Raw genomic sequence first — 72,089 nt, 5'->3', positions numbered from 1 at the left:
CCGATGAAAGAGAGACTGAGTGATGAGAGAGATTAAGATGACAAGGGATACTCTTGTGAGGGAGAATGAAAATGTAAAAACAAGGTTCTAGAATGGACTCAATTCGAGCCGTTGGAATGAGTTTTATTTTTTGATGAGTTTTATTTTTTAATTTTTAATGTAGGCATTTTTTTATTTTTTAGTAGTATGTGAATAGTGGGGTGTAAAAATATGTATATTTCTAAATTTTTTAATTTTTTATAATTTTTTTATATTTGTCTAGCCGGATATAATGTAAATATTTAATTTTTTTTAGAAAAAGTTTTTAAAACATTATAAAAGACAAAAAAAAAAAAACAGTAAAAAATACTCAAATTTCTAAATTTTTTTTATAAATTTTTTATATTTGTCTAGCCGGGTATAATGTAAATATTTAATTTTTTAAAAAAAAGTTTTTAAAACATTATAAAAGACAAAAAAAAAACAAAAAAAAATACTCAAAAACCTATATTCAAATAGCACCTATAAAATTGAAGGAAAAGTTAGTTGATATTTGCCAAAATAGCCTTGCATCATTGGAACACCATTGCTATAATTTGACAATTTGCTATTATAGCATGTCAAATGTCAAATTATAGCTTTGGCAATTAGGAATGTCAACAGGCCGAGGATTACACTTCTCATCTTCAATCCCCGAAGGTATAAAATTCTCTGTCTCCGCCCCTGATCTCCAGCGAGAAACCCATCTCCCTCCGCCCCCGCCCCTTAGCGAGGATCGGGTTTCCTCGACCCCGAAAAATCCCTGACCCTTTTTTTTTTTTTGAAGGATCTTTTTGGAGACTCTTGAGCTCTTTCAAGATCTGCTTTGAAGCCATGACCAAACCCCATGTTTCAAAATCAGAGAGCTCTAATCTCAAAGAATCAGACTGAAGATGAGAGGTATAGATTTGAGATCTTCTTTAAATAAAAAAATAAAAAATCAGATCTGAGCTGAAAAAAACAACAACAGATCATCAAAAACAACATAAAAAATCATCGAAAAAAATCAACAACAGATCATCAAAAAAAAAAAAAAAAAAGCACAGATCTGAGTTGAAATCTATTATATATATATATATATATATATGTATGTATATAACACAAAGAAAGAGAGAGGAATAGAGAGAGATGGAAAGATAGAGAAGAGAGAGAAGCTCTAGATATGGGGCGGAGGAGTTCGGTGAAGTAGTCGGTAGAGAAACGACATTATGAAGAGAACGAGGGCCGTGATGTCCATGGCGGCTCTTTTCTCTCTCTTCTCTTTCTCTTTTCCCCTCTTCCCATTTTTCTCACGCGAAGCTCTCTCTCTCTTATTACAAAAAATAGTCAGAGACTAAAATCAGTAAGGGACTGAAATTGGTGAGATATCAGAGAAAGAGAGTAAAGGGGGGGAGAGAGAGAGAGAGGGGGTATAGAATAGAGGGGTATATATATGAATTGATAGAGGAGTATAATAGTAATTTCAGTTCGGGGAAGCAGAGACGGGGATGGGGACGGGGAACGTATCACCGTTCCTAGCCCGGAAATTGTCTGGGATTTACTTTCGAATACCATCCTCGGCTCGTCAGGAGTATTTTTGAGGGAAAAACCATTCTAATCGGGGTTAGGGAGGTCCCCATCGGGCCAGGTTCAAATTGTCATCCCTATTGGCAATGCTATTTTGGCAATAACCACTGGAAATGCTCTAGTTGAGATTAAAAAAGCACAAAAAAATAAAATAGGCTAAAAAACTAATAAGACAAAATGTTACATCCAAACCATAATCATTTTATTTTTTCTCTTATAACTATCACATTCAAACCAAAAAGAGCCAAAAAGTTCTTTCCAAATGGATTTAATTTAACCAGGCTAAATTAGCCAATAAACAAAAAAGCTAGGCTAAGAGTTCGTTTGGGATGTAGGTTGGCTTTTTGACTTTTTGGATATTTTGACCTGGGGCTAAAAAATCTTGTTTGGGATGAGATTTTTGACTTTTTTGACTTTTGTGGTAGAAAAAATAAAATGATAATAGTTTGGATGTGACAACTTTTGGCCTGTGGCTAAATGCCTATTTTGTCTTTTTGTGACTATTTTAGCCCCAACCTACCCTAACCTAACTTCCCAAATGACTACTAAATTAGCTCTTCCCAAATGAAACTAAATGCACAGGTTCATTGATGACGGAGTCAAAATAATATTCGCTAGTAGTTGAGAGTGTCTTGGTGTGTGTTGTGCCACTAGGCACATCAAGCATGCTGTGGAGCCCTGCAGAGATGTGTCCTGAGCCTATTTTGATGATCTGAATCGTTCATATTATAAAGTTCGGTAAACATATTATCCATGAAAAAAAGAACGTGAATTGAACATGTATAACCCCATGATCAAGTTCTAATTGTTGTAAAATAAATTATCAAAATTATGCTAACTGTTATTTTTTTAAAAATAAATGTGGTCTTGTTTTCAAGTTATAAATATTCAATTAACCTAAATTTTTTCATAAATGATCTATTTGACAAACCTTACAATATGAACAATTCGAATCAACGACATAGGCCAAGGGCAAAGCCTCATGGGTCTCACAACATGTTCCTCCAATTCGAGTTTTGGTGTAATTAATCCATATTTAAATCATATCAATTTAATCTACAAAATAAAAAAATTATTTCAATTTGGTCTTCTAACATAATTTTATCTATCTTCATTTCAACCAAAGATAATATAGAAATTATAAACACACACCAAAAAAAAGGCCAAAAAAATAAAAGAGCCCAAAAAATAATTTTCCAGAAATATTTTCGTCATCCAATTGGATGACTAGGGCTGCAAATGAGCCGAGCTGTTTATGAACGGGCTCGACTCGGCTCGTTTTGTTTAGTAAACAAGCCGAACTCGAGCTCAAATATTTGTAGGGGTGAGCATAGTCCGGATTGGTCCAGATTAGGATAAAACCAGGATCAATCCGTTATTTACAGTTCCTGAAAATTGAAACCAATCCAATCCGTTTAAATCGTAGAACAAATCCAAACCAATTTATTTAAACATAGATTGGATCGGTTCAGGACCATGGATTCACATATTTAAATAACCAAAAAAAAAAGAGGATATTTTAATTTCATAAAAATATAAACATAGCATCATATTAGTTCCACAATAGTAACGTGTCTTTCCATAATAGCGACATACTGTTCTAGAATTTAAACAACCATAAGAAAACTGGCTCCACCATAAATATTTAGATATGTTACCCAGGTAGACAACTTAAGAGGGAGGGTGAATTGGGTAATTAAAAAATATGAATAGAAAACTGATTGCAATTAATCAAGTAAATAAATTCAGCAACTAATCAATAATACCGAAAATAAAGGAGAAGAGAATAAGAGCTCAAACACAAGGATTTATAGTAGTTCGGCTCACTGGCCTATGTCCACTCATCAAAGTACCTCCTCGAGAATTCCTTCACTATGAATCGAATCAATACACCACTAAGCGTCACCTAGCTTGTGGATTTTAACATAGGACTTATTTTTATCTATTGAGAACCTCTCAACTAAAATGCCTCACTTTACAAGTGTTTCACTTAGAAAATAAAGAATGAGAACAAGAGGTACAACTTCCCTCTCTTACAAATTTTTTCTCTCAAAAGATAGATATGAAAGTGTAAGCACAAAAGGATTTTGAGATTCACTTAGATATGAAAGTGGAAGTACAATAGAGTATATTAAAAGAAAGTTCTTGAATGCTTAGAGTTACTGTGTTGGAGTCTTGTGTATTTTGATCTGGAGAGCTTCTTCATTTATAGCTTTAATGGCTTCTAGTCATTGGAGAGAAGCACGGGTGAGTCTTCTAGCCGTTGAAGTAGATCATGGGTGATATCTTCTAGCTATATGGAGCAGAGCATAGGTGTTTATAGGCTGTCATCAAGTCTTTGGAAGTGGAGCCTCATTAAATGCATAAGCTTATACTTCAAATCTTGGTAGTTGGTAGTTGAAGATAAGATACTGTGTCAAAAAAAGTCTGTTCATAGATCAGAAAATGGAGGCTAGTTTGCTAATAGATCAGAAAAGGCGGCTAAGATTTGAATTGTGTTAGAATAGATCTGAATTGGCAACTAGGTTTTAAACCCAGATTTAAGGGTGTCGACCCTTTGCTCTCTTTTCTTCTCTATGTAATTTCCAGGGGTTCCTGGTGTCGACCCTTTCGTAACTCGGTGTCGACCCTTTGTTTGTTGGAAGTATGAACTTTGTATATTGATATTTAGTGTCGACCCTTGCTGCTGGATTGTCTGAGCCTTGTATATTGAAATTTAGTGTCGACCCTTGTCATTCTTGGTGTCGACCCTTGGACCTGTTTTAAACAAGAATGCCCTGTTGCACACTTGTATAAAATCTATGTATTGAGGGCGTTAAAATTCATGAGAAAATAGCACATTAGAAGCATATATCTATTAGAAGCATTGAAGAGCAACACTATAATATTATTTTGAAAACTTTGAATAAAAAAAATGAGTTCAAAAATATTTATCGATAATCAAAATCAATAAGAATTTAAATTTGAATAAGCTTGGGGGTTAACAAGATCATTAGAAATTAAAATTAAAAACCAACAAACAAAAGCAATAAAAGAAGATACTATGCGGGTTTAGGTTTGGATTTAGGTTTTATATGGAATAAAAAAAGATACTATGCAGGGGGATGTATAATATAAATATAGGCTATTTGTATACAGTTCGGATCGGTTCTAATCCAAAATCGTGGGGTTCAATCCAGAACCGATCTATGGACTATGAATTTTTAATTTTTTAATCCGGAACCAAACCACGGATTCAAAAAATCAGTCCAAACCTACTGGATTGGACTGACCAGATCGGATTACGGATTTCACGGATTCCTTACTCAGCTCTAAATATTTGGCTCGTTTGGTAAACAAGCCGAACTTGAGCTCGCATAAGCTCGGTTCGTTCATCTTTATTTAAATTATATAATAAATATATTATTATAAATAATATTAATAAAAACTTATCGAGCCTAGCAGAGCCGAACTTGAGTTTCATTAATATTAATTAGCCGAGTCAAGCCGAGATTGAGCTCAATAAACGAGCTCGATAAGTAAACGAGCCGAGCTCGAACTCAACAAAACTTGGCACGGTTTGGCTCGGTTCGTCTGCAGTTCTATAGATGACACATTGTAAGAAAAAAAGTACTTTTCATGACCAAAAAACTCATCATAGAAGAAATTGTTGACCAGAAATATTGACTATGAGAAAAGTAAACGTTTGGCGACAAATATTTTTGTTTTCGCATCTCAAGATATTTTCTTCAAATAGTGAGAATATATTGGAGATTAACGTTGAAGCAGCCAATTTCTCGTTATTACAATATTGTCTGCTTTGAGCGTACTGTCATGGGTTTGTTCTTCCTTTAGGAAAATGCTTTGTACTAATTTATTATCACAATATTGTCTGCTTTGGGTGTACCCTCATGGCTTTGTTCTTCCCTTAGGAAAAGGCCTTGTGCTAATTTGAAGGAGTTAGTCAACTTATGTAGTATCACAATATTATCCGTTTTGGGCATACCCTCACGGTTTTGTTCTTCCCTTAGGATAAGGCCTAGTGCTAGTTTGAAGGAGTTAGTCAACTTATGTAGTGGAGTGTGGTTTCCTCACGGAGCAATATGGGATGGACGCCCATTGGGCTCCTACATAGGTCCCCAATTGACTGGCTTCTTGAGAAGGGAGTTCCCACAGACGGCGCCAAATGAAGCAGCCAACCCTCCATTAGCGCAATATTATTTGCTTTGGGTGTACCTTCACGAATTTCTTTTTCCCTTAAGAAAAGACCTTGTGCTAATTTGAAAGAGTTAGTCAACTTATGCAGCGGAGTGTGGTTTTCTCACAAAGCGATATAGGATGGACACCCATTGGGCTCCCACAAACATGACACAATGTAATATTAATGATCAAAATGATACAAATTCATAGTTTAGGGATTAAAAAAATAATAATAATAATAACTCGAAGTATAATAATGGAACACAATCATTTTAAGTATGACTCATATACACATTATATTTGAGATAATTTTCAAGTTATAAATTTTAAGAACATAGCATTTTCCATAATATTATTGGATCATATGATGATTCTAAGATCAAAACTTAAAATCCAAATTTAATAAAATCAAATCAAGAACCAACCAAATAACCATCATCTTCTCTCCCTGGATCTAGTTTGATCAAATTTTTGGGGGGTCATTGGCATTAATGCTGTGATCTTGTTTTTTTGGGCAAATTACAAACACCCCCTCGAGATTTGGTGAAAATACAGATTTCTCCCTGAGGTTTGAGAAATTACATCCCGCCCCCTAAGGTTTATATTTTCATAACAAATTGCCCCCTAAGGTTTTTATTTTCATACAGATTTCTCCCTAATTTCCCTTAATTTGTTATGAAAATTTGACTCTCATGGGGCAATTTGTAATTTCTCAAACTTCATGGGGGAATCTATATTTTTACCAAACCTCGAGGGGGTGTTTGTTATTTGCTCTGTTTTTTTTTTAGCATGCCGTCCAGTTTTATTTGCTAATTAGGAAGTGTGTAGATTTTTATTTTAATTAATGGTAGGTTGGTAGCCTAATATTATTTGTTACTTTCATATAGAAAACAACTTATTACCAAATGCTTGATATATATATATATATATATATCCTTTAATTGGAACCCAAATCATATATATAATATATATATATATATATATATCAAAGTAGAAAAGCTACACCATTGTTATGCCAATTTTCAAGTTGCTACACTTAATTATTTATTTATTTTTGGGCAAATTTCACTTTACTCCTATGGTTTGGATCGAGTATGGTTTACTCCATGACATTTGACAATTACCACATAATTCCCATGTGATTTGTGAACTAAAACGCACTGTTAACTTTTCTGTATAAGATAGCAGAATGTGAAATTCACACGTCTCTCTAGAGAGTGAGTCAATATTTATGACGAAAATACCCTTTCCATCTTTTCAAATTTATAAAAGATGCCATTCTTTTCTTATTTTTATTTTTCAATCATTAGCAGCTCCACTCTTCCGTCCTTTTTTTCACCTCCTCTCTCTCTCTCTCCTCAAACCACCACCCATATGAATCCGGATCCTCAGTCGCCATCCCCTGTAGCCTTCCCCTGTCACCCCCAAAACGACGTCGTTTTGGGGGCGAATTTTCAAAAAAAAAAAACGCAGAGAAGAGGGAGGAAGGAGAGGAAGAGGAAGAGGGAGAGGGAGGAAGGAGAGGGAGAGGGAGAGGGAGAGGAAGGGGGAGGGGGCCTTAAATACAGGGGAGGAGGAGGCGACGGCGCGGTCGCAGGGTCGGAGGCGGAGGCGATGGCGCGGTCGCAGGTACTGCGACGAGGTGGGACGGCGGCTGCGACGGCTGCGACGGCGGCGAGGGAGGCGACGACGGCGGCTGCGACGACAGCCTCCTCCCCTGTATTTAAGGCCCCCTCCCTCTCCTTCCTGCCTCTCCCTCTCCTTCCTGCCTCTCCCTCTTCCTCTTCCTCTCCTTCCTCCCTCTTCTCTGCGTTTTTTTTTTTTGAAAATTCGCCCCCAAAACGACGTCGTTTTGGGGGCGACAGGGGAAGGCTACAGGGGATGGCGACCGAGGATCCGGATTCCCACCCATATCCATCGCACCATCATTGTAGCCCCTCTCCTCACACGCTATCCTTAAATCCCCTTCCACATCAAATTGATTCATCTCCAAAATTATATTTTACATGCACGCGCGCGCGCGCACACACATACTCACACACATATATATGTATATATACAGTGAAGAAAGAACATGGTTATGCAAACATATATACATTCATATACATATACGTCATTAGATATTTATTTTTCTAAAATCATATACATCATCATATATATTCATATACATATACATCATTATATATATATATATATATATATGTTTTTTTGGAATCAACATCATGTTTTTGGAATCATAAAATTATTTTAGATTCATCAACATCATCATCTGAAACACAGAGCAAAAACCATGACTTTTGTTGTTCCAACCCACATGCATGAAAAACATGGGAAGGCAACCAACCAAGTCAAGCTTGGCAGCCACCAACCATAGCAAGGGTCAAGAATGGAGGCTACCCAAGTCAAGAATGAAGGCTCTCCCACCTACTCCTTTTGTGTATAAATAGAGATGGAAGGGAGAGGATGAGAGATATATCAGAAATTAGAGAGTAAAGAGCTGTGAGTTGAGTGAGTTTCATCTCCTCCTCTGTATTTTGTATTTTGCTCCATTTTAGTGAAAATTCTCATTTCTGTCCGTGGATGTAGGCATTGGGCCGAACCACGTAAATATTGTGTTCTCTGTGTGTGTGTGATATTTCTCTGGGTGTGTGTTTGATCCTAACAAAGTGGTATCAGAGCCAAGTTGTACGTTTTTCGGAAAAACAGAGTATTGTTTCGAAACTGCCCAGAAATTGTATTGCTCGAAATCCGATTTTGAGCATACCAGGAGCAAGGACTCGACGAGAGGAGTCCAGAAATATAAAACAGACACCAAACGGAGGCTGCACGCGCTCCCACGCGCCCCTGGAAGTTGGCGCGTGAATCCCACTCTCATCACGCGCCTCCACGCGCCGTTCAGGCACCCGGCGCGTGATCCCACTCGCAGACACGCGCTCCACGAGCGGTTCAAGGAGGAAGACGACTGAGGGAACAGCGCGTGCCTTACACGCGCCATCAGCACGCGCGTACCAAGCCGAGCCGGAGCCGAGTTGACCAAGCCGCTGACCAAGCCGCTGACTGAGCCGCTGACGTCAGCAGAACCGGAGGAATAATCTGGTGCTTCGCAGGCGCACCAGATTCTGCCGATCTGAACCATTCAATCTGTTTTGGCTTGATCTAAGCCATTTGAGATCCGATTTGGGTGATCCAATAGTGGTTTCCGACTATTTGGAGTATTCCGGACACATCCGTACGGTCAGATTTTGCAAATAAGTTTTGAAAAATTTGAAGTTTTTATTTTGGCAATCCGAAGTGCTTTTCCGGCTAATTTGAGCAGTTCGGACTTCACAGCAAAGCCTGTTTTTCAAACAGAGATCATTTTTGTATTATGGAGGAATCAATGTCGACTTCAGGTTCTATGATAAAGTTAAATGCTTCCAATTATGCCATTTGGAAGCCTAGAATGGAAGATGTCTTGTATTGCCGAGATTTGTTTGACCCCATTGAGCTTAATGGAGTTAAACCACCAACGGAAAAAGACGAAGACTGGAAGCGGAAGAATCGAAAGACCATTGGCCAGATCAGACAATGGATTGATCACAGTGTCTTCCACCATGTCGCCCAGGAGACTGATGCCTATGCTCTCTGGATAAAGTTAGAAGGCATGTACCAGTCGAAGACTGCTCAAAACAAAGCCCTCCTGATGAGGAGACTTGTGAATTTGAAGTTGAAAGGCGGTATCTCTGTTGCTGAACATACCAGTGAGTTTCAAAATTTGGTGAACCAACTAACAACTGTCAAAATGGAGTTAGATGATGAGATGCAGGCCCTATTGCTGCTCAGTTCTTTGCCAGATAGTTGGGAGACATTGGTGGTGTCTCTCAGCAACTCTGCCCCAGAAGGGAAACTGACCATGAGCATGGTTACAGATGCCTTATTTAGTGAAGAGGCAAGAAAGAAAGAAATGGGTGGAGATCAATCCCATGCCCTCGTCACAGAAAATAAAAGCAGAGGCAGGGGCAGGGGAAGAAGCAAAAGTAGAGGACGCAGCAGAGGAAGATCTCAAGACAGAGGGAAATTCAAAGAAGGAACGAGCCGGCCAAGGTTCAAATGTTACCATTGTGGCCAGGAGGGTCACATAAAGAAGTATTGCTATGCCTTGAAGGGAGAACAACAACAAGGCAATAGACAGCCAAAGACCGAAGATGGGACCACTGCAGTTTCTGTCTCAGAGGATATTGCATTATTCTCTGTTGAAGAAGAAGAATGCCTCCATATGTCAGACAACGACACCGAGTGGGTGGTAGATACAGCAGCTTCCTACCACGCTACATCCCAGAAGGAGTTCTTCAGTACGTACCAAGCTGGAGATTTTGGTACAGTGAAAATGGGTAACTCCAGTTTTTCAAAAATTGTGGGAATTGGTGATGTTCATATCCAAACCAAAGTTGGGTGCACGATGGTGTTGAAAGATGTCAGGCATGTTCCCGATTTACGCCTGAATCTTATTTCAGGGATAGCCTTAGATCGACAAGGCTATGAGAACTACTTTGGCAAAGGCATATGGAAGTTGAAAAGGGATCTCTCGTGGTAGCCAAAGGACAGGCAATTGGCACACTATACAAGACTCATGTGGAGGTGAATTCAAATAGTCTCAATGCAGCAGAAGATGAGACGTCACCAAATTTGTGGCACAAAAGGCTGGGTCACATGAGTGAGAAAGGGTTACAGATTTTGGCAAAGAAGTCACTTATTCCCTTTGCCAAAGATGCAAAATTAAATCCTTGTGACAACTGCTTGTTTGGGAAGCATCATAGAGTAGCTTTCCATTCATCATCCAGAAGACAATCAGAGTTGTTGAGCAGAGTATACTCTGATGTTTGCGGTCCCATTGAAGTGGAATCTTTGGGTGGTAGAAAATACTTTCTGACGTTCATTGATGATGCATCACGGAAGGTATGGGTTTATGTCTTAAAGACCAAAGCTGAGGTGTCCCAGCATTTTCAGACATTCCATGCTATGGTGGAAAGGGAGACTGAAAAGAAGCTGAAATGTCTCCGAACAGACAATGGAGGCGAGTACACGTCAAAGGAATTTAAAGCCTACTGTGCTACTCACGGCATCCGGCATGAGAAGACTGTTCCTGGAACCCCACAACACAATGGTATAGCCGAGAGAATGAACCGAACCATTGTGGAGAAGGTCAGATGTATGCTCAAAATGGCAAAGCTACCAAAGCCATTTTGGGGAGAAGCTGTTCGTGTTGCTTGCTATTTGATCAACAGATCGCCATCAGTTCCACTGAATTTTCAGATTCCAGAAGAAGTATGGTCTGGAAGAGAGATCTTTTACTCTCACTTGAGAGTGTTTGGGTGCAAAGCATTTGCACATGTATCCAAGGAGCACAGACAGAAGCTGGATGACAAAGCCACTCCATGCATCTTTATTGGCTATGGAGATGAAGAATTTGGATACAGATTGTGGGATCCGAAACACAAAAAGGTCATTCGAAGCCGAGATGTGGTGTTTCAAGAAGGCCAGACCTTTGAAGACTTTGGGCAACCAACCAAACCCAAAGTTGATGATGTTTCAGAAATTATTCCAAACCCTGCACCATCACAGCATGCCACTGATGAAGAAGAGTTACCGCAGCATGCCGTCAATGATGTAGAGTTGCAGGATGGATTTCTAGAAGAAGAAAATCCAGAAGCAGAGGGTGTTGAGCAGGGGGAGCCACAACCCCCTCTACCAGAGACTGTTGGTCCACAGTTACGAAGATCAACAAGAGAATTTAAGCCGTCATCCAAATACCTTGCTTCTGAGTATATTTTGCTTACCGATGAGGGGGAGCCAGAAAGTTTTCAAGAAGCTCAAAATCATAAGGAGAAGAATAGCTGGCAGCAAGCTATGCAAGAAGAGATGCAATCCTTGCAGAAGAATTGTAACGCCCTCAAAATAATAACATTAAACCCATCAAATAGGACATGCATTTACATTTAAACTAACCGCATTCCTTTATTCATTCGAATTCCATTACATAAGTATTACATGTTAACATCAAAACAAAATGCCCTACGGGCTTACTGCTTTCCAAGTTAACACTTGGTTTCAACAAAAGAGTACTAACTCGTTTGCACATTAAGCCCTTGGCTTGAAGTTACATGTAATACATCAAAAGTAAAACAACTACACTATGTCCGCCTCTAGCCTCCCAAGCTATGTCCTTGGAGGTGGCATGCTTCCTGCACCTGAAAATGATATTCCCATATAGGGTGAGCCACAGCCCAGTAGAAATACACTAAACCAACCATGGACAATGACTAAAACATTAGCAATTGATAGTTGGTCGACACTGATACAATCACATAAATTACATATTTATGTCAACGACTTACAAGTCCCAATTACTTTTCATTTTCCCTTTTTCAACAGATAAGCATGCTAGCTCTATCATCATTTCCACAGATATGTATAAAAACTATATCTCACATTCAGATAAGCATAAAAGCTATATCCACATTCTCAACAGATATGTATATCAACAATATCCACAGATAAGCATACAAGCTGTATCCACATTCTACAACAGATATGTATATCAACAATATCCACAGATAAGCATACAAGCTGTATCCACACTTCACAAAGATAAGCATATGAGCTCTATCTTCACTTCTCTAGACAAGCATATGAGCTCTGTCTACGGAGTTCATCCCCTATCTCCTCCCAATACCTATCCGGTTTAGAGGTACATCCCCTATCTTCCCCTAAACCGCGGAGTACATCCCCTATCTCCTCCTCTACACATAACGTATATAAACACATTGGTTCTATATACAATCACACAATACACACAATTAATGTATTCTATCAGCCGTCAAGTTCCATGACACATTCCATTGATTAGTTTCCGTTTACCTAATCATCATGCATTGTCTACAACAATCTCGACTATCCTCCACCGATAGCCCAAAGCAGTTATTTCTAAAACAGAAAATAAATGCACAAATGGATATTCAATCAACATTTTATTTCCTCATTTCTCACCAATTAATTATCCCAATTAATTAAACAATGTAATTAGGCCATTTTCCATAATTACTATTTCAACCCTTAGGTCCCATTTTCATCAATGATTCAACAATCATTCCATTTTCTATGCCAAACATGCATCTAGGTTTATTATGAATAAAACCCCAACTTTTGTAAAATTACACATAAGCCCCAAACTTTCACAAAGTTACCAAACCAAGCCCAACATCTCAAAATACCAAAATTTAAAGACAAAACCCATAGAGAGGAGTAGGTTATCCCTACCTCAAATTCGGAGTCCCAAAGGAGAAGACGACAAAACCCAACGTGCTCCAAAACCCGTGATTTTCAGATTAAAATGTAGCCCTCGACGATCAACAACTTTTTTGTAAAGGCCAAAGGTGAGTAAATCACTCCTACTAGATCAAAACCTAGAGAGAAGGTAGAGTTTAGAGTGAGAGGCTCAACAATGGTGTTTTTGGAAAAGTAAGAGAGAGAAGAGAAAGTGAAAAAGTGATTTAAAGAGTCACAAATTCGGGACTTTAACCCAGGTCTCCGCTCGAGCGTAAAACACCCCGCTCGAGCGGCCACTCACAGACTTCCGCTCGAGCGGCCAACCGCCCGCTCGAGCGCAGAATGCACTCGCCCAGCACTTTCGCAGAACCAGGCCTCCGCTCGAGCTCCCAACCCTACGCTCGAGCTCACAACACTGCACAACAAGATACTGGATGGATGTATTCCCCGCTCGAGCGCCAACACCTCCGCTCGAGCGGACAGGCCAAAAATCTGGGCAACTAGTTTTGGTTTCTAAACTCAACCAACCTGTAACCAACCCGCCCAACACATCCTATAACTCAAATAAAAAGTAGGAAAGGATGTAAACAAGATAATAAACAACTACCAACATCCACGGACACATGTCCGGATCACTGTACAACAAGGGTAAACCCGAGATCGCTATAACCTCCCCCCCTTAAAGAATTTCGCCCCCGAAATTAAGCACAAGTTTTCAAAAACAAGTTTTTCTCCAATTTAGACAATATTACACTTGAACAGTCAACAATTCGACCCATTACCGGTCATCCCATCCCTTAAACAAGAGACAAATCACAATATGTAAACAACATATGTACTTTCAACATGCATCAACATTATGCACTATCCTTCCAATTTCAACAATATATTCAACAGATATAATGTTACATTCAACTTCCATATGAGGCAAGTTCCAAAACATACTTTCAATAAACCAAACATTTTCAATGTTTCACAACTTAAGACATATATAAAAGCTCTTAAGTTCAACAAAACGGAAAATTTAAATACAAGATCACACATCAACAAACAAGTCCGGATATTTCTCACGGACTTCCAACTCACGTTCCCAAGTGGCTTCCTCCACTCCGTGATGTTTCCACAAGACTTTCACCAAAGGAATGGTCTTACCACGCAGGACCTGATCCCGCCTATCCAAGACCCGAACCGGTCTCTCCTCATACGAGGCATCCTCATCTACCTCTAAATCGGTCCAATCCAGCACATGTGATGGATCTGGCTCATACTTCCGAAGCATACTCACATGAAACACGTCATGCACCCCGGACAACTGCGGCGGTAAGGCTAACCGATAAGCAACCTCACCTATCCTCTCAAGGATCTCAAAAGGACCAATAAACCGAGGGGATAACTTCCCACTCTTCCCAAACCTCATCAGACCTCGCCTAGGTGATATCTTCAGAAAGACATGATCACCTACCTCAAACGCCAAAGGCCTCCTCCTACGGTCGGCATAACTCTTTTGTCGACTCTGGGCTGTAACAAGCCTCCTACGGATAATCTCAACTTTCTCCGTCGTCTCCCTAACCAACTCCGGACCCAACAAAGGTGCATCACCCACCTCGGCCCAACACACTGGAGATCTACACGGTCGGCCATACAAGGCCTCAAACGGTGCCATACCGATGCTAGACTGAAAACTGTTGTTGTAGGCAAACTCTACCAATGGCAAGTGCCTCTCCCACGTCCCACTGAAATCCAGGACACAACCCCGAAGCATATCCTCGAGGATCTGAATAGTACGCTCGGACTGCCCGTCAGTCTGAGGATGATAAGCCGTACTAAAGGTCAACTTAGTGCCCAAGGCACTCTGCAAACTCTGCCACAACCTAGCAGTAAAACGAGGATCTCTATCTGAGACGATCGTCACTGGGACCCCGTGCAATCTCACTATGTCCCGAATATACAAGTCGGCAAGATGATCTACCGAATCTCTCACGCGCATAGGAATAAAGTGCGCCGACTTAGTCAACCGGTCTACAACCACCCAAATAGCATCACTACCCCGCTGAGTCCTCGGAAGACCCACAACGAAGTCCATAGTGACATGCTCCCACTTCCACTCGGCAATAGGCAAGGGTTGCAACAAACCCGCTGGCCTCTGATGCTCGGCCTTCACTTGCTGGCAAGTAAGGCACCTTGATACGAAAACAGCCACATCTCTCTTCATACCCCGCTACCAAAACTGGCGACCCAAATCCTGATACATCTTAGTACCTCCCGGATGCACCGTAAGGCGCGAATGATGAAACTCTCGGAGTACTTCCTCTCGGCAAGACTCCGGTACAAACAAACGGTCTCGGTATCTCACACTCAGGTCGGGATACACCGTCAAACCCTTCTCAACTTTCCCACTGGAGATCTTCTCTCGGAGGGATTCTACCTCAAGGTCACCTCTCTGTGCCTCTAACACTCTAGTCACAAGTGTAGGCTGCGCAACAACAGAAAACAAGGCCGCAGCCTCAACAGATTCGCCCAGTAGCAAATCAAACTCGCCAAGTGCTCCCAACATCTCCCATTCCCGAATGGCTATACAAGCTACATCACTAATGGTTTTCCTACTAAGGGCATCGGCCACAACATTGGCCTTTCCCGGATGATAATGCAACTCAAAATCATAATCCTCGATGAACTCCATCCATCTCCTCTGCCTCAGATTCAAGTCTCTCTGTGTAAACAGATACTTCAAACTCTTGTGATCCGAGAATACCTCGAACCTCTCACCATAAAGGTAGTGCCTCCAGATTTTCAAGGCAAAGATCACAGCTGCTAACTCTAGGTCGTGTGTGGGGTAATTCTTCTCGTGTATTTTCAACTGACGTGAGCCATAAGCTACCACTTTCCCCTCCTGCATCAACACACAACCCAAACCCTCTCGTGAGGCATCACAATAAACCGCATAACCCAACCCTCTCTCCGGAATAATCAACACCGGAGCGGTGGTCAATCTAACTTTCAGCTCTTGAAACGACTTTTCACAAGTCTCACTGCACACAAACTTGACTCCCTTCCGAGTCAGTCTAGTCAACGGTGACGCTAACCTGGAGAAATCTTTCACAAACCGACGGTAATACCCAGCTAATCCCAGAAAACTGCGGATCTCAAACACACTCTTAGGCTGTGCCCAATCTTGCACTGCCTCAACCTTGGATGTATCAACAGACACCCCTTTCCCGGATACCACGTGGCCTAAGAATTTGACTTTCCCCAGCCAGAACTCACACTTCCCAAACTTGGCATACAGCCTATGGGCTCTAAGTAACTCAAGCACCACTCTCAAGTGTGCCTCGTGCTCCTCCTCAGAAGACGAATAGATAAGGATGTCGTCCACGAAGACAACCACAAATCGGTCTAAGAACTCCCGGAAAATCCGGTTCATCAAGTCCATAAAGACTGCCGGTGCATTGGTAAGCCCAAATGGCATCACCAGAAACTCATAATGGCCATACCGCGTAAGGAATGCCGTTTTCGGAATATCCTCATCCCTAACCCTCAACTGATGGTAACCCGATCTCAAGTCTATCTTAGAGAAACAACGGGAACCCTTCAATTGGTCAAACAAATCATCTATACGGGGCATAGGGTACTTATTTTTAACCGTAGCCCGATTCAACTTCCTGTAGTCAATACACAATCTTAAGGCACCATCTTTCTTTTTAACAAAGAGGGCCGGCGCTCCCCACGGTGAAACACTAGGGCGAACAAAGCCCTTATCGAGCAATTCCTGGAGCTGAACTTTCAACTCAACCAACTCTGCTGGAGCAAAACGGTAAGGTGCCATAGAAATCGGCGCCGTACCAGGCACTAAATCAATAGAGAACTCTATCTCTCGGTGAGGTGGCAAACTAACAAGATCTTCGGGAAAGACATCCGAATACTCACAAACCACCCTCGGTAACACAACCTGGGTCTCACCACTCTCACCACTCTCAAAGCTAGCAAGTAGACTACTAAGCTCACTTCGCCCTCGCGAATCATACCCCGGTGGCAAAACACTACCAACCCGGTCTCCCAAGAAATGGAACCACTCCCCGCTCAAGGTACACAATGTAACCCTCTGGCGGTAGCAATCAATAACAGCCCGGTATGACGATAACCAGTCCATACCCAAAATAACATCAAAACCCTTCATGGGCATGACAACAAACGGAAAAGGAAGCCTATAGTCGGCGACCTCTATATCACATGCTCTAACACCCTGTTTCAAAATCAACTCACCACCCAAAGGCGATACCACACAAATAGGAGATGCTAACTGTGCTAACTCCAATTCCAAAACAGATGCAAATGCAGCAGATACAAAAGAATGGGATGCACCCGTGTCTATCAACACATTAGCAACTGAGTTGCAAAACAGAAAAGTACCTCTCACTACTGATGGAGCCGGTACTAAATCCTGCGCGGTAACAGCATACACGCGCCCCGTAGGCCCCTGGTCTACCTGCTCACCTCTTGGAGCAAAAGACTGCTGCACAGACTGGGATGACGAAACTCCCGGATTGGCCCTCGAGGCCTGCACAGACTGAGCTGGCTGAAAACCCTGCGTCTGCCTAGAACCAGACGCTCCCGAAGTGGCACTCAACTGTGGGCAAAACCTCTTCATGTGTCCAGGTTGTCCACACTGATAACAAGTCAAGAGCTGCCCCCTGCCCAAACTCTGACTCTGCGGTCTAGCTGAAGAAGAAGCAGCTTTCTGACCCCCACCCTTCTGCGGGCAAACTGAAACCTTGTGACCCAACTGGCCACACTTGTAACAAGTGAATTCCCCCTGACTGCCTCTCCCCGAGCCTACACTCGGCACTGGAAAGGTCGATCTAGAGACTGCACCCTGAGACTGCTGAGGGTTATAACCCCTCTGCCTCCTGCCATCACTCTGACTATCCTGGCTCCTCTTGGAGCCTCTCTGACCCTCATCCTCCTCCTGCATCATAAGCTCCATATGAGCTGCAGCGTCCACTAGGTGTCTATACTCTCGAATATATGACCCACCAATTCTCAACTTGAGGCCCCGCCTCAACTTCCGCTCAAACTCATAGCAACGGCGTTCCTCAGACGCCACCAGTTCAGGTGCAAACCTAGACAGACTGGTAAAAGTAGCCTCAAACTCGGCCACTGACAAGCCCTGCTGATTAAGCCGGCTAAACTGATCCCTCAGCTTCTCCCTAGCTGCTGCTGATAAAAACCTCTCCTGAAAAGCATTCACAAACGCCTCCCAAGTACCACCAACACGAGCTTTCTCGTACTTCCACCATTGACCCGCATCTCCCTTCAGTTGAAAGGATGCCAAGGTCACTTTCAGTGCTCCGTCCTCGATGCCAAGCATCTCAAACGTCTTCGTTGTCTGTTCGAGCCATTCATCTGCCTTAAGCGGCTCTTTAGGATCCCCGATAAACTCGTCCGGATTACACCGAAAGAACTCCCTCTTCAAGAAGGAAGGCCCTGCCTCAGCTGCCTGATTCCCAGCTCTAAGAATACCCAAAGCTCCTGCTATCTCTCTGGCCAAGGCACCCATAGCCTGCTGACCCACTGGCTCGGCCACATTGGCCTGCCCAACTCCCTCCTGCACTGAACAAATGGATGTGAAGACAGCATTTCTCCATGGTGATCTGAAGGAAGAAATTTACATGGAGCAGCCAGAAGGTTTTGAAGTCAAAGGGAAAGAAAACTTAGTCTGCAGATTGAAGAAGAGTCTCTACGGCCTCAAACAAGCGCCGAGACAGTGGTACAAGAAGTTTGACTCATTCATGGTAGGTCATGAGTACAAGAGAACTGTTGCAGACCAGTGTGTTTATGTCAGGACATTTCCCGGTGGAAACTTTATCATACTTCTACTCTATGTTGATGACATGTTGATCGTTGGACAAGACGCCACAACAATCAGATCACTGAAGAAGGAGTTATTACAGTCCTTTGACATGAAGGACCTAGGCCCTGCACAGCAAATTTTGGGCATGAATATTGTGCGTGACAGGAAAGCCAAGAAGTTGTGGCTGTCACAGGAGAAGTACGTTGAACGAGTGATTGAGAAGTTCAACATGAAAGATGCCAAGCCAGTCAGTACTCCGCTGGCTAATCATTTCAAGCTGAGCAAGAATTCTTGTCCCTCCTCTACGAAGGAAGGACAAGAGATGGAGGCGATTCCCTACTCATTCGCTGTAGGGAGTTTGATGTATGCAATGGTGTCCACTCGACCAGATATTGCTCATGCGGTTGGAGTTGTAAGCAGATTCCTTTCCAATCTAGGAAAAGAGCATTGGGAAGCAGTCAAGTGGATTCTGAGGTACCTCAAGGGTACAGCAAAAATGTGTTTGTGCTTTAGAGATGCTAAACCAGTCTTGGAAGGCTATACTGATTCAGATATGGCAGGCGATCTTGATGGTAGGAAATCTACATCAGGATTGCTGTTCACTTTCGCAGGGGGAGCTGTGTCTTGGCAGTCCAAGCTGCAAAAGTGTGTTGCTTTATCCACAACTGAGGCAGAGTATATTGCCGCAGCGGAAGCCGGGAAAGAAATGTTGTGGTTGAAACGGTTTCTCCAAGAATTGGGATTAAAGCAAGAAAAGTTCACGGTACATTGTGATAGTCAGAGTGCCATAGACCTGAGCAAGAATTCAATGTACCATTCTCGCACAAAGCACATTGATGTTCGGTATCATTGGATACGCGAAGTGATGGACAAGCAGTTATTGGAACTGACCAAGATCCACACAGATAAGAATCCAGCTGACATGCTTACAAAGGTGGTCTCGAGAGACAAACTCGAAATTTGCAGAGACATTGCCGGGATGGACTTCAAGTGAGAAGTCAGTCATGCATATGGGTATGGAAGGGGAGAATTGTTGTTCCAACCCACATGCATGAAAAACATGGGAAGGCAACCAATCAAGTCAAGCTTGGCAGCCACCAACCATAGCAAGGGTCAAGAATGGAGGCTACCCAAGTCAAGAATGAAGGCTCTCCCACCTACTCCTTTTGTGTATAAATAGAGATGGGAGGGAGAGGATGAGAGATATATCAGAAATTAGAGAGTAAAGAGCTGTGAGTTGAGTGAGTTTCATCTCCTCCTCTGTATTTTGTATTTTGCTCCATTTTAGTGAAAATTCTCATTTCTGTCCGTGGATGTAGGCATTGGGCCGAACCACGTAAATATTGTGTTCTCTGTGTGTGTGTGATATTTCTCTGGGTGTGTGTTTGATCCTAACAACTTTTGGGTTTTTGTGGATTTTTATTTTTGATTTGGGGAAAAAAAAAGACACTTTTCATGGCTTTTGTTCCGAATCTCGCTTCAGAAGGCTCCATTAATTTGCAGACTCAATTCCATATATATATGTGTGTGTGTGTGTTGAACTGATGCTCAATTTGAGGAGACAAAAATTGATAATGAGTGGTATGTTGGGACAACTCAAAAATAAAAAAATAAATAAATCTAAGAGAGAATTTGAAAATATCATGGGCTAAACTTGTATATTAAAAATTTAGATCAAACAAGTATTCTAATAATTTCCAGTCTTTCCCCAATCCATCAACCCAAAACTCGAAATTGGTTATTTTGGTAGTTGAACTGAACGTGTTTACTAGTTATCATCTTTTGGCAATGAAAATTTCAGTGGGCAAGTTAATTCAAATCCCCATTTACAAACCAAAAAAAAATAAAGATCGTGACAGTGGTGTCGGTCAAGTGTTTGTGACTCGAATTAAAAATGCTTTGCACTATATAATCTGTATATATATATATAATTTGTAAATGCATATATATTAATCATTCAACATTGATTACAAGTTCATATATATATGTATATATATATTTATATGTACTGCTATTTTCTTGTTCAATCCAAGTTCGATTACTTTTTTGTTACTTGTTTCTTTCACTTTTATTGAATTTGTTTTTGGAAGTATAATTATTTTGTGCTGGCCGTGTTCTTTGATTTCATAGTTGGTGTAAAAATAAATTGAGATGTATATTATTATTTGATGTATTATTACAAGATTGTTGTGTATATTGATATTTGTATCTGTATATTACAAGTCCTATATATAGAGAGGTTTTGGGAGTAGTAGGTGTAGAGTGGGTGGTGGTAGTAGGTAAAGTGGAGGTGGTAGGTGGAGTGGGTGAGGAGTAGTGGAGGTGTGTAGTGGTAGTGGTAGGTTTTAGTGGGTTTAACAGCCCCCCTCAAACTCAAGGAGGTTAGACACAAACCAACTTGAGTTTGGAGAGAGTTACAAAACAGAAAAATAAACTGATAAATAAAATAAAACAGGATAGGAGACACGGTATGGTCGTGTCAGACCGTTGTAGCAGACAGTTTACGGGGTCATGTCGGACCGTTGAAGCAGACACTGTGTGGTCGTGTCAGATGTAGAAGACAGTTTACGGGGTCATGTCGGACCGTTGTAGCAGGACAGTTTACGGGGTCATGTCGGACCGTTGTAGAAGACAGTTTACGGGGTCATGTCGGACCGTTAGAGAAGACAGTTTATGGGGTCATGTCGGACCGTTGTAGCAGACACTGTGTGGTCGTGTCAGACCGTTGTAGAAGACAGTTTATGGGGTCATGTCGGACCGGTGTAGAAGCTGACCGGAATCAATGTCGGGACAGTTTATGGGGTCATGTCGGACCGTTGTAGCAGAGGTTGTGGTGGTGCGCCAAGGGGGCGACTTAGGGAGTGCGCCATGAGCGACTTATACATGATACTGTGTATAACCCCCCCTCAAACTCAAATAGGTGTGAAGATATAAACCTATTTGAGGTTGAAACAAAGGGATTGATAAAGCTGACCGGTGTAGAAGACACTGTATGAGTGTGTATAGATAGGCTGCCCAAAAGATATACATGGATGTAGATATCGAGCCCTCAAAAGTCGTGCCCTCAAAAGGCGTGTCATCAAAAGACGTGCCCGAGTCATGAAAAGGTGTGCCATGAAAAGGCGTGCCAGGTTGTCGGTGTCAAAAGGCGCGCGATGCGCGTGGCTGTCTCTGTGTCATGGTCGTTATAAACCGAAGCAGAGGAGGCAGAAACTGAGACAGAAAAACTGAGAGAAACCTCTGAAAAATTCTTCATTTTGCTGAGAAAGAGAGGTCGTTTTGCTGAGAGAGATAGTCTGTAACACTCTGTTGCTGTTGCCCAGAAAATGGCTTCGTCGTCCCGCGGGCTGCTCACCCTCTTTCCCGACCTCAACGAGTCCACAGGAGAGAGAACTGGTGCGGTGGCCAGTGAACCTCAACCAAACACCGCTGGGTTTGCTCCGCTGAACTTTCCGATGCAGTCGGTGGAGCAAAAAATGGCAGTGCAAACGGATGTGGAGGCGAATCAGTATACTTTGAAGGCATGTGTGGAGTCCATGACGGCGGTCACAAACTTGTCGCACCGGCTGCAGAGTAGGACAAATGAGGTGCAGCAATTAAACTCCCAGCTGGCTCTGCTCCAACGCATGTATAAGGATGCGCGAGCAGAGATACGCGTGCTAAGGGCAGAAAACAAGGAGCTGAAGCGGAAGGCCACCGTGATGTTCCGATTTGGAAGTCCGCCATATGCTGCAGTGGAGGAGCAAGGAGTAGTGATCGTGCCCAGTGGAATGGGAAACACGGAGGCAACACCGGCAAGGACCGCCCAGGACGGAGGTAAGAAGAAAAGACCGGCGGCAGAGTAGAGAAGAAAAAATCCCACTGTGTGTGTGGTTGTGGTGTTGTTGTTGTTGTTTTTTTTTTTTTTTTTTTTTTTTTTGGTGGAGAATGGTGAGCGGGGTGAATACCTGATATGAATAAAATAAGTGTGGTTGCAGTTCTTCTTCGTCTGCTGTGTTTTTTTTTTTTTTTTTTTGAATAAAAAAAAAATAAGAATACAATAAAATAGAAAAAGAAAACAGAGAATATATGTGGGGGGAGTATGTGGATGATAAAATGAATTAGATATATATATATATATATATAAAAGAGATCATGTGCATAGGTCTGATTAAAGAAGGTTGGGCGGTGGGTTGATTAAAAAAAAAAGGGACCATGTGCATAGGTCTGATTAAAGAAGGTTGGGCGGTGGGTTAATTAAAAAAAAAAAAAGGGACCATGTGCATAGGTCTGATTAAAAGGGACCAGAGAGAGCTGAGAGAAAAGAAAGAGTTTGGGGGTTTGACATCTGAGATCTGTCGATCCGCCAAGGAGCAACATCGGAGGCGACAGTGGAGAGGTAGCGAAAACGGCGGTGGCTAGCGTTGTGCCTGGGCGCCAAACACCTTCTATGAAAGAGTGCATACGAGCTCTGACTTTCAAGTTCTTGGCTGATCTGGTATTAGAGTAGGTGTTTGCGTTAGTCCTTCCAGCAGCGGTGAACAGCGGAGCATTGCAGAGCCAATGCAGGTGAGGAAGTCGACGGTGATGGAGCCAATCGAGATCTGACTCACGATTTCTCTGCCTTCTTCACTGATCTCTCTCTCTCTAGGTTTCAAAATCTCTCTCATGTGGTTGTCCTGGTTTTGTTTGAATAAGCATGAGAAATAGTCTTCTTCTTGCTCGGAGCCAGCGATAGAACAGCCACAGCCGGAGGAGAAGAAGCCGGCACCGGAGAAGGCTGCAGCGGCGGCGGCGGCGGGATCAACGAGATCCGATGTGCCGGCGGGACACGTGGCGATCTGCGTGGGGAGAAGTAACAAGAGGTTTGTGTGAATCTGGACCGTTGATTCACGGGTTGGGTGATGAATCAGTTTGTTGAGGAAGGAGAAAGAGAATTAGAAAATTTGGGTTTGTCCGGCGGGCGGCCAAGGCGAGATTGCCGCCCGCCGGTGGAACGAAAATATTAGGTTCCTAACCTAGCTCTGATACCATGTAAAAATAAATTGAGATGTATATTATTATTTGATGTATTATTACAAGATTGTTGTGTATATTGATATTTGTATCTGTATATTACAAGTCCTATATATAGAGAGGTTTTGGGAGTAGTAGGTGTAGAGTGGGTGGTGGTAGTAGGTAAAGTGGAGGTGGTAGGTGGAGTGGGTGAGGAGTAGTGGAGGTGTGTAGTGGTAGTGGTAGGTTTTAGTGGGTTTAACAGTTGGTAAGTGATTAAGTTACTGGATTGAAAGCATAGTTGGATTAAATTATATATATATATTTATTTAATTCAGAAGAAGAATGTATATATATATATATATATCTACCTTCTAGCTTTTGGGTTTGTGAGTAGAAAAGAAGAATGGAGAACAGAAGATGAAGAAGATAAAGATTAGGGTATAATTATCAATTTCCATCTTCTGTTAACAGAAATTAGTATGCACTTCAATCCAGTAATTACATGAGAGTTATGTGATGATTTCTAAATGTCAAAGGGAAACTGCACCTGGCCTAAACTACGAGGGATAAAGTAAAATTTGCTCTTTATTTTTTAACATAAACATAAATAGATTTTGAAATAGAAAAATCATTCATAAATCTATGTTCCCACCTGTATAAGTCATTAAGAACAATGGTGGTTCTATTAGGGACATAAGGACATTTATCGATGAAAAGTCTATGTGCTAAGGGTATTACAAATTTAGTTCCATAAATATCACCTATTTGTTCAATTTTTTTACCTGTTTGATTTTTTGAACCTATCTGTTTAAATTTTTATTTTATCCGTTCAATTTTTTGAACTTATCTATCCAATAATTTTAATCCATTTGTTCAATTTTCATTATATCTGTTAGATTTTTTAACCTCTATACCCAAATTATTTTAACCTATCTGTTTAATTTTTTTATTTTATCTGTTCAAATTCTCATATTCACACATATATATATATATATATAGAGAGAGAGGGGGTATGTATTCATTTATTTATTTATTTATTCAAATTCTCATATACATACACATATAGAGAGAGAGAGAGAGAGAGAGAGAGAGAGAGAGAGAGAGAGAGAGAGAGAGAGAGAGAGAGAGAGAGAGAGGAATATTTAACATCATCACTGCCTACCAACACTAGCTGCCGCAACACCTATGTCACAGACAAACACTACTTCGCCGCCTCCATCATGAATGGCTCGGCCGTGCCGCAAAGTTGTTAGAAGAGAAGAAGCGTATACTTGTTGTTGAACAACAATGTCACAGCATGAATGGCTCAACAACAATGTGACGGAGAGCATGACGGAGATCATGATTAGCAAATAAAATGACGGAGAGCATGACGGAGCTCAACAACAAGTATGCTCTTCCAGTTTTATTTGCTAATGACGGAGAGCATGACGGAGTTTCGAAGAGTATACTTGTTGTTGAGCTTCAGATTTCCACTGCATTGAGCTGTTAGGATTCTGAACTTGATCTTTGGGGGCTTGAACTTTCTTCTTTTTTCTTCTCTTCGACAATTCACGTCCTCTGTCTGAGTTTGGTGGTTTTGGACAAGTTTGAGAGACACCGTCGATCTCAATGACGGTTCTGAAGTCATTGTCAAAATCGATGTTGGCAATGACAGAGCTTCATCTGTCGCCACCGCCGCTAGAGGGCAGACGGTAGCGGCTGATGACCCTCCAATGAAGCTGATCGGATAGTTTTTTAATAAATAGAGAGCCAACGAAAATGAAATGGCTCTGGATATGGATTTGAAGATGGACAAGCTCCGTCACATTGCTTAGAACCGCTTGAAGAGAGAGAGAGAGAGGGGGGGGGGGGGGGTTGCTAGTCACAATTTGTACAAATAATAAATTATGCTTATGAACCAAACAAATTATGTGTTTATCCTTATGAACCCAAATAAAAAGGCCATTGAATCTATACTCTTGTTAGGGAGGGGCAATAGATATTTTGATCCATCCAAATTGATCGAACCAAGCTGATTTGTTGCATTTTAGGCGGATGTGTGATGACAAACGGATGATTGCAAATTGATTTTTTTTCAATTTGTCTAGTTTTGGACGGATGACGGATTTGAGGTTCCACCGCAACTGAACCACCAAATCACGAACATCCCTAATAATTTGTAAGATTTTGTATTTTTAATTTGTTTAAATATTCTATTTTTGTTTTTAATTGAAAAAGAATTTAAATATTTTGTTATTTTTTCAATTTGTTAATCCTTTTATTAAATGACAAGTGTTGATATTGGGTATTTTTGTGTAATAATATAAAGCTTAATTTTGTCATTTTTTTGTTAAAATCAAATTAAATAGTTTTTGAATAAAAAAAAAGTAATGAAATAATTTTGATAGTGCATGATTTTTTTTATTTTTTTTAATGTATTTATCATTGGTATTTGACAATTTACTTGATAATCTTTTGGTTATATTGAGTTGGATTGTTATCCAAAAAAAAAATGTTAACAATTTGTTGTATCGTGTTCAAAATTTATAAAAATTTAAACTGTCAAACCGATTCGTATCCATTCGCTAATCTATCAATCCGTTAAATCCGCAATCCACAATCCGTATTGTCAATTTGACAGACATAATCCGACAGACGGATGGTGAATTGGAAGTTCCTTGGTTGTAATCGAACCACGAACACCCCTAACTCTTACGTTGTGTTTAGTTGAAGGATTTATAAGGAGTTTGAAGAGGGAAAAAAAAAAGTGTATAAAATTACGTGAAATGTAGATATATTTTATTCACATTTTTCTTATCTTTTTTTTGCCCTTTTTAAATCTTTCCTCAAATCCCCATTCAAACACAGCATTAAAATTCTATAAAATTGCCTTCACTTGAGTACCTTTTGAAATTTCTCTAACTTAAACTAATTTATCTATTAGTGGAAATAAAGAGAATATGTAAAATTAAAAAAAAAATGTATACTAGAAAAAGAAAGATAAAATTTTGTTATTTTTAAAATCTCAAACTTAAAAACTGAGCAAGTCACCATCTTCCATCGTTTCAGAGAGCTGATAGCCAAACCTCTCTCTCTCTCTCTCTCTCTCTCTCTCTACATGTATACCTTACATAAATTATTTTTCCCATTTCAGAAGTAAATCCATCATCACCTCACACCACTTTTTCTCTCTCCCCACTTTGATAAAAACTCAAATATATCTTTGCCAATTCAATAAACGGTGAATTGGAAGAAGAAAGCAAAGAGAGAGGAAAAGGGAGGGCCTTTCGCCCTCTGCTCTTCTTATGCCTCCTCTCAGATCTTAGATTCTCTCTCTCTCTCTCTCTCTCTCTCTCATCTGGGTCTTCTTCAATTGGTAAAAATTTTGCTTGCCAATTCTGGGTTGTTGATATTTTCTCTAAATTTTCTCAAAATTTAATTCTCTTCTTGGTTTTCCAGGAATCCTGGATCATTTGTTGTTCGATTATTGATCTACCAAAGATCCGATGTTTTTAGATTGATTCTAAGAACACCCATTTCCTCAGTAATTATAGAAGTCTCCAAATTTTCTAGTAAAATTCTTTGGTAAGGTATGGTTTTCCTTGTTCTATCTACATTATGATGTTTTATGTTGGATGCTTTTGTTTCAATGAATGATTAGATTTTTATTTGATCAGAGATATTTAAGAAGTGGGAATTGATTCATATATCTATCTATCTATCTGCTTTCATACAATTAAACGTTACTCTTTTGGATCTGATTTTGTGTAGATGATAGTTTGATGTATCATTGTAAAGTTGAATTTGTTGATGCCAATTCACTTTTTTTAATTCAATTGATTGAGAAATTAAGTGATTGAGATTAGTTGTAATTAATACAAACTGTGCAGAATGGAAATGGAACCCGGAAAACTATTTGTTGGTGGGATTTCTTGGGACACAAATGAAGACCGTCTGAGAGATTATTTCCAAATTTTTGGTGAGGTTGTTGAAGCTGTGATAATGAAGGATCGGAACACGGGCCGGGCACGTGGTTTTGGTTTTGTTGTCTTTGCTGACCCTGCTGTTGCAGAAAGAGTTGTTAGAGAAAAACACATGATAGATGGTAGAGCTGTAAGTTTGTACATTTTGAAATAAATTTTTATGTGGCATTATGGATTTTGCTCAATATATAGTAATTATTATTTTCCTTAAATATCGAGTCGAAGCATAGCAGCTCTAAGTCAAGCATTCTATTTTATTTTTATCAGAATTAACTGTCCATTTATTTACTTGTCATGAAGTGAAACCTATTTTTATTTCATTTTTAGCTTTGTTTGAGGTTCATTTATTGTAGATGGTTTGTCGGCGAGGTTTGATTAGCTACTTGTCATAATTGAGGTGGAATAAAACAACTTAAATATGCCGTAATATTGTCCATATAGGGAAGCGTAAGTAGAGTTTATGCAGTGTTTTTATCATCAAGCACTTATTCAGGCAACTTTAAGCGCAATGCAGGTAGGTTGGGAATCGGAAGGAAATTGAATTTATAAAGATTTCTAGTGCGATAGAAAATGCTGAAAGGTAACATTTCAGAGGACAAGATGGTGCCGTGTGCTATAATTGGGGTTCTCCTACAAATCAACTGATTTCGAATGCAATTTGGAAAAAGTGAAAAGCACACCACTTAACAAATTACTATAAACGGGTTAGTGCTAATGGCATAAATATCTTCACAAAGAATTAGCCGTTGCAAAAGATTTTGATGATAAAAATAATCATTAACAAAGGGTGAGTTTTACCGCAATGTAGCTTGTCCAATGTATTTTTCTTAGGGTGATCTTCAGGCTAATTTCCATCCTGCTTCACTAGTGCAAGTTATGAAAATTTTGATAGCCCCAGAAGAAAAAAAACAAAACCATGAAGATCCAAACTTGTCAAAATTCGTAAGTTTAGTTGTTAGAAATTTTTCATTTACATTAGTCATAAAATAATGCTCCAACTTCAAAATATAGGACCTTATTTTTGCTCTAAATGTAATACCCAATAGAATATTGTTTCTCATAAATTGGATTTTTTACAGGTTGAAGCAAAAAAAGCCGTTCCAAGAGATGATCAAAACATGCTAAACAGATATAATGGCAGCCTTCAAGGGTCACCAGGTCCTGCCCGCTCAAAAAAGATATTTGTAGGAGGTTTAGCATCGACAGTCACGGAGAGCGATTTTAAAAAGTACTTTGATCAATTTGGTACAATCACGGATGTTGTGGTAATGTACGACCACAACACTCAAAGGCCTAGAGGGTTTGGTTTTATTACATATGATACAGAGGAAGGAGTAGAGAAAGTGTTGCTCAAAACCTTTCACGAACTCAATGGTAAGCAGGTTGAGGTTAAGCGGGCTGTTCCCAAGGAGCTATCTCCTGGACCAACACGAAACCAGTTTGGTGGATATAATAACTATGGCCTGAGTAGAGTTAGTAGTTTTCTCAATGCCTACACTCAGGGATATAATCCAAGCTCAGTTGGAGGGTACGGAGTAAGGGTGGATGGTAGGTTTAGTCCGGTTACAGTTGGGCGGAGTGGTTATCCTCCGTTTGGTACTTCTGGTTATGGGATGGGATTTAATTTTGAGCCTGGGTTGAGTCCAAGCTATGGAGGAAGTGGAAACTTCAGTTCTAATATCAGCTATGGCCGTGGATTGAACCCTTTTTATAGTGTTAGTCCAAACAGGTATAATAGTCCTGTTGGGTATGGTGGTGGCGGTAGTGGCGGAACTAGTTCAGTTTTAAGTTCGACAAGTCGAAACATGTGGGGTAATGGGAATCTTAATTATTCTTCAAGTTCTGCAAACTCCAATGATTTAATGGGATCCGGAAGTGGAAATATTGGATTGGTCGGTGCTTTTGGAAATATTGGAACAATTTGGAGTTCCTCTGACATTTCAGGTCAAGGTGGAGGCACAAATTCTACCTATAGTAGTGGCAATGGAAATTATGTCAACAATGAAAATAGTATTGGGTCGGGAGTGGGACTGTATGGAAGAAACAGTGGAAGTAGTGCTGCCCCGACATCATCATATGGTGCATCGAGTGTTGGTCTTGATGGACCTTTTGGAAACTTCTATGGGGGTGGTTCATTTTATGGGGACCCTACTTGGCGGTCATCGTCCCCAGAGTTAGAGGGCTCTGGATCGTTTGATTATGGGCTTGGGAATGTTGCTTCAGATGTTACGGCCAAAAACTCTGCTGGATATGTTGGTGGTTATACTGTTACCAATAGAGCTAATAGAGGTAACACTTTTCTTCTTCTCTCCCCTATTCTCTTCTTTCATTTTTCTTTGAAGTATTCCTTCATCTCTATCTATTTTTTTTTTTTTTTTTTTTTTTTTTTTTTTTCAAATGAAAAAACTCATAGAAATAGATAATTTGGTGCCATAAACCTAGATGTGTTTCGTGCATGTTGAGAATTTCTCAGAACAAATGGACCGGCCAAAAGTTGGACTTTTTCTTTATGTAGTATTGAAATTTACGGTCAATGCACAAACCTTTCACCATATTGTTAACTAGGGTCTAACAAATGTAGCTCGGTCCTCTTGCTTGCTCAACAAATTCATCATCAAGAGAAGAAAAATTAAAGAAAAAATAATTGGGAAAATGATAGATATTGGTAACTAACAGTGGTACATATATATATATATATATGTATATATGAATACTCTTCCTAGCGAGCAAGTTCAAGCCACGAGATACATAGGTTGTTGATGAATGCATGATGTTGGATGCAATTTTGTCTATATAACCTTCGATATGGATTCTGTTTTCTGTACTTAGAGACCTTAAAATTGGCAAGCAATTTTTCCTTAAGATACCGAAATTGTTGCATCTGTGGCTAAATTATTTATCATAAATGCTCGGAACTTAATTTCTTTTTTCTCTCCATTTATAATTTTACCAGTAAAAACAAAAATATTGAGTGATTCAGGATGGCTTCATCCATCATAGAGTTGTTCTTTTAAGAATTGCCAATCAATTTAACTTGATAACCTTTGTATACATGATTTGGATTTGTTTATTTCTAACTCAATCACTTGCTACTAACCCAAAAAAGATGTTGAGCTATTAAACACCTTTCTTCTCTTTCTTTTTACTTCCAATTTTATGTTGCGGTAATCATTTTTTTTTTTTTTTCTGTTCTCCAGGAATTGCTGCCTAGGAAGACAATTGTATGGATGCTTATTATAGGTGAAGAATGTCAGGTGAACCATTTGAACTTTGAATGGTGTGTGTTACTGCTCAGTTTGATAGTACATTTGAACAGAATTAATTGGAGCTTCTGTTTTATAGAACTTTTACCACAGAGACAAGTTCCAAAGGTTTAAGGTTTTCAGCTCGAGTTTTTCAATATAGGTTTTCTTTTCTTGAATATTAACATGTAAAATCGAAATTGCGGAACACACTCAAAAAAATTACTGTATCATGCATCTCTGGTGTCATGATGATACATAAAATGCAGAGGTTCTCTTTTATTTTTGTTATTTTTCTCTTTCTGGTGTAATGTACGGCAAAGTTTGCTCGTTTTTTCTTGTCAAGTACGTTCGTTTTAATTTCTTCCCCTTTCTGGGTTGTGTTAGCAGATTGTATGAAATGATTGGCTGATTTACTAATGCTGTGTTTGGTTGGGGTTTTTGGGGTGGGATTTGGAAAAGGAATGAGAAATGTAATCCTATTTATGTTTGGTTATAATAAAAAATATATGGGAAAAGAAAGGGGGTGAGAAATAAATAAAGAAATTGGAGACCTTTTAGGACATCAATTCTATTTTATAACCAACACAACCAAACATAGTTGGGATTTGGAATTCTATTAATTCTTTCTCCTTTTCCTTTCATTTCCATTTCTCTTTCCATTTCCCTTCCCAAATCCCCCAACCAAACAGAGCGTAAGTGTGAAAAACTCTCAACTCAAGGGATGCTCCCCAAGAATAAATTGCTTCATATTGATTCATTTTCCATCACACGTGTTCTTTCCAACAAGTTTGGGCTTTATTTCTTTCCAACTTTAAGTTGATTGCATGCATTTTTATGAGTTAGTAACTTGGTGATTCAATGATAAGTTATCCAATAGTCTTTGGACATTACATGTTGCTCCACAGTACTGCCATACCATTGATGTCCGATAGCTTTGATAGTAATGGCTGGATCTACTACTACCCCGCTTGCTCTTTTTGAATAGGAAAGAGCTTTGCTTGATGACATTGCTTTCTCTAATAATGACCTAGCTTCGATAAATGAGCTTACGAGAACATTAAGAAACAAAAATGCAGAAGTGAGCGTACCCCGAATCCCTCCCTTTACTTAAGTAGAAGCATGAGTCAATCGCCATATACTTTAAAAATACCTGTTGAATCATTTTTCAAATATCAGAGTTCAGTCTCTTCCCAAGAATCGACGAAACCACTTTGTGGTGGCACTAATATAGACACGTGTCAGGGGACCCACCGAATTGCGGGAAAGTGGGCCCTAGCTTCCTCACGGACGGACCATAATGGGTTAAAAGTTGTGCTGTGTATGGTTATAATGGGTAAACCAAGAACAGACAGAAAAATTCCTATTGTGTGGCCACTTTTCAAACTTATCCTATAGCTTTCCATAACAGATAACACACAGGGTTTTCTTTTGTTTTTTCGGTTTTGGTAAGAGCTTTCAAATCGTTTTCATTATATGTCAAAATAAGGAATATAATTGAGTGGTCCAATCCTTCTATTCCTCCATTGATTGGGAGATCCATTAATCACATTTATGTTATGAGCATTTCCTTTTATTAGAATTCTGACCCTCACTGCCTATTGTATTTCTAATAAGGTTTTGGATTTCTTTAAGTTGATCTTTCAATTTGAGAGAGCAATTGGGTTTGGTGCGCCTATTTTGAGATCGATCTTGGTGATCTGAACGATTCACATTTTATGACTTATTGGATAGAAAATCCATGCAAAAAATTAAGATGATTGAAATCGATAATTATATGTTTAAATTACATTTGTTTTTTTAAAAAAAAAAGACGACAATTATAATTTTAAGAGTAGCTATTTATTTTTTATAATATAAAATGTGATTCAAATATATAATGACCGATATTCGATCATCTTAATTTTTTGAATTTGTATTCTACTCAACGAGTACTATGAAGTTAACGGTTCGGATTACCAAAATTGGTCGCAAAATGTACTAACTAAGTTGAAACGTTCTCTCAAGTTGAGATGATCAATTTGAGAGAAAAAAAATGAGTTAGACCCTCTTTTGTGGAGGACCCCCACGACCCCCTCACTGATCTATATCACTCATGATGTGTGGGGTCCACTCATGTATATGTGGAGTCCACATCATGAATGGTGTAGATCACAAAAGGGGTTGTGGGGGTCCTCCACAAAGGGGGTCCCTATCATTGCCGTTGAGAGAATCCAAACTCTTCTAATAATTACCCTCTGATTGAGAAATTACTAGATACTCCTTACCTACGTCATGACACTCTACATATTACTCTCGTTCAATGAGAAATAGCAACACACTAAGCAGATCATTCTTGGTGTCCTAACTATGTAGGTGAACAAGATTGCTCATTACATCAAATATTTATATAATCTCCGTAATTTCTGTGCTAATTACTATTATTGCAATGTAGTGAAACGATACCATTACCAATTTGTTAATGAAGAATTCACTTCACCATTACAATTGTTCTCAATGAAATGTAGTATAATTGACCTACTCAAAAAACAAAAACAAACAAAACAACAATGGAAGAAATGTCTCCGGTTGGATCGTGCATCAGCCAACTGTTCTCTTTGGGCTCAATTCCTTTCAATAAAAATCACAACCGCACAAATGGTGTAATGCATACAAATCAATCATGCCAAAACAAGAATATGTAGTTCTCATCCAATATATATACATATAGGAATAGCCAATATATAAGAAACCATTACTGTGGATTAGATCACAGCATCACCTCCCTCAATGACCGTTGAAAGGGGCACAAATAAAGAACTCGAATGAGACGGAAACAAATAAAAGGAAACAAAAATGGCCTGGAGAACAAAAAAAGTCAAAGAAGTCATACACTGAAAAATATTCAATATTATAGAAAAATCCTTTTATCTCCTTCAAGACATTTACATTTTCTACTCCGCTTTCTCCTCGCAGCCCCAAAAAGGAACCCAAAAAAAAAAAAAAAAAAAAAAAAATTGTTGATTCAACAAAAAATGAATTACATGAGGGGCAACAAATGTCAAACTTTAAGAAGTTACAAATTTGGGCTTGGGAGAACCAGCTGTGCAGAAAAAAAGGGTGGTGGTTTAATTATCTACTTTAGGATGAACAACACCACCAACTTTTTTTAGTTTGATTATCTACTTCTTGGTTCCCATCTCCCTGTAAAACAACAGTCTTTCCGTTCCCCATCCATGTAGGATCTTGTTTCTTGAGCTCTTGACTTTGGATTACTTTTCGGCTCAAAATATTGTAGATCTCTCTTACAACTGTCTGGAATGCAGTGGCTACATTGGACGAATCCAGGGCTGAAGTTTCAATGAAAAACAAACCCTGTGCCTCAGCCAAGACCTTGCCTTCGGCTGTTGAAACCTCCCTTGCATCTTTAAGATCAGACTTGTTCCCAACTAGTATTGTAACTACATTCATGTCAGAGTGAGCTGTTCAAAATCAAAAACAAAACAGAAAATCAAGCCTCCGCTCCTCAAACTAGGTAAAGAACAATGTAAAATCTTTTTTTAGCAGCATAAGTAGATTTCAAGAACACTATGTACACATGAGCATCGCTACAATCACATAACAATAGCTATGACCAAACTCAGATCATCTGCAGCTCATCTAACACTAATCAACTAGCCTCTTGTTGATAATTAATAATGTGATTATGAAGACAACAAAAATGGCAACAGAGAACATGGCATATTAATTAAACCTTTCTGTGTATAATATTTTATCAACAAAGCTCTAAATGTTCATCAGCCAATAAAAAACTCAATAACATTAACCTCTTAAAAGCCATTAATAAATTATTTGTGGCATTATCATCTTATTAATTGGTGTGAAAATTTTATTTCTCTTTACTCATTTCAGAGGTCTGATAATCATTGCCATATGCCAAAATCATTCTGCTGCTAAAACAGTTCTGTACCCAAAGAGAAATGCTCACAGGGAAAAGAAGCATAAACAAAATGGACCAAACATCATTTAGTTGTGGTGCTTACTGTGAAGTTCGTTAAGCCATCTGCTAATGCTATCAAATGTCTGACGTCTACTGATGTCATAGACCAGAAGAGCTCCCACTGCACCCCTGTAATACGCAGATGTAACAGCCCTGAACCGCTCCTGACCAGCTGTGTCCCAGATCTGTGCCTTAACTTCCTTCCCATTGATATCCATTTTCTGAGTTTGGAACTCTACTCCTATGGTTGATTTTGAATTAGGATAAAACTCATCCCTTGCAAATCTAGCAAGCAAGTTTGATTTCCCAACAGCTGAATCACCAATCAAAACAATCTTGAAAAGGTAATCCTCAGTTCGCTCCTCAGAATAAAATGCCATTTTCAACCAGGGTACAATGTCACAAACAACTAGACAACCATATGTTCTGATATAAGGTCTTCAACTCCGTGGGACTTTCGTACAGGAACTAAATAATGAAGAAAAGATCAAACATTCCCTATTTCAAGACGATGAGCTGAAATTAGAAAATATAAGGACAAAAACAGTGGGTAATAAGAGCTTTGGAAAGCAGCCTAGGTATAAAACTCAAAAGCAAGAGTCCCTCAATTACTTAGAAGCAGCAAGAAAAGAATACAATATATACCAATACTTACAATGGGGAAGGTAACGCAGTCTAATCAGGAACAATAAGTTTCCCTCTGTTATTTCCCGAGTCCCACTCCTCGTAGCCCCATAACCACAATATATCGAGAGCTTTCTCTACTTCAGATTCCAATCTGGTTGCAAAGGCAAGCTTTAATGTACCTGCAGTTTCAAGGCAAGCATCAGGAATCTACAAACTTGTACAGAAGGATTTACTTAGCTTCTTTACTGTTATTTCTTTTCAAAAGTTCCCACAAAATAAAGTTGCCTCTCCCAGTAGAATAATTATCTCGAAAGAAAAGCATACTTGATATTTGGAACTGACAGCCCAGCGGTGATTGTTGCATGTAACAGCCCTCTTACAAGCTCCACATTTTTTTACCCCCTAGGGCCAAACACTTTGTTATTCTAGATCCCCACTCTCGCTCCACTTTGCTTGTCCTTGCTCTTTCACTTCTCCACGCTCTTCTAAACTCAAACCTAAACATAATAATGACTTGCATCACTCTCAAAAAGAAATCATAGCAAACATGTTGCAACAAAGAAATTAATCTTCAACATTTTCTAGCTTGCCCATAAAAATGCCTAATAGCAGCTCTCATATTAACTAAACTCCAATTTTCAATCCTAACAATTTTCATAGTAAAGCCAGTGTTAATTTGGAAAATAATGTGCAACAACAAACATAAGATGAGAAGCATGGAGAAATAGTTCGTAAACGTTGAGCCTCAAGAAAGTTTCACCAAGCCCATTAATTCAATAATTAGGTGACCCAACTAAACACGGATCAACTGACAGATTACCCATTCTAAAGTATTACGAAACTACTAGTATAACATTGATCAATGATGCACAACAATGCATGGTTATGAGACAAAAAAAGTAGGCAAACAATAATAAATGATTAGAAACCATGTTTGCGTTGGGAATTCGCATTGCCAACTACCAATTTTAATTATAAAATGGCAATTATATAACCTTTCAAAATGTCTATGAAACACCTTACTAACGAATCTACCCCATTGGCCACCTTAAAATTCAAAAGATAGAAAACCTAGATAACTTTGCATACAAGCAATGAACTATAGATGGCACAATCCTAAAACTCCTGACCACATAATAAGGTAAAGAAAATTAGGTTCACTAACATAGCACAAAGTGGTGTAGCAACCAAAATGCCAACTGAACTACTGACTTAAAATTTGGCAACATCCACTTTACCCTTGTGGTTTAGCCCTAGAGCACACTTTACTCCTTTTCGTTCAAAAATAGTCAAAGATGTCCCATGTGATTTTGGACTAAAATGCAACAATAACTCCATCAATGGAAAGTGAAAAATGACCTTAATACTCCTATGCTATCTTCTCTTTCTCTTTTCAGTTATGAGCATAAAATTTTAAATTAGGCCCCATTTGGCAGCCAAGTTTTTGGCTAAAAAAGCCAAAAATGTTACACATCAATCAATCATTTTTTCCATTATCACTATCTATTCAACTAAAGAAAAACCAACACACAACTTTTTTCACCTCATAAAAATGCCAAAATGCCACTAAAAAAGCCAAGTTGCCAAACAAGCACTTAGTCACATATTAACTAGTTAAACCACATATTAAAGACTACTAATTTTATAAAATAATTTGTAACATTTATCATAATTTTTAATCTAATAACATTTCTAATTATATGTATATATGTACATATACATATATACAGTATATATATCACTATTATATGTATATATATACATTTCCAGATCGTGGGCATCAAATTGCTATGAAACGTCCATCTTTTGACAATCCATCTCCTCTCTACCCATGCATCCGAGCATTTGATGCCCACAAACAAAATGTCCACCTTAAAAAAACCTTGAGGCTGGTCATATGACCAGATGATGCCCACGAACAAATTGTATGACCATGAGAGGGGAGAGGAGGCAACGAAGGTAGCTATGGGATTTGGAGAGGCGAGGGCAGATGGTGTTGGGGGAAGGGGGATGGTGGAGGATGAGGAAAGGAGGCTGTGGAGGGAGTGGCTAAGAAGAATAGAAGGATGGCGAGGTCGACGGGGTGGTAAGGCAGGAGATAGAAGGTGCTGGAGAGGTGGCAAGAGTCGTGGTGGTTCCATGGAACAAGGTGCATGTATGAAGAAAATGGAATACAAATTTTCTTTTTTACTATGAAAAATTGGCTCACTTTTTCTGTTTTTCATATCCACTCTACAAATTGACTGTGTTGCACAAAATCTTAATTTTGACCAAATTAATTACAATAGGATGCAAAATGGCCAAAACCACATAGAGGTGTATTTAGTTTGAACGACATGAAAGTAAAGTGCCACGAGGTCAAACCACAAGGAGGTAAAGTAGATGTGATGTGATTACTGAGTTTTTTAACCAAATTTGCTTATCAAATAATGTCATTATTGCATTTGTGCACTGGAGAGCTTAGTTGCACAAAACAAGGATGGAAGCATGGACGGGGGGAGTAGGGGAGCACGGGCATATAGACGTTTCAAAGATTGGGAGTGCATATATATTTTAATTTTAATTTTTTTTTTTTAGTTGTAATATATCTATTAAAAATATGAATTATTATTGAAGATTGATGTTAACTACAAATTTTCTTTGTTAACATAAGAAAATATAATAAAAATAGAAAGTATTAATATAAGTTTGAGCGGTTTTTCTTTTATTTATTTGAAATTTGTATGTTTGAAAGGTTCTGTGTGGAAGGATTTTCTCCTTGACATGCTCGTTGTCTCATATTGTCCAGGACCAACCCAAGATCCAATTTGTTTAAATATAGATCAGACCCGATATATAGCAATTAAAAAATAATGCAAACAACTTCTTGACAGAAAAAAAAAAGTAACATTTTCTTGGTGCTTCCTATTGTCTCAAAAAAGTGATTCATTTGTTTCAGCTCTAGACCATTGACTGGTTCAAGTTAAAGTCAAACCCTTCACAAACCCAACAAATGAACATGGCATTTCAAAATTGGCAAAGTAAGCATTGCCAAGAACTTCAATTTCTCAATTTAACAAACAACCCACATACATATATAAACAAACAAAAATCTGATGATTTCAAAGGCTCATAGACACAAAATACAAGGAATTGCCAAATTCATAAAGAATCCAAGAAATCAAACTGAATAATTGCTGAAATACCTACCTCTGATGGAGTAGAGTTACAACCCTTTTCCCTCTTCTCTCTGTGTGATCAAATCAGAAATCAGAAGAGTCAAAATATGGATCAACTAACAGAGACTATCGAAAGTGCATTAATTGAAGAATCAAGAGAAGAAAATACCAAAAATCGAGTTGGCGGTTCAGTGTTGGGGAGAGATTAGGGTTTGGTTTGGGGATTCGAGGAGAGAAGACGCGGGCACACAGAGGAGAGAGAGAGAGAGAGAGAGAGACGACACAGAGATTCAACACAGTAGCAAACAAAAGCCTGCGTGAAATGGGCCAGAAACTGGACCAGATCTGAGTTTGCGGGACAATTTCATCAGCAGGCTTCTTGGCCCAACCAACCTCTCTCTCTCTCTCTTCTCTGCTACTGCTAATGCTAAAAAGTGACGGGGAATGAACAGGAACTCCAACGTCTTATATACAGGGTAGAGAGTATGCCCAATTTCTAGGGTTTCGTTTGGTTACTTGGAATGGTTGTGTGAAATATTATGGAATCATCCTTCTATAAAATCGAAAAAGATTAGGGGCTTGTTTGGTTTGTATTTGAAAAACATGTGTTTGTTTGGTTTGATTTTTTTTCAAAAGATGTTTTAAAAAATTATTTTGAGAGAGAGTTTTGGAAAAAGTGATTGATTTGATGTGTATGAGAGAGAGATTTGTTTAGAAAACTTGTAAACCAAACAAGTTTTGAAAAAAAAATTTGGGAAAATTTGTTTGGATTGACTACTTTTGAAAACTTATTTGTAGAGAATTTTTCTCAAAATTTTTTGAGAAACACAAACCAAACAAGGCCTAAATTTTTCTTATGTTCAAGTCTCAGTATGCGAAAATTTGAAGAGATTGAATAGAATATGATCGAATATTAGTAATTATATGTTTGAATTAAATTTGTATTATAAAAAATAGATGATTATTCTTCAAATTATGTTTATCGTCTATTTTTTAAAAATAAATATGATTGAAATATATATCTACTGATATCCAATGATCTTGATTTTGTGCATGAATATTTTATTTAACAAATCCAAAAAAATGAACGGCTAGATCACCAAAATCGATTCTCAAATAGACATACTAAGTCCAAATACTCTCTTAAGTTGAAATGACAACTTGAGAAAAGCCAAACCCATATTATTTTAAAAATGAATTGTTGTTTATGTTTCTAATTTAAATATATTTAAAAGGTAAAATGATTTGATTAAAATATTAAAAAAATCCAATAAAAATTTGTGTACATTTTTGTTTGATTTTTCATTTGTATTTAGTAATTTTTTTCATATTAGTTAATTTTTTTAAAACTTTTTTAGACATATCTAATATTTTTATTTTTACAAAGTAAAAAAATTGGATAAATATGAAAAAAAAAAAATCAATAAAGACAAGCAAAAACCCATTTAAAATAATTTTTGAGAATTTAAACAAAAAAAAAAATTGTATTTGGTTAATTTAAAAATAATAATAAATACATCATAAATTATCAATGCCATTCTATAACAATATTTAAGTAATGATCACTCAATTTCATTCTAATAAAATCAAATAGAGCAAAAAGGATAAATTATAGTGAACTTCCTTGAAAAAAATTTAGTCATACAAGAATTTCATTATAATAAACCAAATAGAGCATAAAAATGTAACTTATGGTGACCTTCCTTGAATTTGTTTTGAAAATACAGTTAGTCTCAAAAGAATTTTATTCTAATAAACTAAATAGAATATAAAAAGGTAAATTATAATGACCTGCCTTGAAATTTTTTAAAAATACAATTTGTCTCACAAATTTTATATATTATGTTTGACCTTCCTTGAATTTCATTATATTATGTTTGATTCTCTTAAAATTTTAATTCAAATAATACATTTTCATTTTCATTAATAATTCGTTAGTTATTTGGATGAAAAAATAATTTTCTTTTTCATCAGCAAAATAACTATATTGATGAAAATCAGTTATACAAAATACAGAGATGAACATCTATAAAAGGAGACGAGTGCATAAATATCATATCAAACTAAATGATTTCAACTAGGTCGAGATCAGAAAGCAAGCCAATCATTTACTAACACTACACCATGGCTCGTGAGAAACCAACCTACAAAGCAAGAAAACAAAAGAAAATAAAATCTCCCTAACACCCAAAACACCTATCATAACAGTCCATATACATCTCATACCAAACAATTCTCCTTCCAAATTCATACCAAACAATCCCCTTCCAAAAAATGATATTATTATTATTATTATTATTATTATTATTATTATTTTACATTAAAATATATATTTTACCATATTTATTGCTGTGTCTTCACACTATATTAGTTTCAATCCTTTTAACATCACAACAAATGAGATTATTGTTATTATAAATAAATATAATAATGATGTTTTACAAATCTTAAAAGATTTCGTAGAGGGAGATTCGAACTCCAACCCAAGTAATGTTGAGAGGGCATAAATGTGCCAATGTAAGATTTTATATTTGAGTTTATGTGGAGAAATTAGTCTATGTAGTAATCTAACTATTAATTCACTAACATTCTATCAAAAAATAAAAAATAAAAAATATTTTTCATATAGGAAACTCTAACCTACCCTAAGTAAATGCATACGTTATTGATATTTAATGTAACGGGTATGTAATGGCGTGTCTTATTGCATTCAATAACTATTGCTAGGGCCCCATCACCCCCTTAATGGGGTCACTCCTGCTCCATGGTTCTCACATTAGTCACTTTAGTACGACTACTGCTATTCTGAATCCTTTATAATATGAATTTTTGATAATATTTGAATATGATTGAGGAAGAAACAACTAAGGTGTTTATTTAATTCGTTGGTTAAAACTTATAATTTTTTTTTTATAAAAATCTTTTTTTCATGTCTTAATATTTCAAAAATAATAAATAAATATCTCATTTTAATATTTACATAACAATATCAAAAATATCTTGAACCGCCTCGAAATACCACCTATTGTACCCGTTACACTAAATTATTTTTCTTTGTATATATATAAACCATACCTACTATTACCTACTATTAAATTTTTATAGATTGGCCCTATTGGGGGAATGAAACGATCATGATTCCACGAGAATTAGATTTAGATTTTAGTGTTAGTGGGAAATAACATAATGGTGGGAGAAGATAGATAGCATTGTATGGATATGGAAAGGCAACAACTACTAGGTGGTGACCACGTAATGTAAATGGTGACACCTCAGCATTTGGTGTTTCATTAAACACAGAGAGAGAGAGAGAGAGAGAGAGAGAGAGAGAGGGGGGGGGGGGGGGGGGGGGGAGGACCTTACATTACAAGAGGACCACCTCTGGCATTTATCATGCTCTCTCTTTTATAGGGATGGCTAGTGCCTACTATGAAGATGGTATGGCCATGGGTAAAGTTACAATAAATCTACTACGAATATTTTGAAAAGTTGATAAAAAATTAGTAAAAAATTAATTTTATCTTTTTGTAAATAAAAAATATGAGGAGTTATATAATTTAAAATGTGTAAAAAGGTAAAAATTGGATAAAAAGCTACTTCCCAAAAGATTCCTACAAAAACATTTTACATTATTATGTGAATCTTTTTTTCCTAGATAATCTAGTTTTCATGCTCTCAAACTTCTATCTCATTTTATATCACATTATTATGTGAATCTTTTTTTCCCTAGAATAAGACTTTTCCATCATCTTAACTAGCCTATCACCCGTGCTATGTATGAGATAATTATAAATATTTATATTTGTTTTAGATTTTTTTTAATATATAAATTATGTTTTTTAAGATTTTTTATAAAAAATAATTTAACAATCTTATTACTAACCATAGTATATGAGAAAAGTTGAAAAGGGTACTGCAGTAACAATATTCAGATTGTATCTATAATTATTTATATGAGGGGATTTTAAATGTTGATCAGAAGATTTTAACCAAATCAATAAATGCAGGCATGTGGATTGAAAAAAAGTTAATAAATGTTGATCAGGAGATTTTGACCAAATCAATAAATGCTGAGTTTTTGTTTTAATAAAAAATTTAGAAAATTCAAATTGGGATATTGAAACTCCCACAGGCCTTGGGGTTAAAAACTCAATTTTCCTTAAAAACGCCCTTGAGTGTTTATGTTTATCTAACTTCAATCATATTAAAAAATTAAATTATAAATAAAATGAGATAACTTCAATCATACAAATCACATTTTTTTTAATGCTGTCTAACTAAAATCACATTTTTTTCATATTAAACAATATAATTCAAAAAAATGACCATTAAAATAGTAAATAAAAAGATTATTTAGTAGCATTGAACAAACGACAGTCACATTTTTCTTTTTGTGAGTGCTTATGTTTATCTAATTTCAATCATATTAAAAAAATCAAATTATAAACAAAAGGAGATAACTTCAATCATACAAATCACAATTTTTATAATACTATCTAAGTACAATCATATTTTTCTCATAATAAAAAAATAATAATTGGAAAAAAACCCATTAAAATAGTAAATAAAAATATTATTTATAGCCATTGAACAAACTACAATCACATTTTTCTTTTGTAAGTTAACTTCAATCATATTAAAAAATAAAATTATAAACAAAATGAGATAACTTCAATCATACAAATCACAATTTTTTTAATATTATCTAATTATCGTCAATAATTAAAAAAAATCAATCACAAATTAAGTCAATTGATAATTAAAAAACACAATAATTTATTTTCAAAAAACATAGTGAGTTAAAAAGATCAATTACAAATTTTTTTGACTCAAAATATAATCTAATCATCATCAATAATTGGTATTATGTGACCCTACTGAGTACAATCCATTTTGTTTTTTAAAAAACACAGTGAGTTAAAAATCAAATCACAAATTAAGTGAATTGATAGTTAAAAAAACACAATAATTTTTTTTCAAAAAACACAGTAAGTCAAAAAAATCAATTACAATTTTTTTTTAAAATACAATCTAATCATTATCAATAATTGGTACTTTAAAAATCAGTTCAGAAAAAAAATCAAATCAAATCACAAATATTTTTTTCATAAATAATTGTAAAGAAAAACCATTAAAGCAGTAAATAAAAGATTAAATCACATTAAAAAAAAAGAACCATTAAAAAAACTACAATCACATCACATTTTTCTCATAATAAATAAATAAATAAAAAGAACCATTGACTAACTACAATCACATTAAAAAAATAGAACCATTGAACTAACTACAATCATATTTTTTTTCTTCGTGAGTGTTTATGTTTATCTAAATTCAATCATATTAAAAATAAAATTAAAATAGTAAATAAAAAGATTAAATAACATTAAAAAAAAAAAACCATTGAACCAACTACAACAATCATATTAAAAAAAATGGCCATTGAACAAACTACAATTACATCACATTACAATCACATTTTTTTCTTTGTGAGTGTTTATGTTTATTTAACTTCAATCATATTAAAAATAAAATTAAAATAGTAAATAAAAAGATTAAATAACATTAAAAAAAAAACCATTGAACTAACTACAACAATCATATTAAAAAAAAGATTCATTGAACAAATTACAATCACATCACATTTTTCCCATAATAAAATAAATAAATGAAAAAAAAGAACTATCAAACTAATTACAATCACATTTTAAAAAAAAAGAATCATTCAACTAATTATAATCATATTTTTCTCTTTGTGAGGGTTTTTATTTATCTAACTTCAATCATATTAAAAAATCAAATTATAATTTTTTTATTCGCTAGAAAAATCACAAATATTTTTATGCGCTATCTGACTACAATATTAAAAGAGTAAACAAAAGGAAAAGTCAAAAATGAGAAAATAAAAAGAAGAATTACTGTTTGCATACGTGGTTACTGAAGTTAAAAGTGTAGAAGTGAGAAGTCAAGAAGGAGAAAACAAAAAAGAGACTCACTGTTTGCAATAGGTATGTGAAAAGTTAAAAAGAGTGTGTGTTGGAAAAGTCACTACAACAAAAACACATTTTAGTGACACCATACTAGTGGCATGTTCTTAAAAAATATCATAAAAAGAATATTTGGTGGCATTTTTTAGAAAAAATGTCACAGAGCCATAAACATACAAGGCTCTAGTGGCATTTTAATTAAAAAAAGTGTCACTTCACTACAACAAAAATGTCACTACAACAAATTTACACTTTAGTGACACTACACTAGTGGCATATTTTTAGAAAATGTCACAAAAATAAAAATTGGCATTAAATGTTTTAGAAAAATGCCACAGAATTACAAACATATAAGGCTCTAGTGGCATTTCAATAAATAAATGTCACATCAATTTTATGGCATTTTATAAAATAATGACATAAAAAATTATGTTCGTGACATTTACCAACAGATGCCACTAAACTTTAGTAGCAATGGCATTTTTAAAAAAATGTCAGGACACTAGGTAGGTGCAAATTACTTTTTATGGCACTTAGGTGAAAAGTGTCATAAACAAATATTTTATAGCATTTTGAGAAATGTCACTAAGCCAAAAACTTTCCAAACTTATAATGGCATTTTTTAAAAAATAAAAAATGCCAATATATTTTCTAAATTTTTAAAATGCAGTAAATGATTAAAAATAAATAAATTAAACTCAATATACACTATAGGAAAAAGCACATTCGGTGACTAAATTTCCTGACCAAAAAAAATTTGGTCGCTGAAAGTACAGCTTTTAGCAACCAAAATAGCATTGGTAGCCAAAAGTAAAGCTTTTTGGCGACTAAACAATTTTAGTAGCCAAAAGTCTATAATTGGCGACTAAAAATAAGTTTGGTTGCTGATTATAAGGGTTTTACTAGCTAAAAAAATTTTAGTAGCCAAAAGTCTACAATTGGCGACTAAAAAATAAGTTTAGTTGCCAAAAGTGGTCATTTTTAGCACGGGAGAACTAAAATCTTAAGACAGGAATTAAATTTTTTGGTGACCAAAATTTCGGTAGCTGAAAGTGCATCTTCGGCGACCAAATCCAATTGTGGCCAGCAAACGTTAAGTGTTTTAGAAACTAAAAAACAATTAGTAGCCAAAAGTGGTCTTTTTTTTATTTTGCTAGTAAATAGTTTATTTTACATAAATTATGTTCAATAAAATAATTATGTTTATACATATACTTTTATATTAATATGGATGTATGTACTATATAAATAATATATGTTGCATATATAATTATGTGGTGCTGTAGAGGTGTAGTGGGAAGAGTGTGGTGTATAAGGTTTATGGTACGGGAGGTTGGCGGTTCGAGTCTCTGCAAGAGCGGATCAAATCGTTCTACAACGAATTATTGTCACGAATGGCACTTGATAGCGTCACGAATAGTGCCAACCATGACATTAAAGTGTCACTGAAAGGTTTTAGTCTTAATGGTGTAATGACACTTATAAGTGTCACTAACTCTTTTTTTAATGGCGCTCGATAGTGCCACAAATAATATCTACCATGACATCAAAATGCCATTGAAAGTTTTTAGCCATGATGGTGTAGTGACACTTGCAAGTATCTACCGTGGCACTAGTATCTACCGTGGCACGGATACAAATGGCACTTGTTCAAAATGCCACAAGACTAAAAAATGTCATTAAACCAATAGTTTTGTGGCGCTTTCAAATGTCACTAAACTAAGAAAATGTTGTAGTGAGTTAAAAAGATTTGGAAGTATTAAATAATTGCTAAGTTTTTTTTTTCAAAAAAAAATTAAAAAAATTAAGAAATTAAGGTTCAAATATTGGAACTCCCACAAAACTTGTAGGTTAAAGATAGATATAAATAAATAGATAGATATAGATATAGATATAGATATTTATATTTGTTTTAAATTGTTTTAATATACAAATTATTTGTTTTGGAAAAGGTACTGCAGCAATTATGAGAGAAGTCAAAAAGTCTTGTGGGTTGAGAGAAGTTAATAAATGCTGAGGTTAAATTTTTTTTTTAAAAGCAAAAAATTAGAAAATTAGGATTAGCATATTGGAGCTCCCACAAGTCTTGGGGGTTAAAAACCCCCTTTTGCTTAATATATAATATAGACTAGTGGTAATCTTAATTAGTGGTAACCCGTATTATGTGCGGTATGTGAAAAAATTATCAATATATTTTTATCAAAAATAATATAAATATTTAAATTTTTGTATACAAATTACAAAAATAAAGAAGATTGAAATCTACAATTTAAGTCCTATAATTTTATCATAATTTATTTATTATTTTTTAATTTGTTTAACCATGTAACTTTCAATCTTCTTTCTAGAATTTCAAATTTAGATAAGCTCAACCCAAACAAACTTTAGTCAAGCTTAAATGTTTTTTAAATATTGAACAACAGAATTTTTAATTAAGTGAAGACCTATGTAGAAATTTAAAAATTCAAATTAAATTTAAGTGGACTTGGAAAAAAACACCAAATAACCTGAGCAACCAAAGCAAAATTATATATACAAATATATAAATTATTTGCTAATTTATTTTTTTAATAATAAATAAAATTAATTAAAAATTTAATATTAATCAACAAAATAAAGGGGATTTTTTTTAGGGTCCTTGGTATTAAGATTTTATAGCATAAAGGACATCAAATATTTTTATAGAAATTTCAATCCAGAGAATTTCTCTGGACTTCCCAGAGAAATTCTCTCCAAATTTCTCTGGTTTGCAAATTTCTTTAGTTTTCTCTGAACTTTCTAGAGAAATTCTCTCCAAACCAAAGAAATTTTCTTAGTGTTTTGAACAAACCAGAGAAAATTGGCATACTTCAAAACCAAAAACAATCACAATTTTCTCTGTGTTTTAAACAAACCAGAGAAAATTGGGTTACTAAGAAACCAAAAGACAATCACAATTTTTCTCTGTGTTTTGAACAAAGTAGAGAAAATCGGGCTACTTAGAAAGCAAAAAAAAAAAAAAAAATCACAATTTTGTTTGTATTTTGAACAAACCAGAGAAAATTGTGATTGTTTTTCTTTGTGATTGTTTTTCTAAGAAGCATTTTATCAAACAGGTTAGTTTCAAAACTCGCAACTATATGTCTTACAGTTCTAAGAAGAGTTTTGTCAAATCAAATTTCACAGTTATGTGTTTTGGAGTTCTAAGAAGTATTTTGTCAAACAGTTTAACTTCATACTATATATATAGATGTTTGTATGCGTATGAGTTGTATGAGAGAGAGAGAGAGAGAGAGAGAGAGAGAGAGAGAAAGACCTTATTCTAGGACCAGTAGAGGACGAAGCCGGAGGAGGAAGAACTAAGAGAAGCTTACTAGGGCTTTCAAACATGAAAGTGACAGTATCACTTCCATCATCGGCCTTGATGGTGATGATATCATTGTTTACTTCCATCATTAGGTTGTCTTCTCGTCGCGATACGCTTCGATTCCGATATTGGTGAAATCGTCCATGGATAAAGATGTTTTGAGCTTCGCTTGATGGAGGAGAGAGAGTTGGAGAAGACGACGATGATGACGATAAACTCTGGCGATGGAGGTGAAGTTCGTCAGAGAGAGAAATAGAGGGAGATGCAATTTGATTTGAAGGGGATCAAATTTCTTTGTGATATATGGGTGTCGGGGGTTGAGGGACTTTAGGTATCACAAAATAATATTGTGGATCTTTTCCATTATTAAAAATAGGAGAGAGACCTTAGACTAATTTTCTCCAAAATAAAAAACAATATACCTAAGATTTTCAATAGAATTTTTTTGGAAAAATATTTTAAAAAATACACCTTTTATTTTTTTGGGTCATATCACATTTCTACTTTTCTACACATTTTTTCGTAAAAAGTATACTTATTTATCTGTTTTGGGTAACATAAGATCTCTACTTTTCTGTACATATTTTCGTAAAAAGGAAAAAAATATTCTTATTTAGCCCTTTCCAAACAACCACTACGTTGATATTAAAAAAATTTACTTTTTTTAATAGCATAAATAATTTAAATATAATTTTTTAGAAATTATTTTTAATTTAAAAATTACAATAAAATATTAAATAAAATAAAAACAAATTTATTACAAAATAAAAGTATTTGAATAAAAAAACGGTAAGAAGAAAATTTAATATCGTATTTTCATTTAATCTAAAAATAATTCTAGATGAACAATAAATTATCACCTATAACCCTCTCTTTTTTTTAAATAAAAAAAGTTTAACAAACTATCACTTTTAATGAAAAATAAAATAAAATAACGTTTCTTTCTAATTTATTTTGGCAAAAGTTACTTTTTAACAATTTGAGCCAAAAATATCTTTATTCTTTATTTTAATTTCCTTAATTGACAATTGAGATTAAAAAAAATTAACAAAATCCACCATGTTTGGCCAGTGTTAAAAAAATTATGTTTTGTTCTTTTGTTAAAAAAAAATTATATTAAAAAATATTATTGTTCATGTCCTTATAGTTTAGAAGGATATAAAGTTTTTTATAAAATATAAGACAAAAAGAAAAAAAATTTAATAGCGATAATAATTTGAACACTTGTATTTAAAACAAATTATATTTAGGTCAATAATATTATGACACATTATTATGACACATGTGAATATTGATCTCATTCTAATTATAGTAATATAATTTGAAGAAGAATTTAAATTTGGAATTTTATTTTATAATTTAATAAAGGATGCAAAAGTTAAGGAATGAATATTGATTTTATTTCAATTATAGTAATATAATTTAAGTAAGAATCCAATTTTGAAATTTTATTTTAAGAATGTAAAATTAATTTATAGACCAATTATATTGTAACACATATTAACAAAAATTAAACAAAATAAAAAAAATGAGAAAATAATTTACAACTTTCAACCTTAATGAAATGACAATGTTTTTCAATTATAATAGTGCATATATATAGATATAGATAAATTATGGAATATATCATTATTTAAAACTTATATATTATGGGATAAATTATTATAAATTTAAATTTAAATTAATGAATTACTTTCCATATTTAGTGCCCCTCAAATTTGAATTTTGAAATGGATTCGTATACTTTCCATTTTTTATTTTATATATTTGATATACTTTCCATTTGAAAGTCATAAATTAAGAGATATTAAATTTTTTTTTGGCTTGAATTTTTTTAATTATTTAAAATCAAAAAAATTAAAAATTTTAGTTTAAAATATTAGAGCTCCCACAAGGCTTGTGGGTAGAAACCTCCTTTTGCTTATATAATATATAAATATGTAGAAAAATGATTGAAATTCATGTATGTAAATGTAAAATTGATTTATGGCTTCATTTTGGTTAGGGTAAATTACACTGACACCCATGAGATATGATCCAATTACATCCCACCCCCTGGCATTCTAGAAATTACATTCTCACCCCTGTTGTTAATAGTCTCATTTCACAAACTCCTTATTTATATAAAAGGCAACAACTCCTAATAGAAAAATAGAGGAAATTACATTGAAAAAAAAAAAGTAAAGCAAATAAAAGAGGGAAAAAAATGAAGTAAAGAAAAGCAAGAAAAGATAGAGTGCGTGAGTTTAATATTTTCATTCTATCTAAATATTTATAATGACAAGGAGGTTAGTGTAATTTTTCAAACGTCAGAGGGGTGATATGTATTAAACAAAATCTCGAAGGTGTAAGTGTAATTTACCCTTTTGGTAACAATAAATTACGTGTGTTATACTCCAGATAGCACACCATTCTAACTTTTGCAATCCTTCTTCTTTTTCTTTTTTTGTTTTGTTTTTTTTTTCCCTGTTATTTGATAAGAGTGTTCGAGTCAATTTGTGCATGTCTCAATTAATCTCAAAACCTTCAAGTAAATGATCGAAGAAACCTCCAATGATCCCTTGAAGCGGCTGTAATTCAAAATTTTAAATCTTATCTTCAATAAGGCCAATCCCCTAGGGATTACTTTTGCTATCTTTTAACCTCAAATACTGTTCAACATGAAATATCTCACCTAAAAAATTTTTTTTAAAAAAAGAAGAGAAATGAAGCATACCTTAGGATTGTAAAACTGGCCTGCCAACCCGAAGCCTGCCCAAGGCCCAGCCAGGCCCAACCTCCCAAGCTAGGGCCTGGACCATGATTTTTTTGGCCTAGCTTCGCCCAAGGCCCGACCCGATCTAGGCTCGATTTGGTGCACGACCTACTTGACACTCAACGTCATTTTCAAGCTATTTTGGTGAGAGAGAGAGAGAGAGAGAGAGAAAAAAAAAAACCTATCAAGTCCGCCCTACCCGAGCCCCGATTACCCCATAGACTTGGGCTTGGGCCTAATTTTTTAGGAATTGGTTTGGCCCAACTCGATTTTTGGTGAAAGCTTGATAGGATACAGGCAAGGCCACCCTGAGTCTATATGGGCTGAGCCAAATTTACACCCCTAATGTACCCAAATTCGTTTTCTTCCACTCAAGTTTAAAGTAGATCTCTAGACTATATAGTATGGAAAATGATTATCCTAAAAAAGAATAAAATATAATTTTTTTAAAATAAGTCAAGCCCCAAAAGAATATTCATCTTATTTGGTTCTAATTTTCTGAATTTAATTTTTATTAAAATTAAATATTTTATTTTTCTTATTTTTTTTGTTTTCACTGAATTTTTTTAATATTTTTAATATTTTTTTTGTTTTTGTTTTTGGAAACTTAATACAAAAATAATTAAAAGTATAATATTTGTGAAAAAAAATCTTAAAAATTCAGTAAATACCATATATATATATATATATATAAATTTAGTACATTTTCATATTCTTGTATATTTATTGATTTTTTAAAATAATTTCTTTTTATAAATATTTTACTTTTTAGGTACATTTAGGTTTGGTGCATCTAAAAAGTAAAAAATTGCTTAAAATATTAAAAAAAATCACTAAAAATAAAAAATAAGGAAAATAAAAAACTCAATTTTCAAAAAATTGAAGTCAGTAAATTGGAACAAAAAAGAAAAAATAGACTAAACTAGTCAATAAAACAAAATGTTACATCAAAATCAAAATTATTTCATTTTTTATCTCACAATCATCAAATTATATATATATATATATATAAACTATCATTCCAAATATAACTTTTTTAATCAAATTAAAAAAATAAAAAACAAAAAAACTAACTAAAATAGTTAATTTTTCAAGCGGGCCCTATGTGATGTTTCTATTGAAAAGAAGAGTTAAGAGCATTTCCAATAGTTTGCCATTGGAGCTGCCAAAACTATAATATAGCAGTTTTGAGGAAAAATGGTTCTCCAATGGTGAGATATAGCAGCTGTTAAAAATGGCAAATGTCAAACCTGTTGCCAAGTTTGACAACAACTTTGGCAAATGGCAAATCTGCCAGCTCACCCAAAACCAACTGATTTTCTTCCTTCCCTCCCTCTCTTTCTCATCTATTTGTAGAAAAACTCAAACAAAAACAGATCGAAATTTTCATTTTGCGAAATTCACAAATTTTTTTTTACAACAATTTTTTTTTATAAAAAAAACAGAATTTCACTAAAACAACAACAACATTCAAGAAAAAATTTTCAAACAACAACAACAACAACAACAACAACAACATTCAACAAAATAAAAATTTTCATCAGAGTAACATCTAAAAATTGATTCTTTTGTATCTTTATTAGGATATGAAAGAATTAATTTTTACTCTAATAGATTGATATAAAAAAATAAAAAAGTCATGTTCTAATGAATATGTACTAATGATCAACAAAATTTACAAACAAAACAAAAAGAATATATATCATACTTTGTAAGTTAGATCTATAGAAAAAAAATGAATGTGCCATTGATCCATGAATGTGCCGTTGGGCGGAGACGATCTGTGATCGGTGACTAATCTGCGATCCATGAATTTTGTGATCTTTTTTCTTCTCTTTCTGTTTCTCTCTCTTCACCGATCTACTGGGTGTTGTGGTCGCGTTGGGCTGAGACGATTGAGAAGGATAGGGAGAATGAGATGGAGAGGGAGATGAGAGGCAGAGACGATGAAAGAGAAGAAGAGAGGGGTTAGGTCCAAAATTCATCTCTCTTGTGATACGACTGGTGATCGGTGACTGAAATCAAGAGTTGATCGGTGATCGGTGACTGAAATCGAAAGTTTAAGGGATGAAAAGAGAGATAAACACACACACATACACAAAGATATGAACATCGATTTCTTCAAGCTTCGGCTTCACCGATGGAGATAGAGAGAGATACATATATATATATATATATATATATATGGAGAGAGAGAGAGAGAGAGAGAGAGAGACGATTTAAGAGATGAAGAAAAAGAGGGTTGGAAATGATGAAGATTCATCAAAAGAGGATTAGAGATGAGAGAAAGACGGTAAGAGTGAGAGAGATAGAGGCAACACTTGTTACTTTGCAATGGAGAGAGATAGAGAGATAGATAGAGACACAATCGCCTTGGGATGTATGAGAGAGAGAGGAAGAGGATTCTAGAAGTTGATATTAGCCGTTGGATATAAAGATCCAATGGTGAGGGTAGTGTCTTGGAATGTGTAACATGAGCCCAACAGCTCTATTTCAATATGGAAGTAAAAAAAGGGCTATTTTTCCAAACAATCAAGACACCAATGGCTAGGAGAAAAAAAAAAAGATCATGTTTTTGTAGTGGTATAAATACATGCACCTTGTTTCACTAATTTTAGTTCACAGCAAAATATTTTGTGTCAATTATATTTTTCTTTTTTATTTTTCACACAATCAGTATGGAAGGTTCAATAAAAACAAAGAGAGGAAAATCATTCACCACTCAAGAAGATGTGGCAATTTGTAGAGCTTGGTATCATATTACTGAAGACCTAATTGTTGGGAATTCGCTATCTCATTTTCATTTTTGAAAATTATTACTCGTTGCAGAATGATCACTCAAGAACACAAGTGTCTATCTTATCTCGATGTGGTGTAATCATGAAATGTTGCAACAAATTTCGTAAGTGTTAAACATAAGTCGAAAATCTACACCCAAGTGGGATGTCTCAAGTTGATATAGTAAGATTTCATTTTCATTTATTATGTTAGTCTTTTATTTTGTCTTATAAAAAAATTAATTAATTAAATATTTTATTGATACAGATGCTTCAAGTAAAACTGTTATACCATCAAGATGAAAACAAACATTTTACCTTTGAACATTGCTGGCCAATCTTGCAAAACAATATCAGGTGACAAGATTTAGCTCCTACGAACATAGTGAAATCAAGGATACATACACCGTTTTTCCCTAATTCAACCCCTGATTTCCCTATGGGTACCTGCATTTCTCTTGAAGATGGCGGTAGTCCAAGTGTTGATAACAATCCAACTGGTGGTAATAATCAAATCAGTGAGGGTAGTGTCTTTGTAAGGGGTAAAAGGCCTATGGGTAGGAAAGCTGCAAAAGAATTATTTCGGAGAAATCAAGTCGTTGAAGCTAGAGTCCAAAAAATGAGCATACAGTTGGAAACATTTAACCAACACCTTACTGAGAAAGAAAAGAAAAAAGCTAAAAGAGAAAAAAAAAAGATTCAAGCACTACAGGAGATGAAAGAACTTGAAATCAAAAGACAAGAACATGAGATTCAAAGACATGAACATGAGATCAAAAAGGAAGAACATTTGATAATGACTACGGACATTTCTCATTTGGACCCTCAAATGAAAATATATTACACAATGCGAAAAAAATGAGATTTTTGCCAAGTGGTCCGCACATGTCAGCAACCCAAACTACTATTTTCCCCTGTCTCCTGATGAATAATTATAGGAGAATATATTTTTTAATTTTGCAATGTCATTTATTGTTTTTTAATGTATTTTTTAATTTTGCAATGTCAACCCAAATTACTATTTAATGTATTTTTTAATTTTGCAAACCAAATTACTATTTGGAAAATGTTTGGTAGCTCAAAATTTTGTGGCTCAAATGGTTCAAATCTGTCAAAACGATGTCGTTTTACACTCCAAATCTGTCAAAACGACGTCATTTTGAGTGATTTGAGCCATTTGAGCCACAAAATTTTGAGCAACCTAACATTGTTGTTACTATTTATTGCTTTTTTTTTTTTGTAATGATATGTTTTTTGGTGGGATGAATTATATTTAATTTTTTTTTCAATTTTACATTTTTTTTATTTTTTATATTTGTCTAGTAAAAAATAATATAAAAATATAATTTTTTTTTTAGAAACAGTTAAAAAAAGGTCACAATAGACAAAAAATAAATAAAATAAAAAAAATTACTGAAAAACTTATATTCAAACAACACCTACAAACTTGAAAAAAAGTTGATTGAGATTTATCAAAATAATAAGTGGCTATTGAAACACCATTACTATAATTTGACAAAATAATACTATTCATTATAAAATTATAACAATAATAATAATATTATAATAATAACTATTGAAAATTCTCTAACACGTAGATTAAAAGAATATTATAATAACAGTTTTTTTTATTATTATTATTATTATTTCAGCGAATGGCACGCTGCCACGTCACTGGGAGTTGACCTCCACTGGGGGTCTGAAGCACGACCCATTTAAAAGAAAAATGCCTAAGACCCCCAGTGGGGGTCACTAGGGGTCGTCCGTGATTGGCCCAAAAAAAAAAATAGTTTTTTTTTTTTTTTTTTTTTTATTTCAGCGAATGGCACACTGCCACGTCACTGGGGGTTGACCCCCACTGGGGGTCTGAAGCACGACCCTATTTAAAAATGGGTAAATTTAACTATTTTATCTGAAGTTTTTATTCACCTATTATCCATTTCTGATAAGACGTAACAATGAGTATTTGGCATTGCTGCCAATGCCTTCAAAATGAGAGCAAGTTCAAGATATACAACGAGAAGCACAGAGGAAGAAAAAAACTATGACAATATTCGAACCCACATTACGTGTCTGTGCTCGTACTGCAAAGCAGAGCCGATCATAAAAGTTCGGCAATAGAGCAAGTTCAAGATATATCATAGATCCCAACCACAGAGGGGGTAAATTGAAACAAATCTGTACTAATGGACTCAAAGAAAATCAGCCAAACAAACCCAAAACCAAAGGTTTCAAACCAGACAAACCCAAAACAACAAACACACAGAAGAAAAAAATAAATAAAAACAAAACAAAACAAGACCCAAATCCACATCCAAGCAGATAGTAGTGGCGTCGGCGAGTCCGACAAAGGTGAAGGTGGTGGGGAAGAGAGCTGAGAAACCAGCGGAGGTGAAGGCGGTGGTGATGACAGATCCGTGAAGCCACGCCCGGAGTTGATGGAAGGGAGGGAGGAAACATCTCACAAAGGAGGAAGAGGGTGGAAAACTAGAACTTCCAAGTTATTTGTAGCAAAGCAAGCAAAAGAGAGAGAAAGGAGAGGTACAGGGAGGAAGAGAGGAGGCCGAAGCTGATTGGGTGCATTTTTGGGCTCAATTTCAATGATCCAAACCGCTCGCATTTTAGAATTTGTCATGTATATCATGTCTATAAAAAATTAAATTGATCGAATATCGGAAGGACTAAAAATCGTATATTAAAAAAATTTAATAAACAGTTTTATTGTTTAATAAAACTTTTAATTTACGTAGTTTTTGATATCAGATCAACTTGATTTTTTATAGATATAAAATACATAACAAATTTTAAAATGTAAACAATTTGAATTATTAAAATTTGACCAAAAAGTAAACCCAATAATCCATCAAGTAATAGTCAAGCAAAGGAGTTAATGGGCAAATTACAAACACTCCCCTCGAGGTGTGGTGAAAATACAGATTCCCCCATGAGGTTTGAGAAATTACATCCCGCCCTCTGAGGTTTATATTTTTATAACAAATTGCCCCTTGAAGTTTTTATTTTCATACAGATTCCCTCCTAATTTCTCCTAATTTGTTATGAAAATTTGACCCTCAGGGGGTAATTTGTAATTTCTCAAACCTCAAGAGAAAATCTGTATTTTTACCAAACTTCGAGGGAGTGTTTGTAATTTGCCCGGAGTTAAAAGAGGGAATCTTTGCTCTAAAATGGGTATGGGAAGGGATTGCTTGCCATTGCCTATACAAATGCTTTAAATGGAAGGGACAGTTGATCTCATCATATTCATTTTCAAGTTTATTTATTATGGACACACACTATCTCCAGGTTACAAAGACTGAACCATCTTGTTTAGATATGTGAGCCGTGATGTTATCTATAATTTAAATTATTTATTTTTTGAATTAAAATATAATAATTATTTATGTAAATATTTAAGTTGATTCAATAAATGTAAACATATTAATTTACTAATTTTTGACATTTATTTATAAAAAAAGTAATAAATATTATTTCAAATCTAGACTATTTATTTTTCAAAAGATAAATATAATAAATAAACGTGATTATAATTATCAAATCAATTTAATTTTATCTATAAATAATTTTTAAATTGTAATTTAAAAAATAAATTATTTAAATTATATCCGTGGCAAGTCCTATGGGTAGAAACAACATGACTGTAGATTGGACAGAATCTGGTTCATTGATTATTGTGTGGATTGATCATCGTTCAACAGTTTGCAAAGCATCGCCTTATGTGTTAAAATTGTGTTGGTGTCCGTTACATGATAAAAGTAGAATTCTGCTATCATTTAGGAACAGGCTAATTCAATAATTTTTTGGTTATTTAGTTAAAAGATGAGCTAAAAAAAATTAGTATATTTGTGATAATTTTTTGACTTTTTATTAAAAGATGTGCAAAAAGTAGAGAGAAAAGAGAATCTTTGACTTTTTGGTATAAATTGTTGACTTTTTGACTAATTTAATATTTTTTTGACTTTTTAGTTAAAAAGTTCGATTGCCAAACGAGGCTACTTTATGTTAAAACTTGTTAATTCAGTGAGTGTGCTACAATTAGTGCCGGATTTTTATATATATATATATTTTTAAATATATGTTTATAAAGAAAATATTTCAAATAAAAAAATTATATGAAAAATAATATTTATAGTAAATGTTAATGATATTTTTAAAATTATGAGAATAATAATAATTATTTTGATTGAAAATAAAAAAAATTACGACAGGACAAATTATTATGTATGATAAAATTTCAATGCAATACTGATTAGTGGCGGAGTCAGGAGTTTAATATAGGGGCTACCTATTAATTATAATCTCAAAATTTTTCTTCTCCAATCAATAACAATAATATAATAATAAATTTTCAAGCTAATAGTAAATACAAAAAATTAATATTCATTACAAAAAATTTTTAATTTTAAACTTTTACAATTGATTCCGATGAGATTTCATCTTTTGAAAGCTTTTCATGATAGTATCATTGTCAATGCCATAAAAAATATCTCTCTCAATGTGGACAACCAAACTATCATTCATCCATTCATCAACCATTCGGTTCCGCAACCGATTCTTCGCAATATTCATAGCTAAAAATACCCTATCAATAGTAGCAGTTGCGACAGATCAAGAGCAAATACACCAATGTATATACTTTGTCTCTTCCAGTCTCCACAATTTTCTTTGCAAGATCAACAATTCCATTCAACCTTGAGATCTCACTACTGGATAACATTTCGACAATATATGTATCAAGTTGATCATTAAGTATTATTAGGTTTTTATTCTTGGCAACCCCGTTTGACAAAACTCCTTTCAGTTGTATTTGTTTTCGCACTTTTATTTCAGTGAGGCTATGAGTGTTTAGATGCGAATCCAATCCGAATTGTGCCTTTCAGAGAAGTTTGTGATGCTAATGCTTTCAAGATTGCCACTTCGCTGATTATGACGGGGATCGAGCTGCTCGGTCAGCTCGTGGGGTCGAGGGGGCAGCGCCCCTTGGTGGGTCCGGGGCAGCGCCATGGCGGGGTCGAGGGGCAGCGCCCCCGAAGGAAAATGCAAAAATGCATTCCAAGTTGCCTGTCCACTCAAGCAGACACTTCCCCGCTCGAGCGGAGAATCCCTGGTTTCAAAAGTTTTGGTCGCCTGAAAAAATACTGAGATGTGTGATTTCGCGCTCGAGCGGGTTCTCTAGTGCTCGAGCGGACCTCTGTTTGTCACACTCATATTTTGCTGAAGACGCTCGAGCGGGTTGAAGACGCTCGAGCGGGCTGTGGGGCGCTCGAGCGGACCGCGCGAACACAGTTTTCCAGATTTCAATAAGGATTGGGTTTTCTTTCAAATCTAGGATTAGTTTTGGTTTTCTATAAATAGTTAGTTTTCTCCCAAAACTAGACTACTCCTGAATTCCTCCAGATCTTTTTTTTGGTTCTTAAGGTTTATAGCTGGGGATATTTTGTTAGTTTTCTTTGATGTTTTATTGAGTATTCAACTCATGGTTTAAAGAGAGTACATCAAAGGTTTTGTTTGTTATACACAAGAGAGAGAGAGAGAGAGTTGTTCTTCGGTGGATTTTGAAGAATTCGAGCCTGAAGCTTCGATGGATTCTGGAGTGGCTCATTGTAAAGACAATTCCGAGGTGAAGACGGAGTTGGAAGAGGCACATAGAGGTTGGTTCAATTAGGCGTGGATTCACTAGGTAATTGAGAGTATACCTGTGTAATTCCTTTAAATCTTCTTAGTGGATTGTTTTGTGGCTGTTGCCCGTGGTTTTTTAATCACAGTTGGAGGTGTCCAATTGTGGTTTTTCCACATTAAAATCGTTGTGTTGATTTGCCTTGATTGTTTGATTGGGATTGTTATATACTGCTTAAATTTGTTACATAATCACAAATCAATATCTAGGGGATTTCTAGATTTTTCAAGTACCATGAGCTCCACTGGAGAATATTCTTTGGGATAAAATTCAGCAAGATGAATTAATTTTTTCTTGTCAAAACTAGAGAAAGAGTTAGATGGATTCAAATATGCACACAAAGTAACAACTTAATGTTCAATTAAGTGAAACAAGCATTTAGTTCTTGAATTTGCATATCCAAACCAGTGCAAAATAACTTAGCGCGATAGTGATCTAAGTTCGTAATTTCTTGAGCATTGCGCATTTTTTTTCTTCAAGCTACAAACATATCATCCATTTGGAGAAACATCAATATTATGTTTTTCACAAAAAAATATATCATCAAGTAAAGATGTCCACCCACTCTCCCTTATCTTTTGGAGCTGTGTTTTAGAAATTTGAACTAAATTTATGACATTAACAATATCTTGATCTTTTCTTTGTAGTGCTTGCGATAACTCACTTGTAATAGCCAATATTGTTTTCATCAAATGAAGGTTGAATTCAAACTTAAATGATTGAATTGAGTCCAACAATACATTTGGTTCTGCTCGTTGTTCTGAATTTGAATCATTATTTGAAATCATTTCAAGCACATCAATCACTGTTGAGAACATACCAGCCAAGTTGACTAAAGTACCATAGTGTGAACCCCAATATGTATCACCAACACGTTTAAGATTGATTTCTGGATTTAAGCCTTGCCCACTAGATAGCTTTCTAGTATTAAGTGCCTTAGCCACTTTTGCAGCTTGCTTCTCCCCAACGATATCTCGACATTTACATGATACTCCAACAACATTCACCATATTAGAAACCAAAATAAAAAGTAATGAAATTTGATCATGTTTTTTTTTGTCACTGTTACAAGTGCTAATTGCAATTGATGAGCAAAACAATGAACATAATAGACATAAGGATTCTTCTTCAGTGTAAGTGTTTTAAGACCATTCAAGTCTCCTTGCATATTACTAGCCCCATCATATCCTTGACCTTGCAATCTGGAAATACTCAATCCAAGTATGGAAAATAAATTTTCCACAGCTTGCGTGAGTGAGAGAGCATTATTATTACCAACATGCTCAATACTCAAAAATCGCTCAATCACTTGGCCTTTTTTTGTCAACATATTGTATTACAACTTCTATTTGCTCCTTCATTGATATGTCATGGGTTTCATCAACCAAAATAGAAAAAAGTGCATTACCAAGATCTTTAATAATCACATTGATAGTTTCAAATGTGGCTGCATTTACAATGTCTTTTTGAATATCAGGAGATGTCAACTTGAGATTGAAACTTGAGAAGTTCAAGAAAATTTCCTTGGTTACTTGAATTTTCAGATTCATCCTGCCCACCATGAAATGCAAGTCCTTGTCTTAGAAGAAATTTGATACAATCAACCGATGCATTCAAACAGGTTCGATACTTAATTCGAGCCTGTTCAAATTGTTTGAAAAAAATCGTTTGAATATGTTGCTTTTGGTTTAACAAGTCTTAACATTTACTTCAAGCTTGATTATGAGCACTACTGGGACCTCCCACGTGAGTTTGAAAATTTTCTTTTTTCTTCCAATTTGAGAAGGCATCACCACCAGCTTGATCTCCAACATCAGGTTTGAAAAGACAACATAAACAAAATGCTGCATCTTTTGCAACGCCATACTCCAATCAATTAGGAAATTCAATAAACCAAGCTTGATTAAATCGCTGAAATTTTTGTCCAAATGATTTTTGTGAAAAATCAAACTAGAAAAAAGTGCATTACCAAGATCTTTAATAATTACATTGATAGTTTCAAATGCAGCTACATTTACAACGTCTTTTTGAATATTAGGAGATGTTGAGATTGCAACTTGAGAAGTTCAAGAAAATTTTCTTGGTTACTTGAATTTTCAGATTCATCCTACCCACCACGAAATGCAAGTCCTTGTCTTAGAAGAAATTTGACACAATCAACCGATGCATTCAAACAGGTTCGATACTTAATTCGAGCCTGATCAAATTGTTTGAAAAAAATCGTTTGAATATGTTGCTTTTGGTTTAACAAGTCTTAACATTTACTTCAAGCTTAATTATGAGCACTACTGGGACCTCCCACGTGAGTTTGAAAATTTTCTTTTTTCTTCCAATTTGAGAAGCTCTCACCAACAAAAGAATCACCACCAGCTTGATCTCCAATATCGGGTTTGAAAAGATAACAACATAAAGAAAATGCTGCATCTTTTGTTACGCTATACTCCAATCAATTAGGAAATTCAATAAACCAAGGTTGATTAAATCACTGAAATTTTTGTCCAAATGATTTTTGTGGAAAATTATGATCACGAGGTTGACAAGGACCTTTTTTGTAGATATGCCCTATGAATTTGGTCTCGATCATTAGCATTATAATCCTTAATCCGAGGTCGTAGTCCTAGATCTGCAAGAAGGTTTGCTAAGTTGATTTCTATGCGACTTTGTTTTGCAAAAGAATAATTATCATCTTCTTCTTTGGAGTAATTCCTTTGTGAGGTCTATTGTCTCAGTTTATACAAATGGCAAAATAATTCAAGACATCACGTTTATTGGTGAGCCAGGAAATTCGATAGGTTTTCACTACGAAAGGTTCAAGGTCAACAACTACCTTTTATAATGCAGGGTTATTCTGTGTACTCTCTCTCCGAGTCTTTATTGTTTGGCGTTGTCCATTTTTCTTTATTCGGCCAATTTTATTCATGTGGGAGATTGTTGGAGATAATGGGTTTTCGACAACTTTAATTTGAAATTAAAGTAGGACCCAACCACCGGTTAAGGTGGGTTTGAGTGGTTTTGTATTCTCTTAAGTGAGAAGATTGCAATATAAAAATAATGAACCAAAACTATTGAGTTATGAATGAGAATTGTCTCATAAAGTGGGCATCGGTAAAGTTGGGTTTAGATTTGGATTTAATCTTGGTTTGGACTGGGCCTAGGCTTGTGCTTGTGCATATGCTGGGTTTGGTCTTGGACTTGGACTTGGACTTGGACTTAATCTTGTGCTTGCCTAAGCTATGCTGTGTTGGGTTTAGCTTGTGCATGTGTTTGAGAATTGGGCTTGGATCGGGTTGTGACCTAACATTAGTATCCATTTTGTGACCCATCTAGTTAGTTTATTCAAACAACATTATATACATATTTATTTGTATATATTAAGCACATGAGAAATCTAAGGTTTTGTAACTCTCATCTTTTGATGATGGAGTTGATGACCATATTAGTGGCCATAGGTTTTCAACCTTTATAACTCTAACCCTAATTGCTAGAGTTGATGGCCTTGGTTAACGGCATTTGATGGCCCTATTGATGTATAGTCTTCATGGTTAGGGATTCCACTACTTGTATAAATAGAGGCATTTCCCCTCCAACTTGGTAGGATAATTTTAGAGAGATTTTTGATGGAAAATGGAGATGGTGTTTTGAGATAAAAAGTTGGAGATGTTTTTTTTTTTTTTTTTTTTTTTTTTTTTTTTTGTTTTTATACCAAAGAAAATTTTTCCTATCTTGTTTTACTAGTCCCTTCTTTGGTTCTTGTTAGAGAGAGTGCAACCATTGTCAAGTTCATCAAAGCTATTCAGAAGGTGCATCTGCATTAGTTGGTTTCGACCATCGTATCCTGGGAGACAAACGCCGACATACCCCCAGCATCCATCAAGAGGCAATGAATTTATTTTAAGGAAATTGTAGTATCACACAAGTTTCGGTTTGCATTTCTTATCTTTTGTTCTTCAAACTTTAGATTTGAACTATTTCTTGTATATTATTTTTATATGTTCATGGGAATCCATCTTGTAATATGTTCTATGATGTAATCTAGTTTATTTCTATTTTTTAGTTGTGTAGTTTATTCTATATTTCATTATTTAATGATAAAAAAAATTATTTTGTCATTTCTATATAATTCATTTTATATATTTTTCTTGTACTTTCCGTGTAGAAATGTATTGTTCATAAATGTCGAAGAGTGTTCTTAATATCTCTTCCAACGGATCATTTTTGGATCAGAAGGGCATATCCAAAGCTCTTATTTTGTTATATCACTGGTTTAAACCTCACAAGACACCTCAACATTGTAAAGTTGTAATAGAAAGTGAATGTAGAAAAAAAAAAATTTAAATGAAAAAAACAGAAAGAAATATTGAACTTAAAAATATATAGAGAATAAACTAAGTAAGAGCCTTTCAGCTAGTAAAAACTAAATGAGGAAGCTATTTATATTAAAAAGAAATAGTTACACTTCAAAATAAGATAAGATAAGATGTGTGAGAGAGAGAGAGAGAGAGAGAGAGAGAGAGAGATGTGATTTCAATATAATAATTGAGTTGCTTTATCAAGCCCTTCAACAAGGTATAACCAATATGAATTATGTTGGGATTTAACTACTACCATCAACAATTTTGGGAAAAAAACGAACTTTATGATGGCATCTATTCATATCCTCATTGCCTTGTATTTGTGTGATATAATGTTCAACAAGCATATAAATAAAAAAAAAACAACAATGGGTGTGCAAACACTACAGTCCATAAAATCAAAATAACATTACTTACTAGTTTGTGAACCTAAATGTTGATGGATAGAAATAAAAAAAGAGAAGAGGTACTAACATTGTGGTGGTGGCTATTGAAAAGTTACTAATAGTTTGGTGCTTTACCAAACATACTCATAAGCCAACACTTGCATAACTATGTAAATGTCTGTTTTCATACAAAATGAGTCTACTTAGATTGTTCATGATGGTTCACCACTGCGAAAGGAACACAAGGCATGTCATAATTATTTGCCAAAGATGTAGCATCAAATGCAACCACATCACCAAACTCCCTAAATACCACCTTGTATCAACCCAAAATCCATTTCATAATTGGACCTTTTTCATTAAAATCTACGTCGTAAAAAAAGACATAATTATCAACTTGTATTTTCAAAATGTAATTGTACATTATAGTCCCATTGCCTTCCGCAAGTAATAAATGTTGACTTCTTCAATAAAATTTCTACAATCCTTCGCGAGAAATGATAGATTCATATACCTCCTGCCTCAAGCACAAATAAATTGAAACTTTTGTTTATTTTAATACCAACTCTATCGTATATAATTTAAGTTTCATTTTTATATGTGGTTGAAATATCCTATCGTACTTGTAAAACCAAGATTTTCTTGAACCCATTTCATAGATATGGTTAAGTACTAAGGAATTCAACAACCATCTTTCATTCAAGCATAGAGTTGCATTAAGCATAGGGTTGCAATCTATTCCTGTTTGTGGTCATAATATAATTGGGTTGCTTGTTTTAATCCTTTGCTTTCTAGTACAAGCAACGATTACAATAAAGAAACAACTCCAATATTTGTTATTTAGTTTTATAAATGCACAAAAGGGTCCAACAAGCACAAGTTTTGTAAGCCGAAAAGATATTAGAAACTCTTTATGCCTTTAGCAACCACGTAAACTATAATGATTCTAGTTTAGACCCGACCCATTTGATATTCTGGATTCGAGTTTCATGGTTTTGTATTGTTGTTCATGTCTTATTCCTCTTTTCCCTCCTTAAGTTTGGTTATTGGGTTGTGTTTGGAATAGGTCAGTACCTTGTTTTTCAAAAATCTTGTTGTCTAGAATTTTGCCTCTACGCTCGAGCATCACTTGTTGCGCTCGAGCGGCCTTTGTGAACTCTCATTACTTTTGCAAGTCTGTAAAGCTATTGGGAGAGTGTATTTTATGCTCAAGTGGTGCTTTCTATGCTCGAGCGACTCTTCTTGAGCTTGAGGGGTAGGCATCTGTCTATAAAACTAATGGGAGTATGTATTTTATGCTCGAGCGTCACTTCTTGCACTCGAGTGGTGATGCCTTTTTTTCATTGTGTCTTGGTGCTCAAGCGTCACCTCTTCAGCCCGAGCAGTAATTATTTTTGTGCATTTCTTGTGCTCGAGTGGGCTGTGCGTATATTAGTTCGTAAAAGTCACTTTTTACATCACTTTTTCACCCCTTTCTCTATAAACATTTCAAAATCCTTTATCTAAAGCTCCTCTCTGTAGAACTTACTCTTGCTCTACAAATACACCAAGATCTATCCATTTCTCCATCGTATTCCCTTTGTTAAAAAGGGTGAGCTCACTTAGAGCTTCATTTTCATCCGAATAGAGTTGGGTTCTGGCTTTATTCGAGTTTCTTCCATGTTTTTCTTGTCTTCTAACTTTGAGGTAGGGATTTTTTACACTCTTTTATGATTTTTAACTTAGCTATTTGTTTTTATGAAACAATCTTGTGATTTTAAATGATTTTAAACAAACCTAGGGTTTTAGTTTAAAATCAAAAGAGGGGTTTTCAAATAGATGTATTAAAAATGATTGTGGGGTTAGAGACGACGTTGAGTTGTGATGAAATTATTGATTTTGATACTTAGAATGGATTTTGGAAGAAAAAGGGGGTTTTACCCTAAATGACTCAAATATTTATTTTGTATAAATCAATAGAATTGATGTTGAAAATATGAAATTGGATGGATATTGATATACATGGTGGAGTTTGATATGTATTATCAGTCACCTTGAAATTTGAAAAGTTTATTTGTATTAGAGATTTTGTATCTGTTTAGAAATATCTATTTTAGGCTATCGGTGGATGATAGCTATGATTGTTGTAGAAATTACATAAGAAATAGATGAATTGAAACTAATTTCTCATCCATGCGCATTGAACATTGTTCTTACTTAATACATTGCAAATGTATGTGATTTTCAAAAAAAAAGGGTGAAAGTTGGAAAGAGGTGTGTATCACTAAACTAAGTTGGCCTGTGTGTCTAGGGTGAAAGTTCCGAAAAAAGCACGTATACATGGGTGCTGATTCTCGTGGACGAAATATCCGTAATATGGCAATAGTAGCGCTTGTATAGACTACGTTTACATGGGTGTCGTTTGACGGTTTTTCGTGGATGAAATATCTGTGAAAGGTTGTACTGGTTTCAGCATTCTCCACTGTTTTCTGTTGTAGAAGACATGATTTGAGAATTGTGATATAAACTGAGCATCGCATGGTTTTTGAGAAAGAAATATAAAGCGTTATGGTCATAAGCATTGCATATGCATTTTACCCTTATATCTTTATTAAGATTCATATATTGTGTTGGATTATTTTTACTGGGCTTTAGTCCACCCTATATGGGAAAACCATTTTCAAGTGCAGGTGATATGCCTCCACTAAGGACTTAGCTTGGGAGGATTGTGGAGCTAAAGGCTCAGTGTTATATATATATATATATATATTTTTTTTTGTACATGCCCAAGGCTTTATATGTATTGAGCTTAAGACTCACTTTTGATGTACCCAAGCATTAACTTGGAAAGGTGTGAGCCTTTAGGGCATATGATTATCTATTTAGCTTTCATTTCATTTCTTAATCTTGTAACACATGCTGTAGATTCAGGATGTACTGTTTATGAATGTATATCGCATATGTCACCTTTTGTATATCGAACTTTGATTAATGAAAGCTTATTAGTTCATATATGTTGCCACTTATCGGTTGTTATGAGATGGGTACATTGTATTTATTTCGAGGCATTACAACTTGGTATCAGAATGTACCGGGTTTGAATACTTTGGGTACGTGGGAAGTGGCTATTACCAGAATGGGTTTGTCTGGCTTAACAGAGATGTTTGTATGTATGGTATGCTTATGTGATTATATAGGTATGAGATTTAATTTCTAGGATATTGATTGGGTCTATGGGTTTCTAGAAGTCCTATTAGAAGAGCACTGGATCACTGCTGTTTCTAGTTGGAACTCTAGCAATGTCACAGGACGATTATTATCCAAGAACGAAATTCGTATGTGTTTATGTAATACGTGCTTATGTGGAGTGAATTACTGTTGTCTACCGCATTAGGACGCGAGTGAGTTAGTTTCGGCACATTTGTAAATGTACTAATCTCTTTTGTTACCTTTATTAGGATGTCAGGATGTGGACGTGGTAGTGGTAGGCCTAGAAGGCATGAGGTGCCTTTATCGGATGAGATTCTGGCACAAGAAGAAAGAGTTGGTTAGGCCAATGTGGCTAAACCAGTTAGTCAGCAGGCCATGGGCACTTTAGCCCGTGAAATGATAGGAGTATTGCGGGAATCCATGGACATTCTCAGGGCTGAGAATCAAGCCTAGGCCTATGTTGCTGAGACAGGGCCATCTTTTCTGAAGCGAGAGTTCTTTCGATCTAACTTGGATGAGTTTTTGGGTGATCCTAAAAAGCCTTTTAAAGCAGATGAATGGCTTGAATAAATGGTGAAGATGTTTGAGATGCTCGGCATCAAAGATGGTGGTTTAAAAGTGACCTTGGCATCTTTCTAACTGAAAGGAGATGCAGGTCAATGGTGAAAGCATGTGCGTGGGCGCATTGAAGTAACATGGGAGGTTTTCGTTAACGCCTTCCAGGACAAGTTCTTACCTTCCACTGCTAGGGAGAAGTTGAGGGAGTAGTTCTCATGGCTCAAGCAGATGAACACACCGGTGGCTGAGTTTGAGACCGCATTTACTAATCCATCTAGGTTTGCACCAGAGTTAGTGGCAACAGAGGAATGCCGATGTATGGAGTTTGAGAAAATGTTAAGGACCGGGCTTCTTTTCAACGTAGTCGATTCAATGATTAGAGATTACGGGCGACTTGTATAGTCAGCGGCTCATCTTGAGACCATGATGCAAATAGAGGAGGAACGGATGAGGGGCTCTAGAAGGAGTTAGGATGTTTAGGGAGACAATAAGAGGCAGAGCGGTTCTACCCCATAGTAGTCCTAGAGAGCATAGTCGAGGTCCACTTTTCTAGTACCGAGTTCAGGTTTTGGGAGAGGTGGTCAGAGAGATTTTGCTTGCTTTAAGTGTGGCCAGTTGGCCTACAAGTCTTTAGCTTGCCCACAAAGAGGAGGAGGGTAACGATCTATTTCGTCTGTGGCTTGTTCTCAGAGCCAGAGTCAGGAGAGAGGGCAGCCGCTCACTTGTTATCAAAGTGGGCAGGCGGCACATATGAAGAGATTTTGCCCTCAATTAGGGGGTATACCTGGTACGTCTGGTTCGAGGCAAACACAGAGCCACCGGCCTGAACTGTCAGCTCAGGCCTCGAGGGCTAATTAGGAAGCCTTTTTGGCTCAGTCAGTGCATCAGGCTTATGCTATGAGGGGTGAGAAGGTAAAGCAGAGACCTATAGGGCGTGTGTATGCTGTTACCGCGCCAGACCTAGTACTAGCGCCTTCGGTAGTGAGAGGTACTTTCTTGTTATGCAATTCCATTGCTAATGTGTTGATTGATACGGAGGCATCCCATTCATTTATCTTGTCTGCATTTGCATCGGCATTGGGGTTAGAGTTGGCTCGGTTAACATCTCCACTTAGTGTAGAGTCACCTATTGGTGGTGAAATTGTTTTGGATCAGGGGTGTCGGGGTTGTGACATAGAGGTTGCTGGTCGCCGGTCGTCGACTTCCTTTTGCATTTGTGTTGATTAATATGTCGAGTTTTGATGCTATATTGGGTATGGACTGGTTATTATTGTATCGGGCCGTCATAAATTGTTACCATCAAATGGTTACTGTATGCACCTTGAGCAGTGATTGTTTTTATTTCATGGGGGACAGAACTGATAGAGTCTTATCACCGGTGTATGATCTACGTGGGCGGAGTGAGCTTAGGTACCTTCTTGCCAACTTCTTGGGAAGTGAATGTGATGAAGTCCGAGTTGAGTTGCCAAAATTAGTTTGTGAATACCCGAATGTTTTTCTTGAGGATCTCACTAGTTTACCACCTCATCGTGAGATTGAGTTCTCTATTGACTTAGTGCTCGGTACGACACTAATTTCTGTGGCATCGTATAGGTTTGCACCTACCGAGTTGTGTAAGTTGAAGATTCAACTCCAAAAATTGTTAGATAAGGGTTTTATCCACCCTAGTATTTCACCTTGGGGAGCATCGGCTCTCTTTGTCAAAAAGAAAGATGGTGCGTTGCGACTTTGTATTGATTATCGGAAGTTAAACAGGGTAACTGTTAAGAACAAGTACCCAATGCCTCGTATAGATGATCTGTTTGATCAGTTAAAAGGGTCTTGTTATTTTTCCAAGATAGACCTAAGATCGAGTTGTCACCAGTTGAGGGTAAGTGAGGAGGATATCCAGAAAACAGTATTCCATACACGGTATGGCCATTATGAGCTTCTAGTGATGCCTTTTGGGCTAACCAATGCACCAGCCATGTTTATGGATCTAATGAACCAAATCTTCCATGAGTTCTTAGACCACGTTGTAGTCGTCTTTGTAGATGATATCCTGATTTACTCACCTTTTGAGGAAGAACACGAAAAACACTTACAGGTTGTACTTGAGTTGCTTAGAGCCCATAAACTATATGCTAAGTTCGGGAAGTGTCAATTCTGGTTCGGAGAAGTAAAGTTCTTAGGCCATGTAGTATCCGGGGGAGGGGTGACTGTAGATTCATCTAAGATAGAGGCAGTGCAAGATTGTGAACAACCTAAGAATGCTTTTGAGATCCGTAGTTTCTTGGGATTGGTTGAATATTACTATCGATTTGTGAAAGATTTCTTTAGATTAGCCTCACCATTGACTAAACTGACGAGGAAAAGAATCAAGTTTGTATGAAGTGAGACTTGTGACAAGTCATTTCAAGAGCTTAAGGTTAGACTTACCACTGCTCTCGTATTAATTATTCCAGAGAGGGGTTTGGACTATTCAGTGTATTGTGATGCTTCATGAGAAGGTTTGAGTTGTGTTTTGATGCAAGAGGGGAAGGTAGTAGCCTATGGCTCACGACAGTTGAAAACACATGACAAGAACTACCCTACTCATGACCTAGAGTTAACGGCAGTGATCTTTGACTTAAAGATTTGGAGGCATTATCTGTATGGCGAGAAATTTGAAGTGTTTTCTGATCACAAGAGTTTGAAATATCTATTTACACAGAAAGACTTGAATCTGAGGCGGAGGAGGTGGATGGAGTTTATAGAAAATTATGACTTTGAGTTGCATTATCATCCGGGGAATGCCAATGTTGTAGCCGATGCTTTAAGTAGAAAATCCATTGGTAATGTGGTTAGTATTGCCATTAGGGAATGAGAGATGTTGGGTGCTATTGGTGAGTTTGACTTGCATCTTGGTGAGTCCGTGGAGTCTACAGCCTTGTTTTTGGTAGTTGCATAACCTACACTTGTGAATCGAGTGATAAAAGCACAGAGGGGTGACCTTGAGGTAGAGTCCCTCCAGGAGAAGATCTCCAGTCGGAAGGTAGAGAAAGGCTTGAATGTGTTTCCCGATTTGAGTGCTAAATACTGTGATCGTTTTTTCGTACCTAGGTCTTTCCGAGAGGAAGTACTCCGAGAGTTTCACCATTCATGCCTTACGGTGCATCTGGGAGGCACAAAGATGTATCACGACCTTAGTTACCAGTTTTGGTGGAGGAAAATGGAAAAGGATGTGGCCGTGTTTTTATCGAGGTGCCTTACTTGTCAACAAGTGAAGGCCAAACATCAGAGGCCATCGGGTTTGTTGCAACCCTTGCTTATAGCCAAATGGAAGTGGAAGCATATCACGATGGATTTTGTTGTGGGTCTTCCGAGGACTCAATGGGGTAGTGATGCAATTTGGGTGGTAGTTGACCGATTAACCAAGTTGGCGCACTTTATACCTATGTGTGTGAGTGACTCAGTAGATCATCTTGCCGACCTTTATATTAGGGACATAGTGAGGTTGCATGGGTCCCTATAACGATTGTTTCAGATAGAGATTCATGCTTTACGGCTCGGTTGTCGCAAAGCCTACAGAGTGCCTTGGGCACTAGATTGACTTTTAGCACCGCGTATCATCCTTAGACTGATGGGCAGTTAGAGCGCACTATTCAGATTTTAGAGGATATGCTTCGGGGTTATGTTCTTAACTTTAAGGGGTCATGGAAGAGGCACCTGCCCTTAGTGGAGTTTGCCTATAATAATAGCTTCCAGTCGAATATTGGCATGGCACCGTTTGAGGCCTTATATAGTTGATCGTGTAGGTCTCCTGTGTTGGGCCGAGGTGGGTGATGCACCTTTGATAGGTCTTGAGTTGGTTCGGAAAACAATTGAGAGAGTCACTCTTATTCGTAAGAGGTTGGCTATTATCCAGAGTCACCAGAAAAGTTATGCTGACTGTAAGAGGAGACCTTTGTCTTTTGAGGTGGGAGATTATGTTTTCTTGAAGATATCACCTAGGTGGGGTTTGATGAAGTTTAGGAAGAGTGTGAAGTTGTCTCCTAGATTTATTGGACCTTTTGAGATCCTTGAGCGGGTTGGAGAGGTAGCTTATTGCTTGGCTTACGGCCACAGCTTTTCGGGGTCCATGATGTGTTTCATATTTGTATGCTTCAGAAGTATGAGTCGGATCCATCACACGTGTTGGATTGGACTGACTTAGAAGTAGATG

The 72,089-nt window shown here is 36.1% G+C and overlaps 3 protein-coding genes across 9 annotated transcripts; 1 reads left to right on the top strand and 2 right to left on the bottom strand.

Moving 5' to 3' along the window:
- The first annotated feature begins 26,902 nt into the window (after positions 1-26,902).
- LOC114313305 (uncharacterized) lies at positions 26,903-31,520 on the top strand. Of its 2 annotated transcripts, none has more exons than XM_028259685.2 (5): positions 26,903-27,251; positions 27,335-27,465; positions 27,766-27,988; positions 28,938-30,147; positions 31,056-31,520. In XM_028259685.2, the coding sequence occupies exons 3-5, from the start codon at positions 27,767-27,769 to the stop codon at positions 31,067-31,069; spliced, it is 1,446 nt and encodes a 481-aa protein (XP_028115486.2). In that variant the 5' UTR covers positions 26,903-27,251; positions 27,335-27,465; position 27,766; the 3' UTR covers positions 31,070-31,520. The 2 variants fall into 2 exon arrangements, with proteins under 2 accessions (XP_028115486.2, XP_028115487.2); XM_028259686.2 differs by having other exon boundaries at positions 26,920-27,251; positions 27,335-27,460.
- A 2,421-nt stretch (positions 31,521-33,941) lies between these two features.
- On the bottom strand, positions 33,942-39,396 carry LOC114313306 (ras-related protein RABA5a). Of its 6 annotated transcripts, none has more exons than XM_028259688.2 (6): positions 39,034-39,396; positions 38,896-38,935; positions 36,031-36,203; positions 35,735-35,885; positions 35,123-35,577; positions 33,942-34,561 (listed from the first exon to the last, which is right to left on the bottom strand). In XM_028259688.2, the coding sequence occupies exons 5-6, from the start codon at positions 35,457-35,459 to the stop codon at positions 34,221-34,223; spliced, it is 678 nt and encodes a 225-aa protein (XP_028115489.1). In that variant the 5' UTR covers positions 35,460-35,577; positions 35,735-35,885; positions 36,031-36,203; positions 38,896-38,935; positions 39,034-39,396; the 3' UTR covers positions 33,942-34,220. The 6 variants fall into 6 exon arrangements, with proteins under 6 accessions (XP_028115489.1, XP_028115490.1, XP_028115491.1 ...); XM_028259689.2 differs by having other exon boundaries at positions 35,123-35,595; positions 39,034-39,303; XM_028259690.2 differs by lacking the exon at positions 36,031-36,203 and having other exon boundaries at positions 39,034-39,390.
- Positions 35,755-60,431, bottom strand: LOC145799576 (uncharacterized). The gene is made up of 2 exons (XM_082889170.1): positions 60,086-60,431; positions 35,755-35,885 (listed from the first exon to the last, which is right to left on the bottom strand). Exons 1-2 carry the CDS (start codon positions 60,429-60,431, stop codon positions 35,755-35,757), a joined length of 477 nt encoding a protein of 158 aa, XP_082745296.1.
- Positions 60,432-72,089: the final 11,658 nt, after the last annotated feature.

This window comes from Camellia sinensis, chromosome 9, assembly GCF_055761805.1.
Source record: "Camellia sinensis isolate YWXY chromosome 9, ASM5576180v1, whole genome shotgun sequence".
Lineage (NCBI taxonomy): Eukaryota > Viridiplantae > Streptophyta > Magnoliopsida > Ericales > Theaceae > Camellia > Camellia sinensis.
This window is presented reverse-complemented; position numbering and strand designations above follow the sequence as displayed.

Coding starts and splice junctions, on each gene's coding strand:
- LOC114313305 (XM_028259685.2), top strand. CDS start 27,767: ATGGAAATGGAACCCGGAAAACTATTTGTTGGTGGGATTTCTTGGGAC. Junction 27,989..28,937: donor ACATGATAGATGGTAGAGCT/GTAAGTTTGTAC, acceptor GATTTTTTACAG/GTTGAAGCAAAAAAAGCCGT.
- LOC114313306 (XM_028259688.2), bottom strand. CDS start 35,459: ATGGCATTTTATTCTGAGGAGCGAACTGAGGATTACCTTTTCAAGATT. Junction 34,562..35,122: donor ATGGCTTAACGAACTTCACA/GTAAGCACCACA, acceptor GATTTTGAACAG/CTCACTCTGACATGAATGTA.
- LOC145799576 (XM_082889170.1), bottom strand. CDS start 60,431: ATGGTGAATGTTGTTGGAGTATCATGTAAATGTCGAGATATCGTTGGG. Junction 35,886..60,085: donor AACAATATTGGCTATTACAA/GTGAGTTATCGC, acceptor TTGAAACTGCAG/GTACATTAAAGCTTGCCTTT.